General features: G+C 31.2%; 1 protein-coding gene and 1 long non-coding RNA gene across 2 annotated transcripts; one reads left to right on the top strand and one right to left on the bottom strand.

Moving 5' to 3' along the window:
- Nucleotides 1–26,809: 26,809 nt before the first annotated feature.
- Nucleotides 26,810–46,665, bottom strand: LOC148274267 (uncharacterized). The gene is made up of 3 exons (XR_015824340.1): nucleotides 46,534–46,665; nucleotides 45,905–46,007; nucleotides 26,810–26,894 (listed from the first exon to the last, which is right to left on the bottom strand). It is a non-coding gene; the product is annotated as an uncharacterized LOC148274267 (long non-coding RNA).
- A 6,142-nt stretch (nucleotides 46,666–52,807) lies between these two features.
- LOC148274266 (uncharacterized) lies at nucleotides 52,808–53,239 on the top strand. The gene has a single exon (XM_088237367.1). The coding sequence runs from the start codon at nucleotides 52,808–52,810 to the stop codon at nucleotides 53,237–53,239; it is 432 nt and encodes a 143-aa protein (XP_088093493.1).
- Nucleotides 53,240–72,089: the final 18,850 nt, after the last annotated feature.

The following is a 72,089-nucleotide window of genomic DNA, read 5'->3' as shown; positions in this document are numbered from 1 at the left end:
TTTTAATTTATTACCTCCATGGAAGACGCAAATGTTAACAATTATTATTTTTTCACTTAAAATTCTTATTTTTTTTTTTTTTTTTTGTCACATTTAATGTTTTAATTTTTTGCAAAATTAATGAAAACTTAATCGTTCTTTTTATGTAAAAAAAATAGTTGTTTATAAGACTTACTATGTATGACTGTATGTTTTCTGAATAAAATAAAATCAGTAATTTAAGTTTAACAAATTACCACAGAGGTAAAGAACATTTTTCAGAAGGAAATATATAAGTCTAGGCCTCCACAGGACTTAAGACCTATTATTGGCTGGTTTAAGTGACCACTTGACACACTGTGTAACATTTACCATTCTGTCTATATTTGAACATCTATATTCCTTCAACTCTTTCATGTGTTGACGTTTGTAAAGTTAGACAGAATTAACATGTTACACAGTTTGTAAAGTTGCCACTTAAACCAGCCAATGACGGGCTATAATACCTGTGGGTGCTTAGACTTATATATTTCCTTCTGTAAAATGTTCTTCATTTCTGTTGTAATACGTAAATATTAACAGCTCTCTTGGCGGTTGAATCCAGACCTTGTCTTTAAAATTTAGATAGACTTAAAATATTGTTGAGTAATTTAGGTATTTTTGCAATCAATTATTTACAGACAGAAAATTTGTGATTTTGTTTCGGCATTGTCCATTTCTGTTTGGACATTTATTTTTAGGAGAATTTAAGGTTTCCGCATGTTTACTGTTTTTTTTTCATCACTTATGTATTATTCGATTCGCTCTAGTTTTAAGAAATATATAAATTTAGGTACCTTAAAACATAAATAATAATAAAATATAAATTAATAAATACCTCGACAATGTTATGCCTAGAGACGTGTTCAGTGTTCATTCAGAAGAAAAAACAAGTTCTTTGTATGTACGATTTTATAATTTTTTTTAATTTTTTTTTTAATTTTTTTTTTTTATTTTTTTTTTTTATTTTTTTTTTTTTACGCCTCCACTCGTTTGCGAGTGATTTTGGCTCTTAAAAACAAGAAAAAGAAATTTAAAGAATATACGCTTCAGTGAACGACAAAAAAAAAAAAAAACCCATACCCACGAAAAAATATAATATAATGTGAGGTAGTTAAAATCAGTATGAAAGAGTTGTGACAATAAAATATTATTACTGTATAAAGTAAACGTAAACATAAAATGAAATTTCGGGCCAAAAGTAAAGAGGGACATTCAATTAGACTTATTAATTAAATTATGCAAATAATATTTAACAAATTCAAATATTTTTATTATTTGTCCTTAGGAATTTAGTCAGAAGTAAATAAGTATCCAAATCATTCTGGGCTAGTAAAAATTTTACGTCAAGAGGGAACGTATTATATTCTTCACATATATTTTGAAGAAATTCACTTCTTTCGAAGAGGGGACAGTCAAAAAACAGATGATCTAATGTCTCATCGTCATTTTCACAAAGACACATTGCCGAAGTAAAGACACCTATTCTCGATAAATGCGAGGCAACGAGACAATGACCTATTCTCATTCTTGATATTAAAGAGATGTTTAATTTTGATTGCTTTTCGATTTCAAACCATGGTGTAACGGGGATGGAGCATTGAATACTCTTATAAAACACCCCACCCCAGTCGAGGAATTCTGCCAGAAAATTGTCCACTCAGATCTGATTTTATTAATTATAGTTGGTACACAATCGTCAGTAGGACGACTAAAGGAGTGCGGGATGCTTCCATGAAGGCATGCTTCCTTTGCTAGGTGATCAACTCTTTCATTTCCAGAAATTCCGATATGCGAAGGAATCCAACATAAGGTCACATTGAAATTTCTCTCGAACGCAAAAAATATAAGATATTTCATTTCACAAATTAGTCCATCATTACTACCATAAATTCCAGATTTCAACTTTTTGATCAGACTTAGGGAATCAGTAAATATTATTGACATAGGAATCTCAAGGTGTATAACTTCCATTAAAGCCTCTTTTAGTGCAATGCACTCGGCAGTAAAAACTGAGGAATCGGAAGGCAGTATGAAAAGTCTACTTAATTGAAAAGTTGGAATATAAAATGCCGCACCACAACCTTGGGCTGTTTTAGATCCATCAGTAAATATAAATGTGGAACCAGGCCATTTTTCTTCTATATTCGCCAAGAATGTTTGGTTATTACCTTGGTGATTCAATCGAGCAAATGATTTATCAATACTTATATGTTCTTCTATTTGAGAGGAAAATATTAGTGCTTTAAATGGAGTAGAAAATATTGGCAAGTTGTCCCTGGGGTAAATTGTAAATACTGACTGAATATACTGCATGGACGAACACAATAAAGGAATAGATCTGCGAGCGTTTGTTTCATTTGTCATCTTTTGGGTTAGAATTGACAAGGATTTTATCAAAGGATGATCCTCAAATTCAATTCGTTTCAAAACAAATTTTATTGCAAGATATTTCCTGCGCAGCAACAATGGCATTTCACCAGTTTCTACCTGTAGAGATACAATAGGTGAGGACCTCATCGCTCCTAAAATTAAACGTATACTCTTTGACTGAATTTGGTCTAATTTTTTCAATTGATATTTTGGCAAAGGGTCAAAAAAATAACTGCCATAATCAAGATGTCTACGAATCAATGCTTTATACAACATTTTTAAGGTCGACGGGTGAGCAGTGACCACACTCGAGACACGGCTCGAAGAATGTTAAGGTTCCTCTCGCACTTTGCGACAACCTCTTCTATGTGTATATTCCATGATAATTTCCTATGGATAGTCATACCCAAGAATTTCACTGACTGCTTAATTGGGATCGGTATTTCCTGAAGTTTGATGCATATATCCGGTATTTTATGTTTATTGGAAAATATTACTAATTGACTTTTTGAGGGAGCAACTTCTAAATAATTACTGCTCAGCCACAACTCTAGATAATGCATTATTGTCTCCATTTCGATCGCACCCTGCGTTATGTTTTTATGGTGGAGATAAATAACAAAATCGTCAGCATATTGTAAAATTTTACTCATACTTGGGAGGGAACTATGTAGGTCTATAGTATATATGTTAAACAGCAAAGGGCTAAGAACTGAGCCTTGTGGTAGGCCCTTATAAACAGTACGCATAATCTTACCAGTAGGGGTTTCAACTACTAGCTCTCTCTGGGAAAGCATATTGAATATTATACGTGATAATTTTTTTGGAATACCTGACGTACAAAGCTTTCTTTCCAGAAAAGGGAGGTTAACGTTGTCATATGCACTTGCTATGTCTACAAAACACGCAATAGTGCACATTTGTGATGTCTTTGCAGATTGTATATCCACGTATAGTAAAGCAATGTTATCTAGACAAGACTTTGCTTTCCTGAAGCCGAACTGAGTGTAGGGAAGGAGGCGTTCAGTTTCAACATGCCATTCTACTCGAGCCTTTATCATGTATTCTAGAATTTTCAGCATACAACAAGATAACGCAATAGGGCGATATGAAGAGCCTTTTGATGAACACTTACCAGGTTTCAAAATTGGAATAATAAGTTGTTGTCTCCATTTTATTGGGACCACAGAAGAATCGAGAACATTATTATATAATTTGAGAAGTTCAACACGAAAGGAATGTGGGAAGTGTCTTATCATTTGATAAGAAATAAGATCTATACCAGGAGTAGAGTCTCGTGCATGACTGATAGCTAAAGACATTTCTTCCAGAGTAAATCTCTGAGAAAGCCAACTTGGTGACACAACTTTTTGTGCTTCCGAAAATACTTCACATTCTTGAGGAACGTACGGGGGAGCTAGTTTATTTACAAAATCTTCAATCCAATCCGTAGAAGAGCTAGACAATGATGATAAGCACCCTTTGAATCGACGTACAGCACTCCAAATTTGAGAAACAGGTGTTTCTGGTGAGAGTGAGGAACAAAACTCACGCCAACCTTGACGTTTTTTGCGCTGAAGAGTTCTTTTAGCTAATGCTTGAAGTCTCTTCAGTTCTAAAAAATTACCCAAAGACATGTTATACCTATACTCACGCATCGCTTTTTTTCTATCAGAAACTATTGAAGTACACTCATCATCCCACCATGGGGGACACTTAACTTGCTTACGTTTTGCCGTTTTCTTGGGGATAAGTTTATCTGCAACTGAGTACACTTCATTAGTTATAAATGATAGCATTGAGTTTGTATCTTCGAGTTCAAAAAAAGGAAAGCTAACCGCTTCCAAGGCAGTTTCAAAATCTTTCCAATCAACCTGTCTCAGATTGTAACCTCTTGGCTGCCGGTTCAGATAAATTGAGTGTAAGGTTCGTTTGAAAGCAAGAATAATTGGAAAATGGTCACTTGAGTGTGAGTCGTCTAAAACCGACTATTTAATTAATCCCGCTAAGTCCGACGTGCAAATAGATAGGTCGACTGCGTTTTGATTCTGTGTGGGGGGGGCAAGACGGGTAGGTGACCCATCATTAATTATGCATAAGTTAAGGCTATTCGTAAAGTCTAAGATAGCTCTTCCACTAGAATCTGAAGAATTACATCCCCATGAAATTGAATGGGCGTTAAAATCCCCCAAAAGAATAAACGAAGATGAGAGCTTTGTAGTAATAGAATCGATGTACGAACTATCAAAATGCATTTTTGGAGGGATATATATAGAAACAAAAGAGATTCCCGATATATCTATTGCAACAACTTGGTAATTTATGTGTGTTGGTATGGTGATGTGAGTGAACGGAATTTCTGATTTGATCAATAATGCTGTTCCCCCTCTACCATCAAGACGATCGTGTCGAACCGTCTTATAGCCAGGGATATTAAAAGTGAAATTTGGTGGAAGCCATGTTTCTGAAATTGCAGCTATGTCAACATTATGTTCTTGAAGTAATGATATAATTTCGGATTTGTTTGAAACAGCACTTCTGCTGTTCCATTGTAAAATAGTAAATTGTTTTGAGTTAAGTATCCACTTCACCACCATTTTTAATATTATGAATTAGAGAGTTAATTATAGGAATAAATGAAGCAGCGTTGGACGGTTGATATGAATTAGGATTTGATATCAAAGTAAGTAGAAGTTTAGCAATAGAATCAATTAGACTAGAAATATTTGATGGAACAAGTTCTGATGATGTTGAATTCGATGAATTGTTTTGGGAATAAGCATTATTTTGAAGAGCACAGCCATCCGCAGGATTGGACGCCTGTCCATTCCGATAAGAGAGAAGTGATTCATGTTCCTTTGAATTCCATGCCTGAACATGTCTTGAATTTACAGCAGTAGACTTTATAGGAGGCAAAACCATTGTGATGGGAGTTGAAACGCGTTTAATATTTTTGGAAGTTTTTTCCGCATAGCTAATGGTAGATGTGGGATGTAAATTGGAAGCTTCTTTGTACGTCACATTACCAGCGGCCATTGTATGCTTTATATTCTTTTGTCGAGTCAGTTCTGGGCATGAAAAACTAGAGGCACTGTGCGAGCCATTGCAATTTACGCATTTAATGTTTTCAGTCTGGCATACTTCTCCGAGGTGAGATTCCCCACATTTGTAACACCTAGGGATCGATCGGCATTGTGTTTTCGTGTGGCCAAAGCGGCAACATTGAAAACATAAAATAGTTGGAAAAATATATTGCTCCACTTTTAAAGAATTATGAAACAAATAAATGTTATTGGGTAATGTTTGCCCCTCGAAAGTCAAAACAATCGACTGAGATGGTTTTCATGTCACAGTTTCACAAGATTTATCTTTATAATTAAGACGTCGAGCCTTAATTACCTTACCACATCCATAAGGGACCTCGATTGACTCAATAATTTCTTCAATTGTAAGATCTGTGGACACACTTTTTACAATTCCTAATTTGGTTACTTTAAATGACGGTACATAGGCTTTCAGGGAGTTAGTAACGACAAAGTTTGATGTTAAAAAATTGTTTGCTGCAACGGCAGTCTTAAATGTCAAGGAAATTTTAAATTTGTTTTCCACTCTCACACCTCCTAATATAATGTTACTAATTTTGTTGGTATATAAAAGTTTACCAAAAGTGATAGGATGAAGGGGTTTTGAAGATTCTTGGTATTGAACGAACACCAAGAATGGGCCAGAAGCATTATCCGAATAGGTAAATGATGGAGAGGAAAGGTCGGGAGCAGGGAAAGGAAGTTTGCATGGTTGCAAATCAGGGGAACTGGGTGCCCTGGGTCTTTTTCTATGCTCAAGATCAGGAGGATCCCCAGGATCCTCCATACTTAAGCCTAAAACAACGAAATGCGAAAAAGAACGCAGTCACAGAAATTAAATAAAAATAAATAATAATCAAAAATCGAAAACTTGTCAAACGCTCCTCCCTCGATGTCGAGTTATAACTTGACTAATCCAGTACAATGCACCGAAGAAATATTGTTATTCACACAAAATTGTACGCACTGATAACAAAACACACAACCGTCCACTGTCGATGCTACGAGACAACCGATTTTATAATTATTAACAGTAGAATGTGAATTTTAAAAGTAAACATACTTTGTGAAATGTATGAAACCCGTAAGGGTTAATCAATGAAAAATTCGAATAAAAAAAATATAATATAAATCAAATGGAGATAAGTCCACCACGTGTTGAAGAAGTTGGTGCATTCGCCTACGATTTTTGAGGTTCTAAGTTAAATTCCTAAAAAAATGGACGTGTAATATTAGTTTAAATGTGGTTTAACACTGAAATATTTCATTGTTCCTGGACTAATACCCGAATCTTATCACTTTTCACTTATCACAAAAACGATTCATGTACGCTGCAATTTGTCTTACGGTGCAGTGCCCTTTGCTCCGCTGGGCGTAAATACAGCTATAATAGTGATTTTAATGACCTTTTTACCTTGAATTTTATTATTATCATCAAAATTTAAAAAAAATACAATCAAATATCGGTAAAAAAAAAAATTGTCCGTTTTGACGTCATTTATTTTTTATGATTTGCACAGCTTTTTAATTTTGTACATTTGCACATAATTTCAGATATCAAGCATAGTGGGCAAACGCATCAACCATCAAACTGCGATGCAGACATATTGACTTCCTTTTTAAATATTTTTATCTTAAAACAGCCATCGTATCAAGTCAAGAATCTTTATCAAGGATTTTGGTTCGATATCACATGCATACTGAATTCCTCATTCTGCCGGACATAGCAACGTTTTATGCACTAATGCATGATTCAAATAGCAATAAAATTTTGATTGATATTTGTACCCAGGGAAGAATAGTGGCATAACTCAAAAAATTATTACATGAGAAAAAAAAAGTTACACACGCCCGGGGTTACCAGTGAACTAACAATAACCAAAGTCACAACTTAGAGTTCCCTCACTTGTGCAATCTAATTGTAATGTTTCAAAAAAAAATGGCATTATTGTCGTAATGCTACTATTATTTCTTAAATATGAATACGAAAAATTAAGGTACAATTTATCATTTTTGCTTTAAAAGGCACATAAATAGATATGTTTTATGAATCATATTATTAACATTATGTGGATTGAAAATATTTTCAGGAACATTTTGCGTACTTAACTGAAAAGCGGCAATTTTAGACTTGTGCGATTATTATTGGTCAAGTATGATTTTAACGTATTGCTTCACAAAATGAATAACTTATTTTCTATTTGTGTTTAATGATATTAAATAACAAATTTCGAATACAAATAATTTATACGCGGTAATGAAATGTGGTCAGAACAACGTTAATTATTATTAATTGCCAAATATATCCGAATTATTTTATGTAAATTCGTTCACTTATACCAGTGGATGTAATTTTAGATTCTCAACCACACGGTAAATATTGGTTAATAGTTGCAATATAATGAATACAAAAGCCAAACTGTTTATTTAAACTCTAATATTCTAATTAACAATCCACTTTATATGTGTACCTATCTGGAGTGATCGCAATTTAACAGTCTACAAATAGGGACAGATAAATATTTTTTACCATTTATAAACAATGTTTTTATTTACGGATATAACCAAAATCCTGACTGACCATCTGCGATGGTCGGTGGTAAAAGCTTCAAGGGATGCAAAAGAAGACTTACGTGATGGCTTCCGCAGTGTGACAAAACCGTAGGTTGTAGATTTAATCCTCGCTTGGACAAAGAAAAAGGTAATTTTCTTGCTTCATATTTTTGGTGAAGAAAAACAAACAAAACACCGAATTTATAATATATTAATATATGTATAAATTTATTTGTATGTTTGTTTTAAAACAACAATTTCATGGATAAAAATCCATAGTACGATTGTTTGATCACAATAAATATCAATTTTCACTGAAGCCATTGTAGGCGTCCAAATTATTTGTATTTTTGCTGAATTTGTGTGCCTAACAATGTGTGCCTTTGTAAGATTTTCAAACCTTAAATGCATACCTTTTTTACTACTTTTCTTCTATACTTCACTTTTTTACTATAAATCTTTTATTATTTTTTTTACTCTACATTACTTTTACTGGTTTTAACCAAAGCAATAAACTATGTTTTCTTTACATTATATAACTTTGTATTTAACGGTAATTTTGTACGGGTTTGATTCCCGCCAGTTGCAAGAAAACAATTAAAGAAATATTTTTTTCTCAATTTGTCTGGGTGTTGTGGTGTATTTTTCATTTAATTCATTTCTATATTCCCTTTATCTCACCTGCTGACAAGCCTTAAAATAGAAGCTTAGCTTAGACATAAACAAACGAAGAAATTGATTCAATCAGCCGGTTATTCGCAGAGTGCACGCTAGTTATATGACAGGCGTATTTATGATATTTTTTTTTATTTTGCTAAAACAGATCTTAATTATACAAAACAAAAATTATGGAAGTGGAATTATCTAACAGTGGGTGTGTTTTTTTAAATTTCCTGAACTTCAAAATATTTTCTCTTATGTATGTGGCAACACGATGTTACATCACAGCGTGTAAAGGAATTCATATGTACAGCCATTTAAGAGAAACGATAAGTTGTTGAAAAATATGTTTTAACAACTCAAGTCACCGTGGCGCAGTTGGATAGACGGCCAACTGTGAAACTGGCGTTACGGGTTCAATTCCCGCCAGTTGTAAGAAAAAAAAACAAGAACGATTTTTTTTTCAATTGGTCTGAGTGTTGTGGTGTATTTTTATTTCCGTCTTCTTTATTCCCTTTATCTCACCGGCTGACAAGCCTCAAAATAGAGGGTTAGCGGGTTATTTCTTTTTAAAAAATGTAAAAAATCAGTTACTCCGAGGGCGGATAACGTATCCTCATAGCTGATCTGAACTCCTAACTAAGTTCTTGACAAAAGTAAAAAAATATTAATTGTTCTTCGTTTAGGATAATAACAATAACAATTAAACGTCAACTAAATATGTAAAAAAAATCAGATCTTTTCACTTTACTGACCTTTATACCATATCAATTAAGTAAAAAGATATGACTGACGTTCTGTGATTTGCATAGAAATATATAATCAACATTTGGAATAATTCGGTATTCTTCGAGAAGGTTTTTAGATCGGGTCAAGAAGTGCGTTGCTTTAGATTTCATAATTACCTCGTATAAATATCATCGTTATGTTTTATTTCACCGTTTGAGCTGGTTTAGGCTTTGCCCTCCTATATCAGTACAAAACGGAATTTTTACGAGAGTAAATTTTTAAATGCACCTCCTAAGTCCTTTCAGATAAGTACAGGTTGAGTTGCGGAGGGTTTGCCGGTGACGCAGACGGGTGGCATCGCGACCAAGTAGAGGAAATAGCATTTGATATTATTGTATATAATTAAAATAAGGTAATCAACAAATGAACACAGATTTATTTTATATCTCACAAGACGCTTTATTTCTGAAATTATTGGGAGAGCGTTGCGCTCCTTGTTTCTAAACGATAAACGATATTTGCCTACGTGATAATGCTACTTCCTAGAATGTCCCTTATTTGTTGATACATTGCCTCTTTTACAGTTTACAAGGAACGATGAAAAAGTCGGGATGAGGATTAACATAATATTCACATGGTGATAATTTACAAGGGCCTGTTAACATTGAAAATATTAGATTATTTTAGATTTAAAAAAAGTAGCACCTCAACAGGCCAGGAGGCCCAATTATGGTGAATAACAGCAGAAAACACCCAGGCTTGAAAAAAAAATATATTTTTGTTATTTCACTAGAAATCGAACTTGGAACCTTCTGGAGATGTATCATGTGTCTTAACACTTTGATCGCCGGCCGCATACACATAGAATTTACTCTGTGCCCGGCCCATTTTAGTAAAATTTCATGCTTTGTGAAGGGTTTCTTAAACGTGTCATAATTATGAAAATACTTGGTTAAATCAATTTTCACTTGTCATATTTATTTGAAACAATTTAATTAGTAATTTTTGTATGAGAATTTTGCCAACATTGCCCTTTATGGAGAGCCACATTGCAATGTTCGCAATATACAAGGTCTCACTACTTTTTTTGTGCTTTGTATCCCGGAGCCTTGTAAACACGTGATTATAATAACCACGCGTTGTGTCTCGGTCCCGTGTTTTCACGTAGTTTACCAGCAGTGAAAAAATACGAAAAAATACAATACATTTATAAAAGTCACTAGATGTCTATAAAATGTACTTTTTTAGATAGCTGGTAAACCACATGAAAACACGGGACCGGGACACAACGCGCGGTTATATAATCACGTGTTTAAAAAAAATACTGCCAAAATGATAAACATATACAGTCATGTTAAAAAATGTATCAATGACGGCAGGACTCCAAATGCTCACCACTTTTTCAGTGGATCAAAAGGTCTGTTGAGGAACGACAATAGTCCGTTTTCTCCTGGCGAGTTTTTTTTTGTTGTTTCTTTATTATTGAAACAAATGCAAAAAAGGTTCTCAAATAAAATAAAAACTCTTCCTATTCCCTACGAACGAAAACATATTTACAATATTATGCTCTTACGAGGTTTTCCTATAATTTGAATTATTTAATACATAAAACACGTGCAACCTTTGCTCGAAGAAATCTCTCTTTAGTGGCCTGAAGAGTGTTCAATGTCCTTGATGGACATATTAAGTTCTCCAAAACAAAAGCTATTTTCAGAAAAAGTGTACAAGTTTGGATTTTATATAAGGGAAGAGACCATTGTAAGAGTTTTCTGCGAAATATTGCATAGATTTATATACTATTAAGCGTGTTGTCCGGATGATTATTGAAATAAATATTTTTTTTTGTTATAATTTTTATTTTTGCTTTTGTTTAACTCTTGTGGGCTGTGATGTTACACTAGTTGACATACTATACAAGACTTGATATTTATTTTAATTTTTTTTAAATGATTAAATTGTGTTTTTCGTAATCTTCAAATGGACATTTTCACACCGGATTTGTAAAGTTAAATTTGTAGAACCATGCTGGATTTTAACACAAAAAATATTTGACCTTGCTACCCAAAAAATGATGTCCGCAAATATACCAATACATATGTATTAGAGAGAGCACGAAGATAGAACACATAACAGAGAAGACAGAGATGCTTTTCTGTAGCCGGTGTTGTGTAAAATAAATGCAGTCGGTTGTTTACAGTGATGGAGGACGCACGCGTGAATTATGAGCGGTGAATTTACGATTATTTTTTTTTTGCTACAACAGGCCTAACATCTATGTTTATTTTTATAAATTATAAAAATAATTATTTAACAGCATGTCTCTACATTTGTTTTTTATGTCAATGTCTGAGCTTTATAATATTACGTCTTTCGCTTGTGGTAAGACGATGTTACATCACCGTGCGCAAGGGGATTATTTACCACGGTTTTTTAAAAGTTCATAATGTGCATGCTTTCTCTTTTCATTTTGTTGTATCCTGACTCAATAAAGGGCTCTTGGTGTCATAAAGTTAGGGATACGTTTTTTTTTTTTTTTCGTAATATTTGTATGTTTTAATGAACAAAAAAATATAAAAAAGTTTATATTTTAAGCACTTACTTTGTTGTTGTTTATTTTATTAAAATATAATATTCTTTAAGCATGTTATAGGTTGAATTTAATATATTTTTTGTGCATATTTTAGGTTAAATCAACAATTACATAAAACAAATAGGACAGTGTTGTTGTGTGTGTGTGTTTATGTACGTGTTTATGCCTCCACATGGAGGCACAATTTAAATGAAAAAGACTCACTTTCAGAACATAATAAAATAATTAAGAATTCTGAAAGTTTTGCTGTCCTGATATTATCCCAATACCCAGTAACGGTAATGAAAGATTTGTCATTTATAATCGAACGAGAACTTCTTATTACATATAATGGCAATCGAAAAACGCGTAATTTGGAAAATTTAATCTCCACGATCTGAAAGTAGCCCATTTAATTGAAATGGGAAAAAACACAATAAATCTCTCCATACAATGGTGGTCACAATAACAGTGACAGTTCAATTTTACTGCCTGAAATAGATCCTTAAACTCATTTACTAAGGTCATTCGGAAAATATCTTTTCTGCGGCTATTGTTCTCGAGAGCTATATTTCTTCTTTTATAATTAATTCATGTACTACATTATCATTGTGTCTCGAAATAGATATTAGGTATGTGCTGTTAGTTAAAATAAAATACATCTCTCTTAAAAGTTCTTCCATATTTTTCAGTTCATAAAAATTCAATTTTTGTATTATTTAGAAACAATATTTTTTGTCGCAAAATGTAATGTTAGCGTTTTTTAAAGGAATAAACGGTAAGCTTTTATTTTAAGAGGCTTTTCAGCAGGTGGCTAACAGAGGATATGAAAGGAAGTTCTGAAAAATACGCCACAACATCTAGACAATTATAAAGAAAGACTATTTCTGGAGTTTTTTCCTTGCAACTGGGAATTAAATCCAGGACGCCAGTTTTACCGATGGAAGTTTAACCAACTGCTTTATGGCACTTGTCTCTAAAATACTTCTTTAACAAATTCATAAATTTATTTGCTACTTGCCTTTAATTGCCGTTTTTTTTTTGTAAGTCGGGATTATGAGCCAGTTACCTCTAAACCAGTCGAGGTACAACTAAAAATGTGATTTATTATCAAAATGTCCATTCTAGGTTTTCCCAGAGCAAAAAATATGTCATACCCGAAACCCGTACGACTTTTATTCAGAGGCATCTCTTATTTATCGCACCAAGAGTGTTCAAATTTTCGAAGAGCGCATTAAGCTCTCAAGGACAAAAACCATTTTTAAGAAAGAAGAAAAGGACTGGATTTTCCTTAGTGGAAGGGATTTGAGTTTCAACCCTTGATGATTTTCCAAATATTTGAGTTTACTGTTAACCCTCTATTGATGTGCCATATATATAATGTTTTTTTTAAATATTTTCTTATGTTTCTTATCCTATATTTATTGTGATATACTCATGTGTCTGTGTCAACTATTTGTTCGTCCCGTCTCAACACAGGACTTTAAGTCCCATGGAGTTGTGACTTATGTCTCAAATAATGAACAGAAAACTTACGTTTGTAATTAAATAAAAACAAGGTTTAAAATTTTTATAATTTCGATTAATTTTAAATAAATTTCCGTATTTAGTAATTTGTCAATGATTTTCATAAAAAAACAGAGATCCAGTTGAAATAGAACATGACTTCTTTAACTTCAATTCTTTTTATTAATTCTGCATTATAAACATTAAACGATTATCAGATATGATAAAACTTTTTTACATGCTTTTTTAATACAAATCTTATTGTTTTCATACATTAAAAAAACAGATTTTAATACCTCTTTGGTTTTTATTGCCAAGAAAACAACTAGCTTGTCTTTTCATGCCGAGCAAGAATACTTAAAATCTATGATTTTTGAATTCACCGAACAAAACTAATTACAAATCCATCTAGTGTACATACTTTGTCACGTTTTGAACATGTTTGTATTACGAAAAAAGATTTATATTCTAATCCAAACTACAAATAAGTAAAATAAAACTAAAAACTACGTGATGTATTTTTATATAAAAAAAAATATATAATTTGAGACAATTTGTATTATTAATCTTATCAAAACTTTAATGCATCATTCAAACGCTTTCAAGAAAAATGCAATGCTGAAAAAGGCGAAACCGAATGAATAAATAAAATGGTAGTACTACGTAAAACAAATTAATGGACAACGAAAAAATGCCTTACCACTCAAAGATAACGAGAATGACTGATATTTTTTTTATTTCATTTTATTTGGGAAATCAACATTTCTACAAACATATTTTTAGTAAACAAACAGATATAGTGTATAAACTCATAATTATAAACAGATTTCCACAAAGTATACGAAGTTAGTAAATAAAACATATTACATATTAAATAAATACATATAAAAATGTTATTTTCATGTTTTTCAATAATCAAAGTTTTTTTTTTTTAAGAACAGTAAGTTATTGTAAGTTGGGCAGGCTTAGGAAAAGGATGCTTGAAGGGAGGATAAGGAGGGGAAAGGAGATGTTCATATTTATTATTAAAATGTCTAATAAGTTACATAATGCATTTTTAGTGTAAATTTTAAATCTGACAAAGTAATATTTGTGTAATCTTTATCTTTAAATTTTGTATTGTACACTGAAAAAGTCCAATGAAAAAAAGCATTTTTAACATACGATGTTTTACTTATTGGTACATGAAACATGTGTCATCGTCTACAAATCCTGGCTGGCACATGTATTGTTATTAAACTAAGTATTTATGTACAGTCAACTATTCCTGTCATTATTTTGTAAAGCAATAGTTGGTCCGCACACACTCTGCGGTATTGTAAAGAAGTGATTCTATGGTAGGTGGAGGCAGTGAGAGTTGATACATAAGAAACACAGGTTTTATATTTTAGTTGATTTATAAATTTGTTAAGAATATTTTCTATTCTTGTTATACATATATATGGCATACTGGGGATTCCATATCTGAGATGCGTATTACAAATGGCTTAAGAATATGATCCAACTCAAGAAGTATTCGTTCTTAACGTCTTATGAACCAACTTAAAAAGACATCATCATCTCATGTCTGCTCACTTGTTAAAGAACTGTGTCCAAGAAGTGCCTTTAAGCATTTCTGTAAACTGCCAGCTCCTGTGCATCCTCCCAAGTCAGGTTTGCGTCCCGTAGTTTTGACATAATCTGCCGGCAAACTGTCAGTTGTGGACGTCCAGACCATCAAGAACCTTCTTTGAAAAGTAGACGAGCGTGGTTAAGGCTATCAAGAAGGTTCCACAGTATATGGCCCAGCCAACCATTTAGCATCCATTTTTTAACTACATATTTTCATTCATGATAATTCTTTCCAATCATTTTAAAATAAGTGCACATAAGTTACAAATACAAAATACACTATTACATAACTTCAAAAAAAACTGACAAAGGCATGGCATGTGTGAGGGTTAACATTTTATTTTAAATTTCAATAAAGGCTAATGGAAGAATACGATAGACAGCAAAAAAAAAATAAGTGCTTATATTAGAAAACATTTTTTTGACGATAAAAATGAGGAATAATTATTAAATAAATGCCATTCATTGAAAAAAGAAGAGATGACAATTGTTCCCAAAATTTGATGCGTCCGTTTTTTTGCTATTGCCTTATACACAAAGTCATACCACCAGGGCTTTTCTTTAGATCCATAGACTTTTCTAATCCTAGGTTTTTTGTATATTTTTTTTTATACAGTTAATTTCAACTTTCAAAGACTAACGATAATTAACGAATTATGCAACCCCCTTGAATGAATTTAAACCGAAAATCAAAAAATACAAAACATATACATGTAGAAAATGAAGGTCTAAAATTAGATTGATTTGGAATCTGAGAAATATTTTTTTTAAATAAAGGCAATAGAGTTTCAAAAAAGGAACAGATAGAATCTCAAAACTCATCATCATAAGCCCTTTTATTTAGACCCTGTACATGACAAAAAAACATTTACTATTTTTATAGAATAAAATCTTCCCTATTGTATGCCGTCAATACAATTGAATTCTATTAGCTTGACCCTTCTTTTTGCACAGAAATAATATTGTATTACTTTTAACGTTCATATATTTTTATTTTTTTTGGATAAATGATGTTTAACTCGTTACATTTCCAGTCAGAGGAAGCCCTTTAGAGTGTGGAAGTTCCAATAAGTCAAATAAAAATATAGACATACATTAAGTACTGTTTATGTTGGGTGTTAACGTGATAAAAAAAAATAACTAAGAGAACTAGAAAACACAAAAAAAAACACAAATAAGTCAATAATGTATTCTCTGACATTATTTTACAACAAATTAGTCAATAATTCATAGCATCTTGTCCGTGCACTGCGCAAATATCGCGAGCGATTCCAGAAGCGTATTCTCCCAATTAAACGCTAACAGAACAAAGTGTCAAAAATAGTTACTTGTCTTTGCTTGACATTCTATTTAAATGGCTTATAATCAATTAAAGTAATGCTAGTATACCCAAAAAACTAATAAAATATCTTGTAGGACCGAAATTTTTTTTATAAATGATCTATCCCATTTTTTTTGCTGCTCATTTTTGTATTTGGAAACGGAAGCAATTTATATGAACACCTAATAACTGATATAAAAATATAAGTTGTGACCGAATTAATCAACAAATTTTATATGTTTTGTTCCTGGATTTTTTTGCCAGTGTCTAATTTAAGTAAATAATTGTAAAGCTCACATTTAGTATAAAACTTTACTTGAATTTAGTACCTACGCTAAAGTTTTGGGATTACACTCAAGACCTTTAGAAGATATTATTCTAAACTGACCTTGACTAACGTTAATTAAACTAAGGAAATACTACCGCTGATTGTCTTAAGTTAAGACCAAGTTTAGTATGAGGTCGTTGTTTGAATAATGGCAATGTATTTGTAATAATTATTCAAAGACGTTTTCAATCTGATTTTTCTTAATTTTAATTTTTTAATTATTTTTAACAAACAAGAAAATGTAAAATGACCTTTTTTATTTTTATTAGATTGTTAATGGTAAATTGGTAAGTTCATGCTATTCAAGTCGTAAAAAATCAGTATTTCTAATGGCTTAAACTTGAGGAACCCAAATATATTCAACGCAGATTCGGTCAAAAATAATGTCTTCTTTTACAATTAAATAACAAAAATGTGCAGATTGTATGTACCTACAAATTATATACTGGTAAGACTGCCAGAGACAAAATGAAAACGATCAACGCGCGGACAGGTCAGTGACAAAATGGCGATGATGCGGAGGCACGTGCGATTTTGGGGATTATGAGACGGATAAAATCTGAGGAAGGCTCCCATGAAGTCAATTAAGGACCTGAATCGTGAATTAAATAATTTTTAAATCGTCTAGATCTGGCACGGTAACTGAGTATCGTGTTTATTTTATTTTTGGGTTCCCTTTGGCTAACCAATCCACCCAAATAACGCCATAACCTTAAATATTATTTTCAGGAATTTAATAGTTTATTATCCTGGATGATAATCATACATTCATAATAATGCTCGCCATTATGGGAAAAAAATTCTAATCCTGTTTAAAATTTGTTTATCGGAATTTTCGTACATTTGATTATTAAAGGACAAACATCCCGCTTGGATTCCATAAATTCATGTGAAATCTGCAAACATGTAGATGAAATGGAATTTCCTACGTCAATCGATAGATTGCATTAAATATTTCAACAGGAAGATAGGAACATGTCCAAACGATAAGATGACAATTATAATTAAACCTCGTGGCAGCTTTCTCCTCGGATTCCTTCGGTTGATATGTTTTATGTTAAACAAGCGGACCCTACAGGCGTTGTCCTGCCTGACGTTAGCTTGCCTGCTATTAGTTTGGAAAAATACTTTTCATTGATAAGTAGGTACCTAGGTACTTATTTATAGTTGAATTCCAAAACATAAAAAAAATGATTTTCAAATTTAGAATTCTTTTTGCAAATTTCGAGCTCGGCTCTTCTCACCAACAGGGGTGCACTTTATGGGTGAATTAAATTTTCAAAAATGTATTGAATGTCGAAATATTATTTGAGAACCAAAAATCCAGTCAAAAAAAATAAATGAGAAGAACTTAAAAGGAATGTAAGGAAATAATCTGATTGGGATCCATGAAAAGCGAAAGTTGTTTGTCAACATTCAAAAACAAACTTTTTTTAAACACAAAAAAACAACCCTGGTTGATGAAAAAAATATTTATGCTTACAACTTTTTTTATAGATTCGATTGAAAATTTTAATATCTACGATTACGCGCAGCGCAAAGATCTACATTTTGATGAAAACCGCACTTAAATCTAATAGAAAAATTATATATATAAAGATAATATAAGTTTTATGTCTCATGATTTTTTTATTGAAACATATTCATTTCTCTCATATATTCAGACAATAAAACGCTTTATAAATCCAGATATTGCGTTATTATAAGTTCAAAAAGGCGGAGTACATTGTATTGTTTATAAATGATTTAAAATGAACTCTGTGAACACCATTCGAGCGTTAGTAATTTCAACTTTCACGCTGTTCTCCTGGTTGAATCTATGAAAGATCCTGTAAAGGAATATACGCTTTTGTTTTTCTAGAATTACATTCTTTATGATTGAGTTGGTTGGTGGTTGCATCTTGAGAGGGAAGCGTAAGAGACTCGATAAGTCAACTTTGATTGTATACATTTAACTCAACTCAGAGCATTCATGGAACGAGTTATCGTGGATTCTCACACTTCCAGTTCAACGCATCACAATACTTTATAAAAATTAAACTTTTCCCTCCTGCCAATTATTTCAAAGAAGCCGAACTTTTCAAGCTAAAAACTGTAATAGATCCAGTCAGAGATAAAACAGTTTACGTGAAATCCCTTACTGGATTTAAATTCTAAAAATCTAGGCTTGCGCAGACACTTATTTTTCAAAACACCAATGCAATTCCTTCGTGAGTTTTTTTGTTGTTTATCTAAAAGTGTTTATCTTATTTGAAATTTATGTATACTCATTGTAAAATGCAAAGAAAAAAACATCATAAATTAGAAAAAGTACAACAGCATTGAAAGCACGGATATTGCCATTTTTGACAGTAGATTATTTAGGTATAAGAAGTACATATTTTTATTTTTTAATATAAAAAAATAATAAAATTTTGCACCACAACAGGCCAGGAGGCCCAATTACAGTGTTGAATTACATCACAGAATACCCAGGCTTGATGAAAATCACATTTAATATATGTGTTCTCACCGGGAATCGAACTCGGAACCTTCCGTGTGTGAGTCAAGCGTCTTGACCACTACACCACTGAGGCCGCCGTACACGGCGGTATACATACAAGATGCATTTTGGTATTGATAAATTGATTTTTTCCCTTTTTTTTAATCATTTACAATGTTCGTTTTACTTCAATGTGTATTTTATTAGTTTTAACATATAAAATTCAAAGTGAAAATTCAACGGTCTTTTTGAAAAAAATCATCCGTATTTTAATTTATTTTTCATTGTTTGTTGACCAAATAATATGGTTTTTCACCATAACTTTTACACCTGAACCAGTCAATGGCAATCTTTTTGGTAAAGAAGGAAGACAAACTTTTTCATATTTACCTACTAATTAACATATCTTGTTTTATTAACTAGTTTTTCTTCTTGAATATTTTATTTATATTTAACTACTTGTTAATATGTCGATTTTTTTTTTGATAATTTTTATTTAATTTAAATTCTGTTTTCGTTCTATTTTTATTTTTTAATTTATTTTATTAAAGTCTTTAATTGACAGAAGACCCTATTACAGGGGTAAAATTAAGATTTTAAAAATGCAGCTACTCACAAAGGCTACATAAGGCAGCGAAATATACTCTCATCCTCTCTTGTGCTCCTACCTTGCTTGGCTAGATCCCGAAACAACAGTCGGGTTCGTCAGACATTATTGCGGGTCCTTAAAGAACAAGAGCCTTCCTGATTTAAAGTTAAATCCTCCAAGTATTAATATTCTGCAGAGAAGCAACGTTTTTCATTAAAGCGCAAAGCTACAGAAATATAACTAAGAACCTTTTCAATAAGTTAACTTGTTATTAATCATGTTGTTTTACATGAAAAATAAATTAATTGATTTGGTTTTGATTAAAAACGGTTTTAAATCATATGAAAATAAATTCATCGTTATTTGCGGCAAGGCAGGGTCGGATAAAAGTAATTTTTCATACTTTTATATTTCCATTACTCTTCTCCGGTCAAATGAACCGCTGAAATGGGATATCTTCACCGCTAAAGCAAAATCTTTCAAACGTTTATGTTGAGCAATCAAAACTTTTTTAATCAACCTTAATAAAGGAAAACTTTTTAAAACAGCGACTTTTCCGAACACTAACAGTTTAACGAAAATATGTGTATTTGCATTTCAATTACTTTCGTATCAAGTCTCAAAATTTATTTCTCCTCAACTTTTGATGAATAATCATTCATGCGAAAATCTCGAAGTTTGCTCCCAACTCGTTTGAAAAGTTTCTTCGTTAAGTTGCTAATTGATTTTAAATATACAATTAGTAGCGAAAACTCTGGAAAAATCGTTCGTTATTTTTCGACTTTGCCGATTCAAATAAACAATGCGAACTCTTGATTAATTGTTGTAAATGAGTTAACGGTCTGTAGCCTCGTTACGAGAATTCGTTTATTAATCCTCTTTTGGCATTTTTTCTTCCAGTTAAAGAAACAAAACTTTAATTTTGTATAGCACTAATTAAGCTAACTTTCGAAAAAAATTACCACAACTTAGCACATCGCTAATGACTGTTGCGTTGGTTAATTTAATAAATGAAATATTTTTATTTTTAATTTAGTTTTTAAACACGCATTGCGATTGCAATCAACTTTTTTCATAATATCGACAACTTCTATGATTTTAGTTCCTACAATATATTATTGATAGTTCATGTACATTTTTTACGAAGGTTAAAGACAATAGTATTCGTCAATTGCGTGAGGTTACAAATATAAATTAAAGGTTGAAACATATATAAAAAAATAAAAAAAAATAAGTATTAAAATTTTTATTTTTGGTTTATTTTGTTTAATTTTAATTTGATTTTATTTATTTTTTATATTGTTTTTGTTGCATTTATGAGCACCGATCATTTTTTATTAAAAAACCATTTCAACTATAATCAATGTACTTGTACCGATGTGATTATTTTTTAATTTCATTTTTAAAGGTAAGGTGATCAAACTTACGCCTCAGTCCAGGGACATTGAAATATTTTAATGTTAAACCAGCTTTATCGTTTACCCTGCTAGATATTGAACCCGGGACCTTAAGCAAGGTAGGCTAATGCACCAATCACTTTACTACAATGTCGACTCATCTCCAATCGATTTTCTCTTTGTAAAAAAATTCCAGATTTCTGGCTCTATTTCACACATAGAACTGTATTGTTCATCCGTTTGGAAATAGAAATAAATATAATATAAAATTCTAAAAAACCATGCTAGTCTGACAGCGTCACAGGGGCGTTAAAACTTGTGATTGTTCATCAAAATAAGTCGATCAAAGTGTCGATAATTATTTATTTCGAGGATCATTCATTCAATTTATTATTGCAATGAACTTCCTATCACTAAGAAATTTCAGTGACTTGCATGAATGTTTTAAATCTAACATCTTTTATACTCAGAAGACGAATGGAGGTGATAAAACTATTAGAATTAGTAGAAATTACTACGTAATAACTCTTCATCATAATTACCAACTTAAACCAATCGTAACCTTTCATAAAGTGACATTCATTGGCAAAGTTTAATGACAAATATTTTCATAGTAATCACATTTTAACCAAACTTTACCAAATTTAACTCTTAAGTTATGGAACAAGTTGTCCCTAAAATGGCCGTAATATTATTAAACTTACTTATACATTACAACCGCTGTACTTTTTTAATTAAAATGTTAAAAAATAAAAACGAATTATTAATTGTCTATTGTTGTACTAAATCTAATATAATTAATATGCAAATCGCCAATGAGGCAGAGAAAAGTGATACAGGAAATGGTATACAATTTTTTTTTTCTTACACGCTATAAAAATTGGAGAATTTAATTAGTATGAAGTGCCAATAGACGCCCCAGTAGGATATATGCCCTAGGTTCAATTATTACAAAACCTAGCGCTTGTGGGCACCGTCACTCTGTGAGTATATTTAACTCATCAAACTCAACGTCAGTACTAACGACTCTTTCGTGTTTGGTGCATGTGTTGCTTTTTTTCGACTGTACAAACAGAAAAACGTGTTTTTTCCTCACTGAAATTTTATAATATTTATTATTTTCAACAATGTTTGATTATGTCCAAATGCTTGCAGACTGGCTGGATTTCCTCCTTAGGGAAATGGTGAATGTTACACAGTGTGTAAAGTGGCCACTTAAACCAGCCAATGACAGGTCATAAGCCCTGTAAATGCCTAGACTTCCAAATTTCTCCTCGAAAACTTTTTCCCTCTCTGTTGAAATAAATTTAAATATGAACAACTCCCTAAGGAGGAAATCCAGCCAGTCTGCAAGCATTTGGACATAATCAAACATTGTTGAATTACTACCTGGTAAAAGAAGAAGTATAAAAATTGGAAAATTGTTTCCAGGCGTTGCCTAGTGGGTGATTTGGTTCAGCCGGATGAATCTCACCCACGTGATAAAGGTTTCAGCTCTTTCACTTCACAAAAGTCAACAGATGGAAGAGTTGAGGAAATGTGGATGTTCAAACATGGGCAGAATGGTGAATGTTACACAGTGTGTAAAGTGGCCACTTAAACCAGCCAATGACAGGTCATAAGCCCTGTAAATGCCTAGACTTCCAAATTTCTCCTCGAAAACTTTTTCCCTCTCTGTTGAAATAAATTTATTATTTTCTTTTACTGTGGTTATCAAGATCTATAAAGTTTATATTTTATGTCTTTACGTTATTTAGTACCTCTGGTACAGTGTAATAAGATGTAAGGGTAGACGCTCCGTTTTAAACATATAGGGTAGACGCTCCGTTTATTTTAATTGTAAAAAATGTCACGTCATTTTATACGGAAAGCTGAAGTACCGGAACAAGAAATGGTCTGAGAAAGCATAAGCAAAGGCAGTGGAAAGAATTTGGAACAGTGAAATAGTAGTGAATCCATCAAGGACGTCAAGAAGACGAATCCTTAAAGGCGATTATTTTTTTGACAATATTTAGCAAATCGCCATGATTAGATTTTAAAAATTGCATTAATAACAAAAGTATAGATTTTCTTCTCATCAGAAAACAATTTGTAAACTAGCGTTTCAGGTCACCAAAAAACTGAACACAGGCAATATAATAACACAATATACAAATGGCTAAAATATGGATAAGTTAAAACAATAAATAAAATTTGCCATTTTTGTTATTTTTATTTGTTATAGACAACATGTTAAATTTTAAAACTCTTAACATTAAAAATATACTAGATTTATTTTCTATTTTTATTTTTATTAATCTTAATACGTTTTAAGTAAATACGGTTTATGTTATAGTCTTTGTTATTTTATTTAAGAGTTTTCTTTGCAGATAAAATTATTTGAAACGGTATGTCCTTAAAACAACTGTTTGGTTTAAGGTCGTATATCCGTAATAGAGTGGGGGGTCTAACCTTACCCAGGATGATAGATGGCCAAAATTAGTACTTGCGTAAAATGCATGCTGTATTTGGATTCAGTTATTTCAGTGCGCATTATATATATATATTTATATGAATAAAATTTGTGTTCTTTGAATTTTACAGAAAGTATTGTATCGATGTATCTTTAATTAATTCGATGAAATGTGGGACAACTATTTGCACTTTACCCTATATGGAGAAATTGCTCAAAAATGTATTGAAAAATAAATTTAATACATTTTTATAATGATGAGCTACTTTAAACTACGTCACAAGTTCTTGCTAATCAACCAATCAACTATTTTGTTGGATAGATTTCCGGTTTCCGGAAAGACAACTCACTATTCAGGACAACTCCCAGGCGATAGCTAGTGACGTTTTGGGCGGAGTAATTTCAAAATTACAAAATAAAAATAAAAATCAAAGCAATAATAAAACAACATTTAAAAAAATAGCGTACTTACTTTTATAGTTGATAAAAAAATATAGAATATAATAGCCACTGAGATCCCGCATTATTATCATTTATGAGATTTATTGACAAAAAATGATTTAATGTCAAACATAAATTATTATAAAAAACATTTAAGTTTGTAAGTGAAAATTCTTGATGGAAGTTCATTGTAATTTATTATATAAATAAAACACGAGTGAAACTTTAATCCACAAATTTGGAATATCCAGTGACCGTCTCGAAGATGTCGCGAAAGCGATGAAACCGGTCACTGGATATTCCAAATTTGTGGATTAAAGTATCACTCGTATTTTATTTATATAATAAATAAATTATTGTTTTTATAAATTTATTAATCATACATAATAAATATTATGTTATCTTTCAGAAAGGAATATATCTATTATTTAATCAGACAAGACACTGGTGGATTTTTGCTAACGATAAAAACTGAGAAAGACATGAAAACACTAAATTAACCAAATACTTACTTGAAAATGTACATGTTTTAAGTCTTAATAATGAGCGTGCGTATACGAGAAGATGTATGAACGTTAAGTAAGTGCGGTATGTACGCATATACCGAGTGGTATGGCATTCCATATTTTCTGCTTACATCTACGGGGAAACGGCGTCATGGTTTACTGTCTAAAAAAATGTGTTTGAATGATGCAATTATTTTTTTGTAATGATTGGATAGTAAAAAGGGTAATAATTTCTGTTGCTTTGTGTTAAAAAAATGTTGTTTTTTTACTCAATTCGGCCAAATTTTTTATATTTGACATTTAGTGATTTTAAAAACATTATTTTATTTGGTACTGAATATCAAAATAATAATTTATTTATCTGATTTTTTAAGAAACAGTTTCTTACTATAAACAATGAATAATGAGTTTAATTGTTTCAGAAAATCACTTAATTACCCATGGGCCCGGGGACATAGCTGTCGATGAAACTACCAACCAGCGGCCTCTGTCATAGTTTTAATAAAATTTAAATAGGTGCATATAATTCAAATACATTTTCATTATAAAACTTCAAAAAATTATAAAATTTACAACTTTTTTCAAACAAGACCCCAATCGATACAATTTTTTTTAACGTATACTTAAATTATTTTAATTTAAACTCTTTTATTTCCATAATTATAAAAAAATCATGATTTACAAGCCATGCTTGCACTTGCATAAACCATAGAAATTTTTACATATTACAACAGAGATGAAGAACATTTAAGAGAAGGTAATATAGAAACCTAGGCATCTACATGGCTTATGACCGGTCAATGGCTGGTTTAAGTGGCCACTTTACACACTGTGTAACATTCACCATTCTGCCCATAGCTAAGTCTATAATCCTTTTATTCATTCAACTGTTGGTGTTTGTGAAGTTAAAGAGCTGAAACCTTTATTTATGCGGGTGAGGTTCATCTAATTTTTTTATTTAACCTACATACTAGACAACGCCTGAAAATGTTATTTATAATTTATTTATTATTATTTTATTTACAATTATAATTTGGACCAACTCAAAATATTGTCCATAGAAATTTGTTTAGTCTCCAGTCTCCATGTCAGTCATGACGAAACCCGGTCACTGGTAAAAATTTATAAATAAAAGTCTAAGAAAGCCATCTAGTATATTTATTATTATAATATATTATTTGGACTTCATGAATTTGGCAATAGTTATTCCCACGTATCTGATATATTTAGTGTAGGGTATTAATCTTATAGAACAAACCTTTTGAATTTTTTCAAAGATAGTGAATGGTAACTATATTTATTTATTCATGCATTTCATAATATATACAGTTTTATGTTCACTTTGCCCAGCCGTATGAAACAGTACTTATGATTTTCTTGTTGTATTGCTGTAGAATTTTTTTATTATTTAAACTTTCTACTGAATATGCTGTTTAACTTTAAGGTTATTTTTTTATTATAAATCTTGTATAATCTTTAGGTTTATTTTTTTTTATGAATCTTAGGAAGGAAATTTATGTTATGAAAAAAAAAAATAATTTAAGCCAATTATGTTAGTATTATAATTGTCCGTAAAAGGTAGATTTGCCATTTATGTTAAAAAAAACTAAATAAATAAAAAATAATTCAATTGCTTAAAAAAAAACTGAATTCTTTTAAATGTTTATTAAGGAATATTTTTTTAATTATGTGAAATAACGTCATCAACGTTTTCTTTGTTTTTCATTGAAAACCTTCAAATTACATTGTAATCCTCGCAATGTATAAATAACTTCACTTTGATGAGTTTTGCTTTTAAACTTACGTGAACTCGCTAAGACAAACATCACAGAGTAAAGTTGAACGGAGTATTGCATTTCGTATGAGGCATTCAAGTATTAACTTCGCTTCCAATGTTCTCTGAACACAACCGGAGTTATCATTTTGTATTGTTTTAAAAATGTCAAAGTTGCAACATTTATGCTCTATTATTTTTTTGTGAGTCTATCATACAGATGCATACTTACGTATAAGCATTTTATCTTCTGAGCCTAGTAAACATATTGTTGATTAATAGCACCTTGGTAAGTAATTCTCTTTTTTCAAAATAATCTTTAAATTACAGGTTCTACTGAATTAAAAGCATGCAATTCGCCAGCTGGTTCTTGTTTATAGTTTCGTTATATCCTCTTCTAGAATATGCTTCCGTGGTCTGGTCTCCATTCTATGTCAATCGCCTAAATTACATTGAATCAGTCCAACATCGCTTGCTTCGAAAAGTAGCCTGGATGCTTGGGCTAGAGGGGGATAATTATTCTTATGTTGATATAGAGTCAATGTTAAATATTTCTTGTCTACAAAAACGTAAAACTAATATTGACTCCATATATATGTTCGGCATACTAAATGGTATAATCGATGTTCCTGGGACATCGATCATTACTGGGACAAGTAAAATTCAATACTCCGACTCGTCGGTTGAGAAACAATGAAGTACTGTTCATCGATCAGCACAGAACAAACTATGACCTTAATTCTTCAATGACCCGTCTTTGTTGTATTGTTACCTCAAGACAAGATCTGGACTTTTTGGTTAAAGTTTACAACGATTTAAACGAGCACTTAATAAATAGTTCAGATCTTGTCTTGATGTCCCTTATAGTTGTCAATGATTCTTTTTTTCTCAAAAATATTTTAAACTATTACATTCAAATTGTATTTATGGACAATGTCCGTTAATAAATAAATAAATTATATCCTTTGCCTACATTAATAATAGGGAAATATCACATACTACGAAAACGAAAAAAATATATGAAATGGATTATATATAATTAATTGTATTTTTGAAACCAATATGGATAATGTGGAGAAATATTTTCATGTAAAAATAAATTCAATTAAAATGCGTTGCTTTAAAAACCTCACATAATTAGCCTTGACAGTTATGACGTCAATATTCGTGACAATCTTCTAAACAAATGGGAATGAACAAAAATAAATAAACATGAATCGTGACGTATTAGACGGTGGCCAATGGAATGACCGTTTTTGAGGGGAATTCGAAATTACAAATTTAAACATATTTTTAATGCTACTTATAATTCGTCCCTGTGGTGTAATGGTCAGCGCGTTAGCCATGCAAGAAGTCTCGGGTTCGATTCCGAACATGGTTGATATGAAATCTTTATTAAAAGAGGATGTTTTCACAGAATATTTCAAAGTCCCTGGACTGGTATCAGAAGCGTTAGACTAATCATCTTACCTTCATGTAAAAAATATGATCAAGGTGCGCTGCGATTGGCTTACCAATACAGTTTTTTATGCACTGTTAGGAGCGGAAAGGGAATAATGATAAATAATAATTAGCAAAAAAACTTTATTTAATTGGACAGTACTTCATAGAATTTTATAACTGTAAAAATGTAATTAAAAAACGTGATATTTTCCTATTCAAGTTGAAAACATCGCGTTAACCGACAACGTTTTATTTAAAATTATTATTTATACAAAAATAAAATCCATCAGCCATTATTTGAACACTTATGTGTTGGGGCCAAAAGAACCCCGACTAATGTTGTGGTAGGCGAAGTTTTTGAAGTATCGTATTTTGTAATGGTATGATCGTGTAAAGCAACCTTTTTTCAGTCAGTATTCTAAGTGTCGCCACTAGAGAAGGTTCCGTTTGGCTGATGTGAATTTTTTTGTGATTGTTGTTTCGAATGCTTTTTGTTTTTTTGATGGACAATGGAGTGCGTCACCTTTAAGTTTTACACTCTGTTCGAGAAAACTAACACAAAAACGATTGAAATGTTAACAGCTGTCTACAAACATGATATTAACAGAAAAGTTTAAGTGTTTGAGTGATTTTCCTTTTTGAAAAGAAGTCAAATTTCAATAAATGACCAACTTCACTTTGGACGTCCTTCATCAGCTCAAATCATTAAAAATGTTGCTAAAATTGGCTAAACTATTATGAAAAACCGACGATAGACCATCAAATAAATTATGGAATTATCTGGAGCTACTTGGAGTTCAGTGCAGATGTTAAAATTCTGTATAAACACTATGCGTGCATGAGAAGATGAATAAATGTAGAAAAAGTGAGGTATGTATGCAAATACAGAGTAAAATGGAGTTCTATGCTCTCTTCGTACCACTACGGAGAAATGGCTTTATGGTTTGTTTTTTTATGTTTGGCAAAAGGTTAAACGTTTGGTAGATTATATACAATTATGTTTTATTTGCATACTCTTATTTATTACATGAACAATATACAAGAATAACAAAAAAAAAATTACATCCAAAGAAATGTGTAATTTCCTAACATTGGTTAACTTTTGTATGGCTGTGATGTCACACTAGTCAACAAACGATACAAGACTTGATACATTTTTCTTTTTTTTTTAAATGATAAAGTTGTATTTTTTGAAAATTTTAAATGTACATTTTCACATCGAGTTTGGAAAATAAAATTTGTATCACTATGCTAGATTTTAGTACAAAAAATATTTATCCTTGCTACGCAGAATGTCCACCTATACAACAATACATCTGTATAAGAGAGAGCTCAAATATAGAACTCATAACAAGGAAGACAGTGATGCTATTCTGTGGCCGGTATTGTGTGAAACAGATTCAGTCGGTTATGGACAGTGATGGGAGATGCATGCATGAACTTTGATCGGCGTGATTTTTAATTTATTTTTCTATAACAGGGCTAAATTAAACGTATTTTTTTGGAATTAAATTGTGGAAAATGAAATATAAAACAGTAAGTTTCCATGTTTTTTTTTTCAAGTGACTAAACTTTAGAATACTCCGTCTTTTGCTTGTGTTAACACGATGTTACATCTTCGCTCGCAAAATAATTATTTACCACAGTCTTTTAAGAGCAAATACGCACCGTTCTACTACTTTCTCTCAATCCATTTTTTGCCACTTGTACCTAGATGATAACATTATAAGGAACGTCTGTTAAAATAATAATAATCATGGTATATTAACAAAAAATAACAATTTATTTATCAACTAAATACATATATGGATCTATTTTATCTATCACTTTTAGTACACATATATACTGTACACATATGTAAGTAAATAACATTTTTTATTTTTTAACTTTTGCATACCCTGGACTTTTCACATTAGTTTCTAAAGCTTTAGAAATTATGTTTGAGCACCCAATAAAAAATTGCTTGTAAAGCAGTTATCGGGACCTACATATATTTTTATTACTTAGATAAAATTATAAACAAAATAACTAAAAAAACTTCTTGCAATATTATTACTTTTATTTAATTTTGATTAACGAGTGCTTTTGCATAAGAAGGCATCTTCAGGGCTAGTAAATTGGTAAAATTTACCAGCCCTGAAGATGCCTTTGTAGGTGAAAGCATTCATTGGTCGAAATTAAATAAAAGTAAAATTAAACCAAAAAGTTTTATTGATAATTTTATCGAAATCAACAACTACCGATTTTTATCAATAAATATCTACAAAAAACGTCAATATGATAATATTTTTATTAACAAATTACAACAGGGATAGAGAATACATTAGAAACGGGAATATGGAAGTCTAGGCATCTACAGGACTTATGACCTGTCATTGGCTGGTTTAAGTAGCCACATCACACACTGTGTAACATTCACCATTTTGCCTATGTTTGAACATCCATATTTCTTCATTTCTTCCATTTGTTAATTTTACTCAGGTTAAATAGCTGAAACCTTTATTGTTGTGCAGAGATTCATCTGACTGAATAATTTCACATACTTGGCAACGTCTAAAAATTATTTTCCAATTTTTAAACTTCTTCATGGACCAGTTGGTTTTTATTACAATATTTGAGTTTTTCCAAATGTTTGTAGACAAAAGACTGGATTTCACCCCATCGGGAGTCATTAAGATTAACAAATTACAACAGGGATGGAGAATACCTTAGAAAAGGGATTATGGAAGTCTAGGCATCTACAGAGCTTATGAACTGTCACTGGCTGGTTTAAGTGGCCACTTTACACACTGTGTAACATTCACTATTTGGCCTATGTTTGAACATCCATATTTCTTCATTTCTTCCATTTGTTAATCTGAACAACTCCCGAGGGGATGAAATCTATTCTTTTGTCTACAAACATCTTGACAAACTCAATTATTGTAATGTATTTTTATGTTATTTGTCAAAAAAACCTCTGCAAATTGGTTTTTTCCGAATAAAAACTTGTATAAAAAATGTGTATCGGTATACATATATGAATGAATAGCCAAAATACCAAATTCAGAATAAACAAGAATTCTCAACAATGAAAAAACCTCATAACTTTATCACGTAATGACAAATTACGAGGCAGAATAATACAAATGATTTGACTTATTTTACCACTTTCGTTAGCGAAATTTGGAAAAAGCTTTTAGCTGGCAAATAATCAGAAAGCTACCCTATAGTAAGTGCCTACAAAGGTATTCAGGAGTGGGACCATCAGGGTTGTATTGTGTTTTACCTTCGTTTTCATCGATTAATGTTGAAAGTCCAGCATAAAAATACCATTTTGTGTTAAATTATTCAACACACCTATTTTTTATTCATTTATTGAGTTGGCATCAATGATGTATATTTAACTTAATACGTCGCCTTTGCTATGATTCATGTTCTAATGCAGTACCTTATGTACCATTTGGTAAAATTAAGGGAGTTATTATTTTTTTATTATTTTTTTTTTGTTTTTTTACAATAAACATAATAATAAAACAGAGTATTAAAACAATAAATCATAATTACATAGCAATGAAACACATATTAATAGAAAAATAGTAAACAAAAAAATCCCACAAAGGCATGGTCTGTTCGTGGGTTTACAAGAAAATGTTAATGAATTTTCGCTCCTATAATAAATAAAGGACAGTTTTAATATTTTTGTGTAAAATAAGAAAAAAAAAAATATCATGTAAAAGATAATTTGGAATTCTTTTTTTACAGTAATTAAAAAAGGAAATAAAAAATATTAAAAAAAAAAACAAAAATATTCGTTATTATTAAAGGGCAACAAAATAAATCATAGATAAAAAGAGTTCATATATTTAGTTTGAATCCAGGATGGTGTATGTTTTTTCAAAGAAGGAAAATTTTGAAAGTTTGGAATCAATTCAATATTATCAGTAAAAAAAAGAATTAAAATTTTTTTGACCTATAAAATATGCATGTCTCTGTGCGAGCTTCGTTTCACAATGTGGTATTTCTAACACACGATTCCTTCTTTGACTTGATCTATTTGAATTACTTATAAAATAAATTTTGGTTCTTAAATATATATTTTAAACATTGAAAACAATATATTTGTCTTAGATCTAAAAGTTTAGCTTCTTGAAACAATTGAAAAGAGGGAAAAGTGCGATTTTTGTTAAGCATTATTTTTAATATTAATTTTTGAACAGTTTCTTATGGTAAAATATGATTGTTTTAAGTTCCACCCCATCAAATTATTCCATAGGATAATAGTTTACGCGTTTCTATTAAGATTTTTTTAATGTACATTTATATAAAAGTTACGCATGTTAAACAAATTTGCCTCAAAGTTCTCTATAATTTTATTAATTAAACAATTATACACTCCAAAAATATGTTGAATATTTCCCTCGGCACAAGATGCATATTCGCAAGAATTTGACGTGTTTTTCATTCAGGATGCTTTGGTATAACTCGGTAATACGTCTTCCGATTAGGATGTTTCTGAGAAACTTAGGCGCTCTTTATAAATTAGCACTTTCAATTTCGAAACGCCACAAAACCACTCCTGAGCTCACTCAATGTAAACATTGTAGTATCTCAGTGTCATAAATGTATTTTAAAACAATTTGGGTTGTTTCGGTTATTACCTGGGTAGATAACGCGTCAGGTATTTATATCCGACATGTCTAATATTTACGAAGCCACTTCGGGTGAATTTCGAAACATCCCTAGTAAAATACGCATTGGATATTTACGAATATGCACAAGGGCCATCAGTAAGGGAACATTTTCCATATTTTCATACTAATACTTCAATGTTATTATATCATTGTCGATTGTTTGTTTGTGTAAAATAAATAAATGCGAAAGCGTGTTTGTCGGTTTTTTTATATTTTTTATATTTGTGTTTCTTTCACGTCGCAACGGAGCAACCGATAAACGTGATTGTATAGGGACAACCGAAGAGCTGACAAGTGTCACAAACTACTTTTAATACCAAAAACAATCACTCCCTCAGGAAAATTCTTAGTTGAAAAAATCATAAATATTATTAAAACAGATTCACGATGCTACGTGCCAAAAACTAATGGATAATAATATTTTTGCATAGAGATAACTGGAAGACCGGCAATCGATAAAAGCTACTTTTCATGCCGAAAAATATATCATTCCATGGGGGAAAATCTTATCGTTAAACGACATAACTAATAAGAAAACTAATTTATCCCTATGACCGCGCGAATGAAGCCGAGAGTAACAGCTGATTTAAAATAAAAATACATTAATTTTCAATAAATAAATAAAAACCCACAACATTTTGAGTTGGTTCAAATTTTTGTAGACAAGGACTGGATTCAACTCCATTAGGAGCTGTTTATATTAACATATTACAACAGAGATGAAAAAAATTAAGAATAAGATTTTCAGGTTATGCCTAATATGTAAGTGAAATAATTCAATTAGATGAATCTCACCCTCATAAGGTTTAGCTCTTTAACTTCACAAACATCAACAGATGAAAGAATTGAAGGAATATTGATGAATAAAGATGATAATATGGGCAGAATGGAGAATGTTACACAGTGTGTAAAGTGGCCACTTAAACTAGCCATTGACAGGTTGTAAGCCCACAGGTTGATGCCTAGACGTCTTTATTACCTTCTCTTAAATGTTCTTCATCTCTGTTGTAATATGTTAATATAAATGAATACGTTTATTTAAAAACGGGAAAAATATCAGAAAGCCAAGTAAAGTCAGCACTCCACATTTATTTCAATAGTAACACGTTCTCCCCTTCTCCTGTGATTGTAGACTAATGACTACCAAAAGAAGCTTTTAAAAGTGCCAACAAATCGTGATTTTTCAATGTTTAGAAATTGTGTAGCCTAGCAGTCACGTGATCTATGGACCCAAAGAGAAGGTCACCGTGCAAAGAAAAAAGGTCTCTCAGTGTCCAGGTTAACTAATGATAGATTTCTATTTTGTTTTACCCAATTACCTAGATTTACGACGCTAACGCAAATAATATTGACAATATATTTTACTACACTCTTTGTGCTTCAAAACAGCGTCTATTAATTATTAAGAAGCGTTTCTATATCTCGATTTCTGGAAGTGTATATTAAAATCCAAATATACTGTAAGAGATCAGTTTGTATGTTTCCAATATATCCTAGAGCGAAATCTCATGCACTGTTTTACGCACCCAGAAGCCGTATGAATAACAGTCAGAATTTTTTTCCCATTATGAAGGCAATTTGTTTTCTGAATACGGTTTATTTATTTATTAACGGACATTGTCAATGTATACAATTTATAAAGTTTAAATATTAAACATTTTAAACATTTTTAAAAAAAAATAAAAATTGACAAACATAAAGGACATCGAGACAAGATCTGGACTATTTATTTAGTGCTCGTTTAATCGTTGTAAACTTAAACCAAAAAAGTCCAGATTTTGTCTTGAGTTAACAATACGACAAAGACGGGTCGTTGGAGAATTAAGGCCATGGTTTTTGTATATTTCGACAGTTTAGCAGCTACTTGCTTTCAATGTATTACCTTGTAAACAATATTTTGAGTTTGTCCAAATTTTTGTAGACAAGGACTGGATTCAACTCCCTGGGGAGCTGTTAACATTAACATATTACAACAAAGAAGAAGAATGGTGAATGTTCCACAGTGTGTAAAGTGGCCACTTTAACCAGCCAATGTCTTGTCATTTGTAACGTACCTGATATTTACGGTCTACATTGCGTAATGTGTTAAACAACCCGTAAAGTAATGCCGACTTAAGTTGTTAAATTAATTGAGTTTTTTGTTATAATGAGGAAGTTCGGTGGTTTTTTTTATTATATTTGTTGCTAATAGACTATTCAAGTCAACCAAAAAAAAAAAATTTTGGTTTGTATATCGTATTATCAGCGCTACGATTTTTTTTTAAATTTGTATTTCTGAAACAACTCCGCGTGTGACATTAGAGGTTCTTTTCCGGTTATTCTAGATAAGTTCATCCCATTGGTCCATCCACGGCAAGCAAACTGAAAGTCTTCCATAACTCTCATACCAGTGACGTCATTCAAAGTAAATTATTATAAAAATAAAACTTAGTTAGGTATCAGTGTTACACAATTGTGTAACAATGATAACAAAGTTTTATTTTTATAATAATTTATAATGAAGTGTTACGAAGTGAATGCCGATTCAATTAAAAATATTATTCAAAGTAGTTCGTTTTTATTCAAATGTTTTTAAAAAAAATTTTTCGTGTATTTTTAGAAAACTTTTCCGTAAAATTTAATGCTTCAATTCTTACCACGCGAAAGAAACTGTTTATTGTATCCAATTTTCCCGTATGGCTAAAGTTCCTCATTGACATTATGGTAAACACATTTTTTTTAAAACAGCTAGTTTCGCACGCATACATATTAAATACATTTAAAAATCAACATTCACTTTCACGTATTTTTTCAGTTCATTTATGTTAATGATCGTTTTCAGAAGATTTTAAACAATAGTTCAATTCAATGCTCGTACTTCTAAATTATTTGTAATTTGGGAAACGCATCGACCTATTAATACACGTAGACACGCCCTAAGCCCTCAAAAACAAAGGCGCTTAACTAATGCCAAAACGCTCAGTAATGCCCAACGCGTATGCCAGCCAGGTGACGTTTTGAATCAAAACCGAAATGCCTGCTTGCGTCATGAAAGCGTGTTAAAACCTTTCAGATAAACATTATGAAAGGATTGTGTGAATTTTCATTAGTTAATATATGTTAATAAGTGATTAACAAAGATTAAAATAATTCATATTCAAATAAATATATCATTTTTTATATGAGTCAAACTACGCTTAGCAACACGATTGCCAAGCTCTTCTTACTTACAGAGATTGTCCAAATGTTTGTAGACAAAATACTGGATATCACCCTCTAGGCCCCTAGGGAGTTATTAAGAAGCCAAACTACAACATGTATAGAGAACATTTTAGTGAATGGATTATGAATGTCTAAGCATTTAAAGAACTTATGATCTGTCGTTGGCTGGTTTATTATTACATCTTTATTTTTTTCATTTCTTCCAGCTGTTGGTTTTAGTGAAATCAAAGAGCTGAAACCTTTATTGTTGTGAAGAGATTCATTCGATCAAGTTATTTCACATACTAGGCAACGTCTGAAAACATTTTTTTCAAAAATAGGTGAAATGGTGAATGTTACATAGTATGTAAAGCGGACACTAAAACCAGTCAATGACCATAAGTTCTTACAATGCCTAGACTTCCATATTCCCTTCTTTAAAACGTTCTCAATCTCTGTTGTATTTTTTTTTAAATAAATGTTAATTAATATTATTTTTGCGTTTCCCAAAATCAAGTGAAAAAAAATAGGTATTAATTTTAATTGGTTATGCTGAAAGCAGCCAATCTACAATTTTGAAATAATGAGATGTTGGTTTTATCGGGTGCAGTTATGTCAATTCTATTTTCAGTTAAACCAGCCGAGCTGCTTTTGTACAAAAAACTGTAAAAATCTCCTTCTAAAAATAGAGTCTATCACAACAATAGCATTTCTCAATATGCAGAAAACACCCACAGCACTAGAAAAATCTTACGGTCTTTAAAAATCATTAAAATTAGTCAAATACATAATTAAATTCTTGTTTGTAATAAAAGTGAATTAATGTATTCATTGATTATCATTGGTCAAAGTCAAAAACATTACAACTGTTGAGTAGATTTGATTATTCACTCTTTTTACTAAGGTGATATAATTACAGATTCATTTTTCTATGGCTGGCTGCTTTTTGCATAACTAAGTTAAATTTTTTGGTCTTATATAAAATCTAAAAAAAAATCTTCTTCAATTCCTTCACACATATGTAAGAAGTCAGTTAGAATATGCTTCAATTATATGGAATCCCCGATATAAAATATATTTAAACAACCTAGAAAAAATACAAAAGAAATTCATAAATTTAATAAAATATAAATTTCACTGTAAACCAAATTCAATTCAAACTCTGGAGTATAGAAGAGAGATTGCAGATCAAATATTCCTGTTTAAACTAGTAAACAACGTCGTAGACTGCTCTTTACGTACAAGTTGTCTAGAATATCTTGTACTCAACAGAACAAGACTCCATACTACATTTAATTAGCCAGTACCTAGGACTAACTCAAGGAAAAACGACTTTTTCTTTAGAGCATGTCATTATTATAATACGGTTCTCTTCGGTCACGCAGACATTTTTCATCTCTCCTATATGATCTTTTAATATAATTATTTTTTATTTATTTTTTTTATATTTAACTTTTTGTACATAATGTTATTTGTACATTGGCGGGCTTATTGCCAAATGGCAATTTCTTCCAACCAACCAATAAAATAAAAGTTTTATTTTTATAATTCAAGTTACAGAACACATTCAATAGAAAAAAAGATTAAAAATTTAAAGATATATAAAAATAGAAATAAACGTATTTGTTTATAAATTACCTTAAATCGAAACTATTACTCAATGGGAAAAAGGAAAAAAGAGGAAGAAGGAAAGGAGGAGAGATTAAGGAAGAGAAAGGAGATGTTTCTTCAGACGTGATTTAAACAGAGATAATGTAGTAACATCTTTGATGGTGGATGGAAGATGATTCCACAGTCGAGCCGCATGGACACTATATGAGTTAGAGAAGAAAGAGGAATTGTGTATGGGTATTAAGAGAGTGCCTTGAGAATGAGAACGAAGAGGTAAACCATGAACTGATAAGCGTTGAAATTTTTCACACAGGTATATAGGAGCGTTAGGACTATGAAGTACATTGAACAGAAGTGAGAGGGAGTGATAGTCTCTCCGCTGTCTAATTTTGAGCCATTTCAGTTGCCTACGATAATCAGAAATGTGGTCATATTTTCTAAGACCAAAAATGTACCTTATGCATGTATTCTGAAGTCGTTCAAGTTTATCGAGTTGCTCACAGCTTAAATCAGTCATGGAAACATCAGCGTAATCTAGAATGGGTAGTAGTAATGCTTGTACAAGAGTGCATTTAGTACTAATGGGTAAGAATTTTTGCAACCTTCTAAGTGAGTGTAGACTGAAAAATATTTTGCGGCTTAATTCATTAGTATGAGCTCGCCAGCAGAGATGTTCATCCATTAGTACTCCTAGATTTTTTACGGATTTCCTGTACTGAATATTGGTACCATTGACAATAAGGGGATTAAGTGAAGGTATGTCTAGCTTACTAAGCAATCTTTGACTACCTGCAAACATAATTTGTGTTTTAGACGGGTTTATTAGTAAACCATACTCTTTTGTCCATGTTGACACGCAATTTAGTGTTTTAGACATCGATTCTATTGCTTTGCTGGTGTTTTCAGGTCTGCAATGTAGGTATAATTGTAAATCATCTGCATAGAGATGATATGAACAATTGAGACAATCTGCAATCGGATTAATAAACAGGGAAAATAGTAATGGTGATAAAACTCCACCTTGAGGTACTCCAGCGGCAATATCGACCCATTCCGATTGATGATCTGGTGTTTTGATGCACTGTTGTCTAGCTCGTAAATACGATCCGAACCATTTTATAACCGGTTGTGTCATATTTAGTGTTTTAAGTCTAGCCAACAAAAGATCGAAATCCACAGAGTTGAAAGCGCTACTGAAGTCGAGTAATGTTATCAAGGTTATCATTTTGTTATTCATTGCGTATCTAATGTCATCTGTAACCTTGATTAAAGCGGTAGTTGTACTATGGCCCGCACGAAAACCTGATTGATTGGGATCAAGAAGATTATTTGACAATAGATAATTATTTAGCTGATTATATACAACTCGTTCAATGACTTTGGAAAAAATTGGAAGAATAGATATAGGTCTGTAATCTTTGACAGAAACTGGCAAAGAAATTTTGGGAAGTGGTATAATAAATGCTTTTTTCCAAGCTTCAGGAAAATCTCCAGTATTTAAAGAAAAGTTTATAATGTGAGTAATAACCGGTAAGATAATAGGAAAAATAAAGTGTATCAATCTCATACTCAGCTGATCACTGCCCATAGATTTGGTTTTTATAGAAAGTAAAATACGTTGAATATCAGTTTCTTGAACGGAAGAAAATAAAAACGGTGGATAATTGTAAGAAGCTGCCATACTTAAACGTCGGAGAGTGTCGGATTTAGTTCTGACATCCAGTATTAGTGGAGGTGTAGCAAAGTGAGTATTGAGATCGTCTAGTTTGACAGTTGAAGATAATGTTATCTTAGGTTTACCGGCGCCAAGAGATTTTAAAAACGACCAGGATTTACTAGTAGAGTTTTGATTTAAGTTTGTGAGGATATATTTCCTTCTGGCATTTCTGCACAATTGGTTGCAACGATTTCGCAGGACTCTGAAGGCTTCCCATTTTTGAGATGAAGCATTTGACTTAAGTTTAGACTTTGCTTTGTCACGTTTCGCCATTAGTTGAATAATGTCACTGGTAAGCCAAGGGGTAGGTGGATATTTAAGTTTTACAGATCTCATAGGAGCATGAATGTCAAACAGACCAGTAATCATTCTGTTAAAAGTTTCAACTTTTTCATCAATGGTCTCTAGATTATTAATAACTGACCAGTTTAAACTCATGGCATCAAGTTCAAGTGATTCCTTATTAACGCTTCTAAAGTTTCTGGCAAGAAATGTGACAGGAAGTCTTTTGAGACATTTGATCTTATAGTTAATAAATAATAATTCATGATGAGAAAATCCGGAAGCGGTCAACTGTCCATAATTAGAGACTTTGTCAGGCATGGAAGTTATAATAAGATCTAAAAGAGTATGAGAAACTTGAGTGTGATGAGTAGGATCTAAAGGTAGCAAATATAGGTTGACTGAACTTATAATATCTCTCAAACGTTGGCATCTGGAGTCTTGTTTTAAAAGACAAGTATTAAAGTCACCCATAAGAATAACTGAGTGAAAATCACCTACCGTGCTTTCCAGCAATGTTTCCATTTCAGAAAAATAGTTAATATCAGGGGGACAATATACCACACCAATCATCATATCATGGTATTTGAAATTAATCTTTAAAAACAGATATTCAGGATGGCCACCACTGGTTTCAGATTGTTTTACAAGTGAATAATTTATTTCTTCACGCAGATATATACATACTCCACCGCCCCTTCGATTAGTTCGATCATTGCGGATAAGTCGATATCCATGTAAAGGATACAAAGTTGATGGTAGTGATGGTTTTAGCCATGTTTCGCTGACTAGAATGGCATGTGTTGACAAATCCGCAAATGTTGATAGAAAATCGGAGTAATGAGCTGGTATACTTTGAGCGTTTATATGACATACATGAAAGTCTTTAGGATAGCATGAAAAGTTATTCAAGAGTATATCATGGAGACCAGACACTTCCTCTGTGTCTGATTCAGTAACATCAGAGTGATAGGAGGAGAGAGAAGTTTCAGGGAGGGATTCGGTAATAGAGTGGAAAGATTCACAGGAAGACGTGGAGGACATTGAATAATAGCACGAACTTAAGTAAGTAGCTACAACTAAGTTAATTAGGTTACAAAGTATATAAATATAAAATAATTCAATGTGTTTTAACAACACAGCACTTCATTTTATGCGTCAGTTGGAAGATTACAATAAAGAGTTACAATAAAGAGTTCACGATAAAAAATATATTTTAAAAAAAATACAAAGAAAACCTAAGGCAATAGCAATATACGAGTATATGTTTAAGATATTAAAACAGAAATAAATATATATTACTAAAACACAAGGTTTTAAAGAACACAAAAGAAATAAACTGATTTAAATAAACATAAAGGAAACTGACTTTAATATTGTAGAAGTAACAACAACATTAAAAGATCATTTCAAATGTGAATTGCTGTTAGTATAATAAATAAAGATTATAGAAAATGTATGGAAGTAACAACAACATTAAAAGATCATTTTAAATGTGAATTGCTGTTAATAAATAAAGAGTATAGAAAATGCATGAAATGAAAAAGTAGAATATAAATAATAAACAACTTCTATCTCTTACTTATAGTCATAAGAAAGAGAAAAACGAAATAAAAAAATTAAAAAAACAAGTTTTAGCTTACATAAATGAATAAATAAAAGAAAATATTATAAAATACAAAGAACAGATCTTTTAATAAACCGTTCTTTCAAAACCCATAGCGTATATTTGTTATTAACAAGGAAAAATAACCTAATAGAGACAATATTATGTAGGTTTATCAATTGAAATGACTTGGTTAGCGGAGTTATGTTCGCTAGGTATAGTATAATAAGTTAATATTACGCACTGATAATTAAAATTCCTGGAATTAAGTTTGAAAAGTTTATTAAATTAACAGTAAACTTAATAATTGCAAAATAATATTATGGTAACTATTTTGTAAGTATCGTATAAAATTTATTGTAAAAAAAAAAAAAAAATTATAAAGAAAAATACGTAAAGAAGAGATTTAATATGACGTGAAATGTAAGTCTATAGTCATAAGTAATTACTAATTTTTACATTCAAATGGATATTTAATTGACACTATTTTGACACCTACTTGCTTGTTTACATTTTGCAAGCGACATGGCAAATGTTATTTAGATATATATTTACTATTATGTGGCCAATCAGTGACAATATTATGTATATAGAGTATGCGCAGTGAGTAACCAATCAGTGATCAAATTGATGTTCTCATTATCGACACTAAACCAGAACAAAGTAGTCTATGGTAATAGATTATGGTCTATGGTACTAGAACATAGAATTTTGAATTTCTATTTATACATGTAATATCTAGGTATACAAACTACAGCTACAGATACAGTGGGTATACAAAGAAGTAAGCTAAACATAACCTAACATTAAGTCGCATCTCGTTTACCATAATATAAAAAGAAATAACAGCGATTACAGTGAAGTTTTAAAACAAGTAAATGAACATGATTAATAAGTTTAAAGCAAATATGTGATTAAATTCCATTTATTTAGCAACCGTTCTAGGTCGAAGATCTCTTTTCTTGCTGTTTGAAGATCCTGTGCTACGGGAGTAATCTTGAGTAGTGGCAGTGGTTTTGCAAGATTCTGCCGCTAGTTGAAGCTGTTCCATGGTACAGATATTCTTGAAGGTTCCATCTGGCATGTGAATAATAACTTTACCGTCTCTTGTCCAACAAGAATCAGGCCTAAAACTCTTACGTGCTTCTGAAAATATTTTGTGCCTCAGCGGTGTGAGATATTCGGTTAAAAGAAATTTTGTACCTTTCAATTTCCTTTTCAGAACCCACACATGTCTTTTTGTCCCGACATCAGAGAAGTTTATTAGAATAGGTCTCGGTCGATCCCCATTATTAGATTTCTTACCGACTCTGTGTGCGAATTCGACGGCCGCGATAGTTTTTGGTGTGCATCCGATGTCCAATAAGACTTTTTTAATCACATCAATCGGAGATGAATCCTGTTCATCGGCCCCGTGAAGCAGCAAAACGTTGTTTCTGGCGGCTGCCTCCAAAACATCCACGCGCAGCTCCAGACTGTCGACTCTCGCTCGGAGTGAGCTCAACGTTTCCAACATCTTCATTCGGAAGCTTTTAAAATCATTTAATATTTTATCTATCACTGACACATTACCAGCACTAGATTTTCCGGAGACTTCAGTTTTGGCTTGCAGAAGTTTATCCTCAAAACTTGACATTCTCTTTTCGAAAATATTTGAAATTTCACGTAATTTATCACTTTCAGCCATTACTTTTGTTAATTGTAATTGTGATTTGTGCTGTGTAGTTATTTTAATCACTTATTGCATCGGCAAACTTATTTTAGAGAAAAAATATTAATATTTCTATCGGAGTTAATAATCTACCGACATGTATCAATTATGTATCCCCGTACTGCGGGCCAACTGTTTGTCACACCTGATTTTTATAATCCGAATCATTTCTATTAAACTTATATGTTATTCTTATTCATATATTATGTAGGTGCATATAATATGCATTTGTGTGTTCGTTTTGAATCAACGTTCGCGTACTGTCAAACCTTATTTTATTGTTGTCATTATTTCGTATTTACTGCATTTTGTGGTTACCTACTGTATTGTATAGGACTCGTCACATTATTTATTCGATGTGTATCAGTTAAATTTTAAAATAAAATGCTTTTTTTTTCAGAATACGGTTTTGAAATTTGACATACTTTAAAAAAAAAAAAACAATTTATATCATTTCGTCATTTGAATTTTAACAAAAAGGTTTCTAACTTTTTACTAAGCTCTTTATTGTACCATTTTTAATATAATTTACAAGTGTTAAACAATTATTTTTTCATACTTACGCACCCACACACACGCACGCTCTCCCTCATTCATTCCCACACGCACATGTATCCTCTCCCTCATTAATTCACGCATACACACATTCACATTTACATGAATACAAACGTCACACAAATACAATTACTAAACTTATTTTCTTATATATTATGTGTCTTTATATTTACAGTGGATTTTTTTAATTGGCTTTAGTATTGTTAAGATTTTTCTAATTATTTTGTTTATGTAATAGCTGTAAAAATCCCAAATATAACAAAATAAAATAAATAAAATATGAAATATAGAAAATTTCTTATAGACAGTACACCCGTTTAGTTTACGATGTCAGTAATTATGTATGTACTCGTATATTCTTTATTATATTTTGTACATTTTACATTATTTTTATATAACTTTTATCTTTTCTTATTATTTAAATTTAAATTTAACTTTTTTGTATTTACTTTATTTTTATTTTATTTGCAACTTCTAAGTGCTTAACAATTCTTAATTGTAAAATTGCTTTTATTTTGATATGGATAATGTACTTAATCAATAGTTTACTCTACTGTGGAAAATTTATATTAACTGTTTTTACAATTTTTGTTTATATATATTCTTATTTTCTGTTTACAATATATGTAAAAACTGTTGTTTTTTTTCCAAATAAATACGGAATTTAAGGTAAGAGTCTAATTTAAATCTACCACAAATATATGTTGCAACATTAAAAAAAAAACTTTTTCATATACAGAACATGCGTATGCTCCAATTTTTGGTAGTACCTTGATGAATATTATTTGAATGCAGCTCTAATATAATTAAACAAACTAAGTTACTCTGAGTTCGTTTAGTAAAACAAAATATTCCACTTTATAGAGCGTGTCAATGAGTATTAATTGTCGATGAGGGAACGAGTCAGTTCTAGATGTATTGGTTTAACCCATTCAATACAGATAGATGGCATTTTCGAGAAGGGATTTCGGATATTTAGGCATTTACAGGACTTATGACGTGTCATTGTCTGGTTTAAGTTGCCACTTTTTACACTGTCTTTCATTTACCAATCCGCCTTTATTTTAACATTATAATATTATAATTTTAACATTATAACTTTTACAACAATAATTCCTTAGCTTATTTGTTGGTAAATACTAAAGACAAAAAATATAAGTGTTCCAACTCAGGAACTTACCTTCTTAATTTTAACGACTGTAAAAATACATGCTACGTAGGCCAAACGGGTAGAGCTTTTAAAACACGCATAAAAGAGCACATACAATCATGGTCCAATAATAAAGATAATTCAAATTTTGCCAATCATTTAATAGAAAATAAACGTTCCTTCGAATTAAAAAATAATTTATATTGCACCTCAAGGCCATAAATTTGACAAATTAGAAATTATCAAAATTAATAGATTAAAAAATAAACCCGACGTAGAATTACTGAATGAACAGATAACACATGTGCATTCTCCATTACTTTACCCATTGTAATATAATTTTACTAATGATTTTTTACCCTTTGTTTTTCAGAAATCATTTTTTACAAAACCACACTCACGAAGGATGGGACACTAAAAATAAAATAAAATACTTAAACTCATTAAAATAGCATTATATCAACTCATTAGTTAACCCAAAGAAAATTTGTTGATAATGATCCTTAAGATAAAAATAACTTTATTTAATTTACTTACATATAACTTTGAATTATCTATCCTTACCTCTGTTTTGTATAAATACATTTAACTCTTTAATAAAGATACCAGTCTCGAAGATGTCGCGAAAGCGATGAAACCGGTCACTGGATATTCCAAATTTGTGGATTAAAGTATCACTCGTGTTTTATTTATACAATAAATTATAACTTGTGATTTTTTTGAAGTCCAAAAACTGAATCTCAACTCAAGACATCCATTTTCTCTTTACTTAAATATTTTTTTTTATTACCTAGAGCTGTACATTAACATTTCTTATTTTACCACATTGTAAAAATAGTCCATTCAGTTTAATAAGTTTATGATTGATTAAATTAAGTTTATGTACCAACAAAGACGCGATTAATAATGTTCTGGACACACAAGTCTAGTAAGGATCCGTATTTCCGCCAAGTCAAAATAAAAATAATGAGACTACAGCCGTTCCAAAGATGGATTCGTATTAAACACAACTTTAGATGGAAATATTCAGAATGCCTCAGCAATTTATCAAACAGTCTTTTTGTTTGTTTTAAACGAGATATCCGCTTTAATGTTATGGAATGAGATTTTACGTTTAAAATATAAGCTGACCATAGTCAGTCTGGAAGGCTTAATGACTTTCAGTTAGGAAACGTTTGCAGGGTCCAATTTAAACTCAATTCCCAAGGAATAAAAAACGGCCAAAGCGCTATCGGTACAAAAGTTTGCGCAAAAAGTTGGCGAAGTGTGAAGATCGACGGGTGTTTAACTGAGAGAGCATTATGACACAGTTAGAAGTGGAAATGCGAAGAGAAAATACCGATCGAAATCTTTATCGGAGGAAACGTATTTTAAATTATATAATCGACTATAATGGTCTCTCGCTTTGAAGATAGAATGTTTAACCGTAAAAAATGTATTTAAAAAATTAAATTAAATGATGGATGAGGAATGATAATAGTCTGATTACTAAATGGGTAAGTTTGGCGGTCATAATTTTAAAAGATTGATATAGTTTTGTTTAATTTAAACAATAATATTTTAAAGATAAAAATTTTTGAAAACCTTTTTGAGAAGTGAATGTTGAAGTTTTGGCATTTGCGGGCTCATGTCATTGGCTGGTTTAAGTGGCCACGTTACACACTGTAGAACAGTCGCCATTCTGCTTCTGTTTAAACATTTTTTATATTAAGAACACATAAAAATGTTTTTTCCTTTTTCCCATTGAGTAATAGTTTTGATTTAAGGTAATTTTTAAACAAATACGTTTATTTCAATTTTTTTATATCTTAAGCTTTTTAATCTTTTTTTCTATTTAATATGTTCTGTAACTTGAATTATAAAAATAAAACTTTTATTTTATTGGTTGGTTGGAAAAAATTGCCATTTTGCAATAAGCCCGCCAATGTACAAATAACATTATGTACAAAAAGTTAAATAAATAAATATAAAAATAAATTTTAGGTCTACACAAATGTTTACTATTAAACCTTTCAAATAAAGTAAAACTATTAAGTCAATAATAAAAGAAGAAATATTAAATGGGTAATAAGAATAATAATTTTATAACGTATTTATTAAAACTCAATATGGCTACGGAAGTAAAAATGCAGTTTTATTATTTAACATGGAAACACGTGAAGTTAATATTATTTTAATTAAGTTATTAATTAATAACTGCATAAATCACTCACCGAGCACAAGAGCTAGTCCGTTCTTTGGAAAGTAACAGCTATAACATTAAACAAATATACAAGTAGATGTATAGAAAAAAAACTTCATGTATCAATTATGTAATTATATTCTAGTAGTAGTTCTACATTATCTCTGATTATATTAATCAATAAAACAAAAAAAACCTGTCTCTCTCGAAAAGATTTAAGCAATGCTATTAGATTGGAACACTTTAAAATTTCCTTTTCGACTTTTCTTTTTTTATTTAATGGGGCAGCTTGTTAAATTTTATATTTTATTTAATAACTGTAATAAAACATTGAATTAAAGTGATTAATTTTTTAATAGTCGTTTTCACAACAAAAAACATAACAATCGACGTCTTATATGTGCATAATATTTTTTTTCAAAAATCGTACAAAATATAATAATTTGTCAGCTACAGGTTTTAAAAACGTTTTGTTTTAACAAAAAAACTCTTTGTTGTATAGAAAACATCTGTAAGTAAATAACTAGGAAAATAACTATTTAGAAAAACAAATTATTATAATACTTTGGAAAGATCAAATACCTACTCAACTTCTGTTTATTTATTTGTTTGTGTAGATCAAGTGAAAATATCTTAATACCAATATTAATTTGCTCATTTCATACAAGACTCCTACCGAATCTTTGTGAACCGAAATTCATTGGACAATTATCAATTTGACCTCATAAACCACGCTCTCAAAACTTCATTACATTATTACAAACCGAGTTGTGGTACCCGAATATTAATTTGGGTATTACGACTATATTGTTGATTAATATGTTTATTGCAGGAATACAATTTTAATTCCTTACCTTACTGTAGAATTACATAAAAGTTTGAATAAATGCAGAATCTTATGCATTAAAAAAAAGGGAAATTAAATAAAAAACATGATCAAAATAAAACCAAATTTTTAAAATCTATTTTAAGATAATTATTTTGCAAATAATAATAGCATTTTTTAATTAATTTAGTTCTCGATTAATTTAACAGATAGATGCCTTTTTTGCCCACGATAGAAAATAATTCACCAAGAATATATATGAGATACATAATATATTTGTGTTATCAAAAACATTTTTCACTTTGTGGTATGACATTTTACACTTATATAATTATAATATTGTACAAACCACTTTAATTTAGAGTTATACTTCGACCGGTTTCGAGGTTACTACCTCATCGTCAGGAATTAAACTTACTTATAAATACTTGCGTTGCTATTTCTTTCATTTTTCTGTCTCTTTCATACATTATTTTATAATAAAAATAGCAACGCGAGTAATTATAAGTTAGTTTAATTCCTGATGATGTGGTAGTAACCTCGAAACCGGTCGAAATATAACTCTAAATTAAATTGGTTTGACAAATGTATAAATACATAAAGATAAATAAAAGTTTACTTTTTTTTTAATAAACAGGAAAACAATCGTGATACGGAGAATAATTCAAAGCGAATTTAAATTTGACAATATTTTCATTATTTTTGTTTCAATTTCTTTTGCTTACTTTAAAAACAACAACAACAACAAACCATCACGCCGTTTCCCCGTAGGGGTAGGCAGAGAGGATAGAACGCCATAACACTCTATCTTGGCATACAGACCTCGCTTCCTCTACATTTATACATCTTCTTATGCACGCACGCCGATTATTCCTACTTTTGACATGTCCATCTTCAATTATTTGATGGACTTGATCGTGCCATGTCTTTCTCGGTCTTCCTCGTTTTCTGCATCCATCAACATTTGCATCGTAGATCCTTTAAGCCATTCTTTCGCTGTCCATTCGCTCTACATGTCCAAACCAACGCAGCACCCCTTTCTTGATTCTGTCAATAATGCATGTCTCAGATTTACACACTTCACGGATCTCGACATTTGTGCACCTATCATACATCGTTTTACCACACATTCGCCTGAGGGATCGCATTTGACAACATTCAACCTATTTTCATCATTATTTTTCCAATTCCATACTTGGCTCCCATACATAAGAGTTGGAACTAGAACTCCGTTGTGAACTGCTAGTTTAGCCTCCTGCGATAAACATTTGTTTGCCAAAGTAGATTTTAGTGCACCGTTTACCCTGTTCCCGGCACTTACCCTCCTTTCAATATCTCTCTCGGCCTTTCCGTCCCTAGTAAACATACTTCCCAGGTACACAAATTCTTCTACCTGATTCAGAATATCTCCGTTCACGCTGATCTCACATTTAGTTATATTTTCATCCCTTTCAAAAACCATCACTTTCGATTTATCAACATTCATAAGCAAATCGCTTTTCTCGCATACATCGTAGACTTTTGTTACCAAGAATTAAAGGTCTTCTTTGCTGCTAGCAAGAAGCTCGGCATCATCCGCATACAGAAGACAGTTAACAGTTAAACCACTCATTTTTGCTCCCATTCTTAAATCTTTCAGTTCTTTCATACAGTTATCGATGTATATGTTGAACAACCATGGTGACATTACTTTGATTTTAAAAAATCGGTAAAATATTTCGTCATCCAAAAGCAAAGTGGAAAAAGTAATAAAAAATGAATAACAAAACAATTTCTTAGCGTCTATCCAAACTTCAATGAAATCTTTTTGGCATTTAAGGCTCATAATTTATAAAGTGTTTACGAAACTAAAAATAAAGCAAACATCGTAGTAAAATAGAGTGGAATATTAGTTTATATAATGGTCTATCAGTATGAATATGAACAACAAGTATTCTACGGAACTCTTTACTTGAATTTATTTGTAGGTTACAAATTATAATATAGTAGAAAAGTATTTTTTTAGTAGCACAGGAGAACTTCTTTGCAATCTGAATCATGAAGATTGGTTTGCAGCAAAGTCCTGCATATCTCTTTTTATTCTACCATCCCAGGTGATCCTGCTTCCAACGTACACAAACTCTTTTACGTTCTTAAGAATTACTCCAAACATCACTACATTTATTTGCTGCTCATTACGGTCCATAGTCAAGACTTTTTGTTACGAGACATGAATTTTGTTTATTTTCATATTGTATTTATTATTAAATACATTTTCTATGGGTGTCAGAACTTCAGTGAGTTCTTTTTATTTTTAGCAATCAGAGCGAAGTCATCGCCAAACCTTATCATGTCTGTCTTTTGCCGTATATTTTAACAATTTCTTTATGGCCCGTTTTTTATTTATCGCACACTGTATTTATCCATTAAAGCGTAATGGTGACAGCGAGCGCCTCTGTCTTAATTTGGCTTCTTTTTTGTCATTTCCATATGCAATTATAGCAACTTCATTTTTACTAGACATTTTTATTTGACTAGAGAACTAGATACCCAATAACAAGTGTCACACAATCACACAATATTTAACTTTAGGAAAAAAAACGTCTGATTATTATTTGAACTAAACGTCTTATCTCATAGATAATAGGGAAATACGAATACCGATAAAAATAAATGAAATAGATTTGGAAAAATTTATAGCATTTTCAAAATCTAAATGGATCTTGTAGAGAAATGTTTTCATACATAACTTACTATAATAAATTATTAAGAATGTCTCTTTAGCATTGACACTCATTGTGATGATAAGATTCATGACGATGTTCTACAAAAATTTAAACGGTTTCAAACAAAGTTCAAAAAAATATAAATCGTGACGTATTAGGGGCGTGGCCAATGCAATGACCGTTTTTGCCAGTATCAAAATTTTAAATAAAACGAAAATGTTATTCCTTACTTTTAATTATTGAAAAATTAAAAACAATATTTCGTAGACCCTTTTAACTTTAAAAAAAAAAAATAAACGCGATGTTTCCCTTTGATTAAATATTTTTCCTTACCTTACTTCCTCACTAATACACTTCATTAAAATGTTAATAATTCGTTTTTAAAATACTTGTACAACATCAATAAAAATAATTCAATCATTCAAGTCCTATAATGTAAAAAACTGTTGATAAAATCAAATAACCAATAGAAAGACAAAATAAAGTTATCGTGAATTGGTGAAGCGTATTATCCTTCCCACCTCCAAGTAACTTTACCTTAGTTCGGTTCAACCAAGCGTCTCGTCTGTAGGTGCTTACGTCACTGATCTGCATCCACAAACATATTGGTATAATAATCGAGTGCACAAATGCAGTTTTGTACGATACTGCGGTTACAATTGTATTCGCAATCTGCGCATCTAATTATGCAATAATATTGTACCTTTATAATATAGATACATAACGTATATCTCTAGAACTCCGTACACGTAGTAACGGGCCCTATTACCGAGTTTTTTTTTGCTTATTTCACTGTTTTTGAAGGCCTTTTTTTTCAAGTCCTGACTAATTAGGAATTTTCTGTGTTTAAGCAGAACCTTTTTTGTTGTATTTGTTTTTTTTTATTTGATGTGTTTAGCATATAACAGTATTTATCGATATTATTCCTGGCCGATTACTTTTCTTTCCCATCCTTCCCTTGAACCATCCTTTTGGTACCTACCTTACATCAAGATAGAAGAAATTCAATATTGGAAGATCTGGATTTGGAACAAAACAAACTACATTTTGACATTACATTAGATTGCCTAAATTTTCTTGGATTCGTCGCGCATCGTTGTAAAAGTTATTGTAAATCGTTACACAATTCATAATAAATTTCATCATCCAGTGCTTAAAATTGAAAAACATCCTCATCGTGTCAAAAGTAGGTCCATATCATTGTTGCTTTCCTTTTTTCAAATATTTCCAACCTTTTACAAAACTGAATGAAATTCGTTTTTTTTTTGCTTCAGTCCGCTTTTCGTTAACAGGATGATATTAATTATAATTATAGTTGGATCATTTATAAAGTGCCATTTTTGTGAAAATCACCTAAAGAGTACTTTACACTAAATAAATATCGCAGCACGTCTTTCAGAAACAGAGCGCGTGAACAATAAAAAATCTAGCTTCTATTTACATTGTGTTTTAATTTCGCAATAAAGTTTAGTGTTTGAATGCCATTAAAATAAATTTAAAAAAAACTTTTTTTTAAAAACAAGAGTTAGATGATAACAAATCTTGAACCTACTGAGCGAATGGACAGTTAAAATTCCAGAACCCATTTAAAAAATGTAGGTATTTGATAGTTGATCAAATTTACATATTGAAGATAGATTACTAATCGTCTTGCAGCTACAAAGCGCATAGACGAGTGAAATTCTAGTAACTAAAAATTATATTAACAAATTCACCAACAATAAACACTGAGCAGTGTAGATAATTTGTCAAGTGTTCCTTAAAAGTAAACACGAAAAAACTAAATAATTCGAACTCTGTTTTACCACCTTTGTTAACAAAATAATAATGTGTATCCGAAGGGCAGCTTATTTGAATTAATTTATACAATTGAAATCAAAGCTAATGAATTCCAATTAAAAGTCAATAGTCACGGTAATAAAAACTAAAAACTAAGTGAAGCTAAGTAAATTTACAAACAGTATCCAAAAGTCTTGGATTTTCTCCACCGAGAGTTATTTAAACATAAACTTGTTACACAATACACAATGTGTAAAGTGGCCACTTAATCCAGCCAATGACAGTTCATTAGCCCCGTAAATGCCAAAACTTCCATATTCCCTTCTCAAAATATTTTCCCTCTCTGTTGCAACAAATTTAACTCAACAAGTTAACACCAAAAATTGTCTTGGTGCGGTTGTTGTATTTACTAGTAATATTCCGTTTTTTTATGTATCTTTATCTCATTTTGATACTCAAGTAAAATATTTTAGTTAATAAAAAAGAAGCGTAAATTATTAAGTATAAAAAATAGCACATATCGAGATATAACACACAAATATTATGTCAAGTAGGAACCATTCACTGGGTATTAAAATGTCTATATTTTATCCATCTACTCAACATATGTTATTTGCACTGTAACTGACAGACGTCTTCATGTCAAAGTCCAACGTGTTCAAAACTAGGAGCTCAATACCGTAAAATGCCTCTGAAAGGGGCATTTCTACTTTGAGTTACCCTAAAGTTAATGCTCGTTGCGCATAATGTTTTAATATTTTGATGGGTTTATTTTTTAAAAAAAACTGGTCAGTAAGAACCGCCTTGAGGCTGTTTTACAGTTAGCGAATAAGTTGATTCGACTATTTAATTATATGAAAAAAGGGTTCAAAAGACTAGTACCAAAAGCGTTAGGCTTACATAAATGCAACAAAAGTTTAAGATATTCTGCATTTGAAGCATCAATAAGCTTTATAAGGCAAGCTCGCAGATTACGAAAAGCCCTAGGAGGTGGCATGCGTCAGGTGGGAGTTATAGCAGCTCCAGCTATTGTAGCGCTTGATGAAATTGTACCAGCTTTAATTGGTGATCACAGGCGAGCTAAATTCATTGCAGAAGCTATCAATGCCTTGAAGTTGCCAACATTCTCCGTCGATACTAAGAATGTCCAGACTAATATAATCCTAATTAATATCGACCCGGCGACCGATGTCACCAGTGAGAAGGTTGCGGAAAGGTTGAAGACAGTTACCCAAGCGGAGTTAGATCAGGGTTGCATCACAGCCGAAGGGCAAGGCATTACTGTACAGCTTCTATATAGAGACAGCAAGACAATGAGGATCGTCACATATTTCCAGATATCAGACGAAGACGTCAGTTATGCCATCAAAAAAATTGGCTTTGTGTTCAAAGAACTACACGGGAATAAGGGATTCTTCGGATTTTAGGAATGGGGAAAATTAATTAAGAGAATATTAAAGAGTGAATTTGATTAAAAAATATTTTAAACACAGTGGTCTTGAACAATGCATTCAAAATGCTGAATAAGATGACACAAATCAAATCAAATCAATGCTTTTCCGTTTGAACCATCCAGTTAGGGTAAAAATTTAATGATGACGATAAGCAAAACCACATTTAAAGTTTTTCATATGTCTTTGATACTATATTGAGACTATATTTTGACGAATATTTTGAGACATTATAACACAATGCGTCACATAAAACAATATTCGATACATCCATGTTGTGCACCGTTAAATAATTGGTCCTTAACTGAAATTAATTCTAGGACTGCATCGAAATTATATTGGTTGATTAGCTGCAGAGGGGAAAATAGTTAACTGTTCAGGTCCTCAACAACAGCTGGTCCACTACCAACCGCATAGCCTACATACAAGAAAAAAATTGCTCAGTCTCAACCAAAAAGGTATTTTAAGGAGTTTTCTGTAATCTGGGAGCCTTGGCAACTTTATGATGAAAAAAAGTTTACATCATTGTTATGAGGAAAAGAAGGAAGTAAATTTTTCACTAAATAAGATTCAATTGATTGGACATGATCGATTCGCCGAAATATTTACAAAATGTTTAAAGGCCTTGACATTTATATCGAAAGACTCCAGATCTGTTTATCTAATACGACCTATAAATGTCCCACATTTGGTATCGAGAAGCTTTATTTGATATTCATGTAGATAATGAAAGGTACAAGACCACAGAATGTTTTTATAAAATTGATAAAGATATCTGCAGCAGTATAAAAAGGAATCATAGTATTAAAAACAAACATTTTTTAATTTCATATACAACGATTTAATTTTTAAAAAAGTAAAAATATGGATGTTCAAACATAGGCAAAATGGTGAATGTTACACAGTGTGTAAACTGGCCACTTAAACCAGCCAATGACAGGTCATAAGCCCTGTAAATGCCTTGACTTCCATATTCCCTTATTTAAGGTTTTCTCCATCCCTGTTGTAATTTGTTTTAAAAAAAGTAGTCCAGCGTTTATGAATTACCCAAGAAAATTTTAAGCGCTGGTGGATTGAGAGGAAAAAAGGGTTATCCTGCCTGAATCAGATGATTCTTATTGGGATTGCCAAGCATCAGGAAGAAGTTTTAAGGCATTTTTATTGTATCCGATCGAGGTCTACAACGAGAATCCTTAATTGCAAAGCGTCCTGGAAAGTTCAACACTCGACCGTTACTAAAGTAAGATACGAAACAAATACGAGACGATACGAGAAGATACGAGACAATAATATCTGACCGCAAAACGACCGCAGTCTTTTGTCCAGGATACTATCACACATACCTTAGTCACTTGATCTGGTACCTAGTGACTACCACTCTTTTCCCAAACTCAAAAAATCTCTTAGGGGCTACGATAATCCGAATTCTTTTTATTTTAAAAACATCCGTCGTATTTTTGTGCTTGATTATTTAATAAAATCTATCTGGCATTGTTTTTAATGATTTGCTTGGAGAGATACATACTTGTATATTGCGGAAACGGAATCATTACCTTCCTATAATCATTTCCCTTCGGCAATGCACTAATTGGATGTCATTCAAACTTGTGTTGCAGTAAGCGTAAATTAATCCATAATGAATATTGCGGTAACATAAACTAGCTGGAATACCTCAATCGTTTTGCTTGTCAAATAACCTACTTGATAAGCTCAAGTTAAAATTGATGAACAATGATATTATGGAATGGTTTCATGCGTATGTACTCGTATTTTGATTTCAATCATAATGTACTAATGAGAAAGCACGAAATTAAAGATCTTGGAATTGTTTTAGACTCAAAACTACTTTTTGAATCGCATATCAATAAAATTACGTCCAAAGCATTGTTTTTTTTTTTTTGAAAAAAAAATATTTGCGTTCTTAAGATTTACCCAAATATTTAATTTTGAGGGCCATTTTCAACGAGTTGTAAATAACTCACTATTAGAAAATGGAATCAAGTTGGGGTAGAGTGGGATTCGAACCACGGACCTTTGGTCCGTGAGTCCGAGACACTAGCCACGGGACCACAACCGAATGAGTTCGAATGAGTAAACACTTTAATAATCCAAAGGCCCTAATTTCATTATATTATACGTTTGTCAGAAGCCATTTAGAATACGCATTTTAGATATGGAATCCCCAGTATGCCATATATATAACAAGAATAGAAAATACTCAAAACAAATTTATAAAGTACCTTAAATACAAAACCAGTATTTCTTATTTATCAACTCTCACTGCCTCCACCTTCCATAGAATTACTTTTCTACAATACCGCAGAGTGTGTGCGGACCAGCTACTGCTTTACAAAATTATGACAGGAATAGTTGACTGTACAGAACTACTTAGTTTAATAACAATACATGTGCCAGACAGGATTTGTAGACGGTACCACCTGTTTCATGTACCAATAAGTAAAACATCGTATGTTAAAAATGTTTTTTTTCGTAGGACTTTTTCAGTGTACAATACAAAATTTAAAGATATAGATTACACAGACATCACTCTGTCAGATTTAAAATTTACACTTAAAATGCATTATGTAACTTAGTAGACATTATAATAATAAATATGTACATCTCCCTTCCCCTCCTTATCCTCTCTTCAAGCATCCTTGTCCAAATCCCGCCCAATTTACAATAACTTACTGTTTTTTTTTATAATTCTTTGATTATAGAAAAATATTTACGAGTACATGAAAATAACATTTTTATATATATGAACTTATTTATTTAATATGTAATATGTTTTATTTACTAATTTTGTATGCTTTGTGGAAATCTGTTATTAGTTTTGAGTTTATACACTACTTCTGTTTGTTTACTATAAATATGAATGTAGAACTGTTGATTTCCCAAATAAAATAAAATAAAAATAGAATACAACTATTATACTCTTATAAACAAGAAAAACTGTAATCACTAATTGTACGATAAACAAATGAATTGCGTTTTTATTCTGTGTAAAATCAATACGCCGGTCGGTTTCGGATCTCGACTGTTCCTTTGTCAATATTAAGTCGCAGTTTCAGCGCCAAACTATAGTACAAATAAATGAGAATTCACTAGCGATACAAAAAATCAAATAGCCGACAATTACCTGATCCTTGATAATGGGGGGAAGATAGAGATGTCATATTTTCACCTTGACGGTATAGTTGAAGATAAATTCTCTCTATCGATTACAAAGATATACTACCGACCCCCCACCTTCTAATTTTGGGTAGGTACATCGATATAAAACAAGGGGAAGCGTACGTCACGGTACACATATCTACGTTCTAAAATGACGTAGCTTCAGTATGACATCATATTTGAAGATAAAATTCTCCCAACTGACTACAAAGACATACTACCGACCTCCCCACCATCAAGTTTTGATGTAAGTACATTGGTTTATAAGGGGTCTAGAACCCCTCGATACGTTTATCTACGTATTAAAAGTCTCAAAAATGTTGTTCCACCGAACAAATTTTTCTTTAATTATGACTCATTTAAATGTTTAATCTTCTTGAGGTTGGCACTTTTTTTCTTAAAAGCCTTTTAAAAATATGAGAGAGAAATAAGTTAGTTTTGTAGTCGAATTAAGTTCCGACATAACTGTCACTTTAATATAACGATCGCCTAGATGTGGAAATAATGTCGCTAGGTTATCTCCTATTAACAAATAAGAGTATCTAGGCGTCAGACACAGATTATATGCGTCAGAAAGTTACCACTCTAAAAAAATAATTTAGTTTTTATATTTTTCCATCTGTTTTACTATATTTCCGAGTGTATGTATCTAGACGTTATAGGAGCCGGCTTTAAAGTCGATCGGTACAGATCGGTAAATACATACAGACGATCGTTAAGTGTACCGTTTAGGTGATTTCCAAAAGTCATGCAAAATTCATAGTCAAGCGAACATTTTTTGCTTGAATTGGGATTTATTGGAGTTTATAATCGCTTTAAAGTGAGCAATTTTTACTACAGAAGCCTATTTAAAATAAAAATGAGAACTATTTTTAATGTTTATGACGTAAGAAACCCGGAGTAATTGTTTGCGGTCATTTCATTGGCTTGTTTCGATCATATGATGTCGATATGACAAGTGGTTGAACATACCGAGGTAAGATACAGATAGTACGGAAGTTAAGTATACCGTCTCGATATATACAGATGAAGAAAGCATTCATAATCAAGGCACTAGGGGGAAATAACAATCGGACGTTATCTTCGACAGCCTATAAAGTCAAATCGATATTTATGTACGAAGACGTATTTTTAAAAAATATTTACAGTAAATTCGTTGGTAACCTATAAAATTGTACGCATATTCAATTTTTTATACAGAAAACTCAATTTTACTGTATAGATGAAACTGAAGATAAACATATGTGTTGTAGTATTGGAATGTTCCTTTAGGCATTTATGATATTGATGATTTGTTTATACATATGTACGTTTTAATACAAATACGTATTTGATATAATAACATATCATTATGATACAAGGTGCAGTACATAGATTGCATTGGACTGTACGTAGGTATTGACTGGCTACATACTCGTAATTACTCGAAATGCTTCAAATTATTGGTGTACTCATTTCTCTGAATATCTCCCTTCTTGTATTCCTAGGACGAGATTGGAGTGTCAAACTATCCGAAGCGGGCCAAACTGAACAAACAGACGACTCTGATTAATACCAGCACCGAGAACTAAGGAAGCAGAAGGACTATCCATTGCGAAGGGGAGATATAGCTAAGAACAAGAAAATGCCGACTTTGGATTTACACTTTGCCATGATTTTGTTGGAAAAAACTTACATACATGTTGAGTTTCTACGTCACAAAACGTAAGTAAATGACCAAAAGTAACTTGTAACATCGTAATACTAAAATTAAAAACAACTACAGCACCATAACATTATACTTACAAAGGAATATTTTTATTTATTTAAATGAACAAAGGAAATCAAAAGTGAAGTCAGGAGTACAACATATTTACGAAAAAAGCGAAAAGTTAAATTTAATAATTGAAAAAAACATCACCACACTTGTGTACTATATAATATAACTCTTACTTAATACTCTGACGTTATATTTAATAGCTAGCGGAACCGACAGACTTTGTCCTGCCCGAACGTTGGCTTGCCTGCTATTACCTTGGAAATATACTTTTAATTGATAAGTAGGTATCTAGGTGCTTATTTATGGTTGAATTCCAAAACATAAAATAATGCATTTTCACATATATAATTATTTTTGCAAATGTCTTACTCGGCTCTTCTTACCAACAGGGGTGCACTTAATTCATGAATGTGGTTTTTAAAAAAATATTTAATGTCAGTTAATATTATTCTAGTAGTAACAAAAATCCAGTTAAAAGAAATAAATAAAAATAAATTATAAATAATGTAAAAAAAGAATCTGATTGGGATCCACAAAAAGCGAATTTTTTTTGTAAACATTCAAAAACAAACTTTTTTAAACACAAAAAAATAACATCCTTCCTATTTTTTTGTAAATGCATTATCAACGAATGCAACCCTGATAGGTCGATGAAAAAAAGATTTATGCTTCTAACTTTTTTTTCACATAATTATTTGAAACCTTTACTACAATTTAATCTATTAACACGCACAGCGCAAAGATCTACATTTTGCGGAAAACTGCACGTGAATCGGTTAAGCCGTTTAAAACAAGTTCAGTGACATCACACGTACAGAGGAATTATATATATGAAGATAGAAAGTGGAAAACGATAATTTCCATATTATGTCGTTCTCTCATAATAATTAACCCATCATATCCTTTAAACGAGGTCGTACTCTACAAATCGTGTTTACTTGGTAAATACTAAATAACACGCTTTCATTTTTACCGTCACGAAGATTAATTTATAATCGCGATATCATGGAAACCATTTAATATTTTAGATGAAATTTGCATAAAGATTTGGAGATACCGGAGATATTTTTTTATAAAATGGCGTTGCATATTTAATTTAATGCTTTAAAACCTTTAAAATGTTTAAAAAAACACACAAACTAGCATGCCGCTTTCTAGTGAGGGTAAGCAGAGACGACATAACGCTACTTTAGTCTGGCGTTGCATACACAACTCGCCTACTCAACATTCTTCTCTTTCACGCAAAATAATTATTCCAAATTTCGACATGTTCATTTCAAGAATTTGTTAAATTTGGTAATGCCATATCTTTCTTAAAATTCGTCGTTTTTTGCATGCATCAACATTTGAATCGTAAATATTTGAAACAAAACACTGAAACAAAACACTCCTCCACTCCTCCACTCCATTTCCTCATCCCTTAACCTTCTTACGAGATCTTTTTTTTCTCTCATGTCTTATATAATATATTGTTTTTCTCTTTACTGTGTAACATGTTCTGTCATAATATTTGTGAAAAACTATAACTGGATGTATGTACTATTTTTTATTATTTTTTTCATATATTTTTCTTGTTGTTTTTCCTTAATAAATAAAAAAAATCATTAATGTTGACCTTTTGAACCTTTCGTTTTGTATTATAATAGGAGGTTATAAAAGAAAACATTATTTTTCCTGTTTAATTGAGAAAACATCGTTCTAGGTTTTGTTCCTTGGAACTGGCGGGAATCGAACCCATGACGCTATGCCAGTTTCACAGTTGGCTGTCTAACCAACTGCGACACGGCGCCTGTATAACATATTTACATTGCATTAGTTTGGAAATGCCCTAAAAAGTCAAAACGGTTGTCCAATTTTCGGTTTTTAATTATTCTAAATTAACAAAATTAGTGGACTCAATTCACTGTTTGATTTTAATATAAAAATTATCGTTATACGATATGAAAAGACAAAACATTTCTGAACGATTGATTTGAAACGAATTGTGTTAAAAGTAGTATTTATTATCATAATTGTTCTAATTTCAACTATTGGTGTATAAGGCACCGCATTAATCACATACCAATTTATCAGCAGGAAATATATATGCATAACTTTAGAATTTTAACATTATATAAATAATCATCTGGTTAGGTAAGCCTCCGACTAACACGGCTCAACCTGTTATTAGATAGAGTTTTTTTTGTTAATAATTATGAGGTGTTTTTTTACAAAAATTGCGCTATATAAATCAGCCAAATATTATTATTATTAAGTAGTTTTTTTCCAATACTGAAAGACCATTCTTACGGAAATTAAAACTACATTAATAAATAACTCACTAAATACTGATCATGATAATGATTTTTTTTTAATAAGAATTCATAATGTCATACAAACATGAACAATATAGTAATAAACATAATTATGACTTATGTATTAAAAAAGCTTATTAAATTGTACCGTATCTTGATGAATTATTTATTTTCCGCATATTTCTTAAATTTTTACAATTATTACATACATTCATAAACTGCGCAATGATATTATATAAAAAATAATTAAATATAATAGAAAAAGTACACGAAAATAAAAAAAATACCGTAGAAATTAAGGAAGAGTGTATTTTATAGTCCCTGGACTGGCACCTGAAGCGTAAGACTAATTATCTAACCTTCATGTAACAAAATATGATCAAGATACGCTGCGATTGGATTACCAATGCAGTGCTCTATGCACCATAAGGTGCGGAAAGGGAATGATGATGATGATGATGATGATGATACTTTAATCCAAAAATGTGTTAATGATTTTGATAAAATTATAAATAATGTTTTAAATAAAGGTTTTTGCTTTAGTTTTACTTTTTTATTATTTTGACCAACGAGCGCTTTTGCCTAAGTAGGTATCTTTAAGACCAGTAAATTGTTAACAACGTTTACAGCTTTTATACTATTTCCAACATATTTAAACAGGGGACAGAAAACATAAATATTTACAACTAGTTTGATAAACAATAATTTACTATTGAGTTTTATTTTGAAACATCATCAAAAACATCAATTTTACACAAATGTGTTGGTTAAAGTATCACGCGTCTTTTATAACCATAATAAATAACAATGAACTTCCATCAAGAATGTTCACATCAAACTTGAATGTTTTAGATAATCACAATTAAAGACAAATAAAAATGGCTTTAGAGCCATTCATTCATCTTAAATGCATTTTCAAAATACTTTATGCTTTAAGTGATGTCTCATCTCTGTTGTAATTTTTTAAAATGCAAGCTCCCAACCATGTCATCAGTGTATAGATTAGTCAGTTCGTCACACGACTTGGAATTCTTTGGGATAGATCTTTTGGCTTTTCGTAGAACTATTCGCCTCTAAAACAGCCTGAAATGAAGATGGATTTGCAAGGCTTAGCTCTTAGTTTTTTTGTCTTTTATTTTTGTGTATATATTGTATACTATTATTTTATTGCCCTTGTTTGTCTTTGTTACATAGTTTTATGTTATTTTTGTTCATTTTCTTAGATGTATGTTTTTTCATGTAACTGTTGTTATTGGCATAGACCGTATATTTAATAAATACATAAATCTGCGACACGCGGCACCGGTCCACTATTCCATCCACATGGAATGTCAGCAGCTTGCCCACCACATACCGCACACCGCATCTGAGGACGTAAGTCTCCTTGGCGGTGCCCACACACACAGAAAATATGCTCGTTGTCAAACGAGAAAAGCTGCCCGAAGGAGTTCTCTGAAATCTGGTAGCTTTATCATCTTTGAGCTGAAAGAAAGTAATCCAGAAGTACATAATATGTACTTCATTGGATTGAAAAGAGAGGGAAGCGAATTCTTCACTGACTGGGATTAAATTGATTGGACATGATCAATTCGCCGAAATGATGGAATGTCAGCAACGCGAAGAAAATGAGCGTCCGCAGACACGACACGCCCTGACACGTACACCGGCGAACATCATAGAAGGTGCAGGTAAAAACCCATCCAGGAGTTGAACTGCACAACACCCGCGAATATCAACCGAGGGTCATAGCAAAGCACTGTTTGCTGCCGTAGTTCACCAGGGAACACGAGTTCATAATTTGAATTAACAATTAATGGACAATGCGGTGAATTGCGGAACACCTATACCTAAGGTGTCAATGCATTTTTACGTAGCGTGAAACGATTATTAATCATTGACCCTCTACACTATTGACAATGCGTGCGTATATACACTACTGCACTCGAGAAAATATCTTATAAAATACAGCAATTACTTGAAAATATAAATTCTATATTTAGTATATGGAGTTTGAAGTTGCTAATTTTGTCGGACAAATTTGGACGCTCACACGGTGTTACTCACGTGATCGTCCTCCTGAAGAATTATATGAAGTCGAGCTGTAAAAATTATTCATTATTGTGTGAAAAAGACAAATTTATCATTTTTAGCAGAAGATATGAGAAAAATACGTTAGTCATTAACACGTGTAATCAAGGCTTTGCAACTGGTGACTAAAATATGAGATGTTTTTTTGTTCTAAAATAATAATGTATGACGAAAAGTTATTAAAAAAACTATTGTGCTGATTTCAACGGATTTCAGTAATCTTAGGTGGTTCAAAAAAACATTATTTTGTAAAAAAAAAGAGGTTCAAGGTTACAAAAAATAGTTACAAATAATTTCCAAATAGAAACTTAGCGGGCTGTTCCTTTTATTTGAACAAGACTGAAATTTCTAATATACAGTTGTATAAGTTAGGGTACTTAAGTGATATTTGAACGCATCATGCCTGGCGTGTACATAAAGTTTAATCATGGGAAAAACCACTTGCATAAGTGTAAGGCCATATGGTTACAAATTGTTAAGAAATCGTGGTATTTATATGTTTCTTTTGACGAAATTCATAATATATTGGTATTACTAAGCGTAAAATCAGGAAGATGAAAATGACAATACGTATAAGAAAATTGTTATCTCCCTAGCTAATATTTAGGGTATTCCATTCTGCTAAACGAATATCAGTAGTCTTCAATTGATTTATTTTTTCTGTCCTTTATTTTGACCCTTTCTTCTTTGAAAATGGATCCGGTAAATTGGTTCGGGCTTAAAATAAATCAAACGGAATTGAGAAAAGCGCCTTTTTTATTCGATTTAATTTATGACCGGGCCGTTTCGTTCATGTTCATAAATTGCACGAAGGAATTAGACTCGTGTGATAAACATAATAACACAATTTAAACTCGTATACAATAACACGATATGTTCAAACATGCATGTTTCATGTTAAGAATAAATTATAAAAATTATACCCTCCATTAGTATCTACCTATGGAAGTAAAACGTCACCTTTGTTTTAAAATTACTCTATAGAAAGCGATAAGTAAAAGGAAAATTTTCAAACTCTTGCATTGCGTTCATATTGTATAATTGTAGTGGGCCAACTTACAAAATTTGATCACAAAATATTTTTTGTCGCATTAAACAAAATGAGGAATTCCAGCCCAACCCGGAGTTAAATTTTAAAATTGTTTTCGTGTACACGTGAATATTTAAAAATTTTGGATTAGGATGAAATATCTCAAAAACGCACGCAAAAATAAATAAAAAATTAAACAGCTCATTTTGACAAAAACGCAACAATTGAGTGAATTTTAACATTAATTTTTTTTTTATGCAACTGGCCCTTTAATTTCCAATTTCTAATTTCTTACTATGTTGTCGGCCTTGAAATGTAACGGTCTGCGCGTTTGCCTACTATGCAACAGGTCTCGGGTTCGATCCCTGACATGATTGAAATGAAATTTATTGCTTGTATGACTGAATCCGAAGAAAGACATTTAGTCTTAAAAGCGGATTCGGGTATGCGGTGGATGCTTTCAATGTTGATTTTTCTGAAGTAAAAGAGCTGAAACCTATGTCATGTGGGTGAGATTCATCCGACTAAACCATTTTACTTCTCGGCAACGCCTCAAAATTTTTTTTTAATTTTTATATTCTCTTATACCAGTAAGTTTAACTCTTGTCTCGATGTGATGTTACACGTGTATACATACGATACAACACTTCAAATATCTCTCTTATATTTTTTAAATTGTATTTATAGCTATATTCTAATGGACATTTTAACGTCGGATTTGGAAAGAAAAATTTGCATAACTATGGTGGATATTAATACAAAAAATATTTACCCTTGCTACGCGAAGAATGAATGTCCGCCAATACAGCAATAAATCTGTAAAAGACAGAGCACGATGATAGAACTCGTAACAAATAAGACAAAGACGCTGTTTTATGGCCAGTGTTGGTGCGAAATGGATTCAGTCGGTTATTGACAGTGATGGGGTATGCACTCACGCACGTAAGATGACCGGCGTATTTATGATTTTTAATTTATTTTGCTAACAGGGCTAAATTATATGTTTATTTATGTTAATAAATTCTACAGTATGAATCCATTTTTTTTTTCAACTGTCTGAACTTCAGAATATTCTTTCTTTTGTTTGTGGTAAAACAATGTGACCGCGCGCAGAGGAATTATTTACCACGATCTTTTATATGTTTAAATAAATAACTCTCTAGGAAAGAAATCCAGCCTGTCTACAAACATTTGGACATACTCAAAACACTGTTGTTTAATTTCGTTCATTTTATCAAATAACAGCCTTAATTAGAATTTAAGAGTAAATAATACAAGCGTTTTACGTGGAATAAATATCTGTTTTCTGTAATAGTAATTACCTGCCTTTGAATTTAGCTCTCGAGAAATGATTGTGTCATTTCAAACACGACATTCCACAAAATATCAAAGATCTAAGCACGTTGGATGTCATAGAATTGTATGTCGGCTGGAAAGATCCTTTTGATCGGGGAATGAGGATATTAAGCTAGAATACAAGGACACGAAACTCTAATGGATAAGGAAGCGAGTTGAAAGTGGTTCGATCATAGAAAGATTTATGGGCATACGTGAGGAGGCATATAAATATGAGCATCCTTTTTGATCATTGTTAAATTATACGTAGGCGTAGAAAGAGTTAAGGTAAGATTATTTTATTAAAAAATATATTTTAAAAATTTAATTCTATTTATTTTGTTTGGATATGATTAGGTTATATTATCAATATTTAAAATTAAGTTGATCATGGTCAATAAATGATACACTTTGTGAATGGGGAATATCACGTTTTTAAATTTTTATAATTTTATAGTAATTAGGGTCTTTGAAATACTGCCAAATAAAAAAAAAATAATTGTACTACTTATTCATCATCATCATTTCTTTTCCACACCTAATGGTGCATAGGGCACTGCATTGGTACACCAATAGTAGTGTATCTAAACCACTTTTTTTTTACGAAGGTAAGAGGATCAGTATTACGCTTAAGGTACCAGTCCAGGGACAACAAAATATTCTGGTGTGATAACACCCTTTAAAATAAATATCTCATTTCTACCATGCTGGGAATCAAGCCTGAGACCTCTTGCATGTTAGGCAAACGCGCTGACCACTACACTACGAGGTTGATATTATGTAGGCCGATATATATAGGTGCATACATATACCAAAACTTAATAGGTATGGAAAGACCATAACTCTTGTGTGGCTGTGACGTCACACTAGTGAACATAGGACACAAGACTTGATATATCTCTCTTATTTTTTAAAATTATGAATTCGTATTTTTTGTGATCTTTAAATGGTCATTTTTACACCCGATTTGAAAAGTAAAATTTGTTTATCTGTGCTAAATGTTAATAAAAAAAATAATTATCCTCACTACGCGAAGAATGAATGTCCGCTAATTCAGCAACACATCTATACAGATACCTTATACAAGAGAGAGCACGAAGAAAGAAGTCATAAAAAGGAAGACAGACGCTGTTGATGCGGATTATCCTCGCTACGCGAAGAATGAATGTCCGCTAATTTAGCAACACATCTATACAGATACCTTATACAAGAGAGAGCACGAAGAAAGAAGTCATAAAAAGGAAGACAGACGCTGTTGATGCGGCAAGTGTTGTCTCAAACAGATTTAGTCTTCAATCAGTTGATGACAGTGATGGGGGACGTACGCGCGTGACATAAGTGGCGTATTTGTGATTTTAAATTTATTTTGCTATAACAGGGCAAAATTTTATGTTTTTTGTACAAAGATTATGGAAAAGAAATTATAAAACAGTATTTCTCCATGTTATTATTTTTTTTTTAATATGTGTACCTTTGAATATTCCGTCTTTTACTAGTGGTAACATGATGTTACATCACCGCGCGCAAACGGATTATTTACCAATTATTTACCGATTATTTACCAAAGTCTTTTAAGAGTTAAGCAGCATTTTAAGAATCAAAATTTTAAAATTGCTTAGTAGGGAAATAAAAAATAAATTAAATGGATTTAGAATAATCTATCGTATTTTCAAAATCAATATGGATATTGGGGAGAAATTTTTAAAAAAATACACGTAACGTTAAGACTAGTGACAATGTTCTGAACAATTTTAAATGGTCAGGAACAATAGAATGATAAAATCAGTGGTATGGCCAATAGAATGACCGATTTTGCGGGGAAATTACAAATTTAAAAATATCTTTTAAGCTACTAATAATAGTCAAAAAGATGTTTATTTTACTTGACAGTATTTCATAGACCTTTATTACTTAAAAAATGTTTTAAAAAAACGTGATTTTTTCCTAGTGGAATAAAAAATTACATCAGTAAATAAATTCAAAGTAAATTTAAAGAAATTTTTTACACCCGAGTAAAAACTGCATTCGATTTTTATTAGTATTTCTGTATTATTATATTTCGTTTTTCTTTTAATTTGGTATTTTTATTTTCTCGTATATATTTGAAATTATATAATATAAAATACCAAAATAACAGATTATGCCACTCCAGGCATTAGAGCTAATCTCTTTTTTGTAAAGTTACAGTCAAAACATTAAGTTAATATTTAAAAGTAGACTGTAACAGAAAAAAACTTGTATCATTTATGTAACAATATTTATTGAAAAAATATATATTTGGCCGATAGTGAATATATTTTAACTAATTAAAATAAAAATCAATAAATTTATACATTTTCTGGTTCGCTTTGCAATATTGGAGCTGAAAATGAAAGAACTATATAAAAGTCAGCAGTATTATAGAAAATTGCCTCGCTTAATGAAATGCATATGACATCAGCACTTTTTTGATTAGATCTGAGGCTCATCCTAAGGGCTGATCGACAGTTCTGATCCACTCTCGACCTCTCGTTTCATAAAAAAGGGTCTCATGACACTCACGTACGTACACATATATTTATATAATATACATATATATGTATTCACTGGCGTCTTTTATATTTACTTGTATTGCGGCTATAACCCTTTACGTGGTGTAAACAATTTTTTCCAGCTTTAAAAATATTCTGCAAATAAACAAAAAATTATTATATTTTTTATTTTTGTTCCCTTTCCGCACCTAATGGTGCATATAGCACTCCGTTGTTACATCAATTGTGGAGTATGTTGATAATTTTTTTTATAACATGAAGGTAAGATTTTAGGGACTATGAAATATTCTAGAAGAAAAACAATGTTGATGAAACTAACTGGTAAAAAAAGAAGTGTAAAAATTGGGAAATTATTTTTAGACGTTGCCTAGTTTGTAGTGAATTGGTGAAGCCGAATGAGTCACCCAGACCACATAGGTTTCAGCTCTTTTACTTCACAAAATTCAACAGATGGAAGAGTTGAGGAAATGTGGATGTTTAAACATAGGCATAATAGTGAATTTTACACAGTGTGCAAGGAGGCCACTTAAACCAGCCAATGACAGGTCATAAGCCCTGTAAAGTTCTAAACTTCCATATTCTCTTTTCGAAATGTATTTCCTCTTTGACGCAACAAATTTAAATAAATAGACCCTTTTTTTTTTTTTTACATCAACCATGTCGGGAATCAAACCCGAGATCTCTTGCATGGTAATCTAACGCGCTGACCATTAACCACAAGTCTGAAAATAATTTTAGCGAAGCAATTTTTTTTACATTCATTATACAATGTAAAGGTATCTCAGCAGATACTAACATTTTAAAAAGATAATTTCTTAACACTAGAGTACCCGCAAAGAAAAAATTATCTCAATGCTTGCGTGACCTACAATTTCAAGCTAAAATAAATACGATTTTTTATTGTTTCTCGTATCTTTTTAATAAAAAAGACGCTAATGATAAGATGTACATTTTAAAGATAAAAATCACGACTTTAAATTTTAACTATAAAAAAAATTAAACTTAACCTCACATTCTAGATACATGGTTAGAAAACATTAATTTTGGTTTTACGAAAGATTAAAAAACTTTAAAAATAAAATTACAAAAAAAAAAATTTAGGAATTAATTGTTTTATAACTTGTGCACACATTACAGCCTGATGATCAAGGCACATCCATTTATCATATGTTATACACCATTTTTTGTATACTAATTAAATGATTTGTAAATTTTTCGCTATTTTGTTCACCCAAAATGAAAATTATAAACACATTGAAGCAAAAACTACCCAAAGTACCATAAAATAGTAGTAAGAAAAAAAAACTACCGAAGTAAAAAAACGGTAACCCACTCTTAACAAAATTATAGCTTTAATGCTCGTGTAGACAACTAAGTAATAAATAATCATTTACACATGTAATACTCATGCGCTCATATTCAGCGTCTTTGTGGCTTGATTTTTAAGGTACATTTGTCCTTGAAGAATACACGGACGTTAAATTTACTGCACTGCGTACAGGTAAAAAAATATCGATTACAATTTCATCTCGGATTACTAACGTTATCAACGCGAGTATTTTAGTGTTAACCATTAGCTGATTCCGTAAGTATTACCAACCTGCCTTTATTACACAGCAAGTTGTTTAATTTACACTTAAAATAACTAATTATAAGCCAGATGATTGACACAGCAGCCAGGCTCTTTACAAACCTAGGCTAGAAGGGCGAGAACTATTCACGGGAACCCGTCACAATAGATTTTTACAGGTCGCAGTGACGTCAAGAGCTTAAATAGCACTGACCCCTACCTATAAGAATAAGAATCCTTATTCAGTAGCGTATAGGACTCTGCATTGACACTCCATCGCAGCGTACCTAGATCATAATCGGTACATAGAAGGTAAGACAATCAGTCTTACGCTTCAAGTATCAATCTTTGGACCGTAAAATAAAGACTGTTAAACCACCATTAAAACAAATATTTCATCTCAACCCGGCCAGGAATTGAATCCGGGACCTTAAAAATGGTGGGTGAAAGCATTAACAATTGTTCTACGAGGCCGATTTATCCCTTATCCTTTTTTTAGGATTTATATCTGAGAGTAGCTATCAAGTTAAAAAAGCTCGTCCACGATTCTGGTTCTATTTCATTTACTGGCCTGTATTATTTATCCGCCTGGACACAAAGAAAATACATATATAAATAGGTAAATGAACCTATTTTTTAAACTTTATTTAACAAAGCTTAACTTTAAGATCATAGAAATTGTTATATTATGTTTATAAACCATTATTATTATTACTATTATTTATATTATTGAATTAATATGTTTTTGAAAATCACTAGACTTCCTCGTCAATGTTATCATCGCTGACTGTAAAAATTAATATTAGGATTTTTAAACTATGTGGAAAATCAAATTTAAATAAAACATGAATAAATTACTGAAATAGTTAGCGAGTTAAATCGCTTCCGCAAAAACGCAAAACCCTTTTGATCTCACGTGTAGGTGTTTAAATTAGAATTCCATAAACCTTTTTTCTTTGTTCCTACACATCAAAATAAATTCTCCGTAAGGGATCAGTACCAACCCCCTTTTATTTTGAAAAATAACCTTTAATAGATACTTCGACAGAGACGGAGATTTTTATGATGGAGAATGGAAATACCGGCGGTTACTGAGCCAGCCAACAGATGGTTTATATTATTTTTCTATATTTTAAAAAAGGTCACTATTTTTCCAAAACGTTTTATTTTTCATTGGTCGGTTTGTAAAAACATTTCTGTTTTCGAGTAAATTTTAAAATAAATACAGTTTTGTGAGTGAAATATAAATCTAGGGCGTGTTTTATCAACTAAGCTACTTCCGAGTAGCCCTGAAACGGAATATCGAATGGAGCTTATTCCGCCTCGTTGGACGGTGATTTTAGCGTTTGCCTACCACGCTTGAGGTTTTGGATTCAATTTCCTAGAAGGTCAAGATGGAATATTTATTTGATGAGGTAACTCTCACTGTAATATTTCATAATCCTGAAATGAAAGCAAGGCTAGAAACGTAAAAGTAATCAACTTGCTTCCAGGAATTAAAATACTTAGATTCTCTGCAATAAATAGATCAGTGTAGTGCCATGCGCACTACAAAGTGCGAATATGAAATTATTTTAAAGAAAACGAAAAGCAGAACCTTTTTTGAAAAGAAGAGGATGTTCATCTGTATTTTTTACATATAAGCGCTCTAAAAAAAACATGTTTTTTTTTTTTCTTTTCTTTTCTTGATTTTATAAAAAAGTATAAAATATTTTTATTTATCATTTTTTTATCAGTATGTATTTATATGTTTATTTATAATAAATACCTAAGTAGTAGTTTTCAATAATAATACGTGTATTTTTTTAATTTTATTTCTATCGTTTAGTGTTATTCAAAATTGTTTTAATTTTTTTATGAATATGTGTTGCTTTCTTAGTTTTTTTTTACAGGTCCAAAATATTTCTATCACCAAATTTTTTTATTTTTAAAGTATTTTTATAACTGGTTATATAACTCTTAAACTGTGTATCTTTTTTTTGACTCCTTAATTTGTATATAGCTGTTATGAAATAATATGTTTTAAACACTGTATTTTATTACAATATTTGAGTTTGTCCAAATGTTTGTAGACAAAAGACTTGATTTCACCCCCTTGGGAGTCGTTAAGATTAACAAATTACAACAGGGAATGAGAATACCTTTAAGAAGGGAATATAGAAGTCTAGGCATTTACAGGGCTTCTGACCTGTCAAAAGCTGGTTAAAGTGGCCACTTAACACACTGTGTAACATTCTCCATTTTGCCTATGTTTGAACATCCATATTTCTTCAATTCTTCAATTTTTTTGATTTTAGTGAAGTTAAAGAGTTGAAACCTTTATTGTTGTGAAGAGATTCATTTGACTGAATTATCAAAAAAGTACAGATGAATCAATGAATCAATGAATGAAAAATACAGATGAATCAATGCCTATGTTTGAACATAAATATTTTTTCAGTGTGTTAAGTGGTCACTTGTACCAGCCAATGAGAGCTCATCAGCCCTGTAAATGCCTAGACTTCCATATTCTCACCTCATAGACAGGCGCCGTGGCACAGTTGTTTAGACAGCGAACTGTAAAACAAGTGTCGCGGGTTCGATTCCCGCCAGTTGCAAGAAAAAAAATCCAAGAAAGATTTTTTACCATTAGTCTAAGTATTTTAGTATACGAATATACTTCATTCCTTCCTTCCATATCCCCTCTTTCCTACCTGCGGACAACCTCTAAATAGAGGCTTAGCGGGTAATTCCTTTTAAAAATAAAAATAAAAACCAATGAGTCAATAACAAAAAAAATTACCCACGAAAACCCGTTTTCGAGCTAATTATGCAGAAATAATAATAATAATAATGGATTATTAAGAAAAATAACAATTTATTTATCAACTACATACACACTTAGGTAATAGATTTCTCTGGATCATGTCTAGTCTGCCTAACTAGGTACAACCTGTTTGAAGGCAGACATTTTTATGCAAAATAAACAATAATATTACTACATACTAGTTAATTTACTATACAGTCATACAATATTAATTCAAATGTATCAGAGTATCAGTT

The sequence above is a fragment of the Micrasema longulum genome, unplaced genomic scaffold (genome assembly GCF_059751315.1).
Source record: "Micrasema longulum isolate JH-2025_06_02 unplaced genomic scaffold, ASM5975131v1 h1tg001709l, whole genome shotgun sequence".
Lineage (NCBI taxonomy): Eukaryota > Metazoa > Arthropoda > Insecta > Trichoptera > Brachycentridae > Micrasema > Micrasema longulum.
The sequence above is the reverse complement of the archived record's forward strand: the minus strand, read 5'-3'. Positions and strand labels throughout refer to the sequence as shown.

Coding starts and splice junctions, on each gene's coding strand:
- LOC148274266 (XM_088237367.1), top strand. CDS start 52,808: ATGCGTCAGGTGGGAGTTATAGCAGCTCCAGCTATTGTAGCGCTTGAT.